Raw genomic sequence first — 72089 nt, forward strand, 5'->3', positions numbered from 1 at the left:
CAACACATGAATTTTGATATAAGATATCTTTTGAACTGTACTAGTCTTTCATTTCAAATTCTTTTCTATTATCTGTTCTAATTATCTTGATTTTCTTTTGAAACTGAGTTTCTACAAGTTATGCAAAAGACTGAATCAAATTACTAGTGTCATGTTTATGTTTCATGAGGTATATCCAAGAGTATTTAGTAGTGTTTTCAACAATGGTTAGAAAATATCTATGTCCAAAGATAAAAGGTTTAATTTGTTTATGTGTGAAACAATTTTAAGGAATTGCACACATGATCAGTAGCCCCTTTATCAATGATCCAAGAGTTGGAGTTTGTGAATTTTGCCAAAGAGCAGACCAAACCTGATAGCTAGGAGTTTATGTTTTTATCTTGATTATTTAAAACCATTTGATTGATAGTATGAGATTCAGGTTGTTACAGTAATGCTAGCAAAGCCTTATGTTGGTATGGAGTAAAACTTCAAATTAGGCACATTCTTCACTTCCTTTAAGGAAGTCACACTGACTCTTTCATCAACATCATCATCAACTTCTTTCAAAACACAATTATTAGTAGCATAATTCTACTTGAAGTGTGGGATAAAACCATGTTTCCTAAAACATGTATCAACAGTATGCCCAGTTCTTCTACAATATGAACACAACTTGTTGCTCTGTCCTTTGCCTCTCTGACCTCGGACTCTTGAGTAACTCATTTGACCATGACCTCCTCTATAATTGCCTCTTCCAATACCTCCACTAGAAGCCATTAAAGTTTGAGAATCAGAAACAAAAACACCAAATTGCCTCTCTTGTTGAACTAGCAAAGAAAAAACTTCACTCAATGTTGGTAGACCTCACAGCAGAATATTGATCATTAAGTCCTTTCAAACATCTAATAACATGATCACTTTCTCTATAACATTTTATGGTAGGAACTAATTGAAAATTACATTTCACCTCACAGGTACAAGCCGAAATAGGACTGGAGTTTTCTGACTTTTGCCACAGTCTTGTAATTGAATGGAATAAGTAGTAACAATAGAATGTCCTTGCTTAAGTGCATAGATTTCCTCCTAAATTTCAGAAATCCTGAAAATGTCTCCCTAATAGTACCTATCTTTAAGGTCTTTCCAGACCTCAACAACAATGTCCATCCATAGAGTACTTTGTGCAATGGAAGTGTCTAAAGAATGTTCAAGACAACACCATCATATTACATCGTTTCCAAACATTGAACATCACATCATCACTATCTGGTTTAGGTAGGGTTCCATCAACAAACTTCATTTTATTTTTTGACTTCAATCCCATATTCACAAATCTAGACCAGGAATGATAATTTCCTCCATTTAAGGGAACAAGAGCTATTGATGCTCCAGGATTTTTGTTCACATGCAAGAAATAAGGGCTAGAAGAATCTACCATATGATTCAGCATGAATGAAAATAAAAAGACAAAGATCAAAGAAATTGAATGTGATGAAAGAGAATTGAGGTAAAAATCAACTCTTTAATATGAAGAATTAAACCATCAATCACACAGATTTGACCTTCAGACATGCGCAACAAAGCCCCTAGAAAAGGAGCTCCGATACCATGTCAAAACTCTTCCAAGTCATGAATAAATCTTCAAGAATCTATCCCAAGTAACAATAAGCATGAAGAAACTTAGAGAGAACAAGAAATGTAAGAAAAAGGAATAGAATGATTCATCAATCTTATTGATGAGAAGAAATAAACATATATACAAAAGTTAAGAAAAAAGTTTAACTAACTTTGTTAGTTCTAACCTAATTAACTAATTACTAAAAATAATTAAGTAACAGTTAAAAAAGAAAAATAATACAAGCAGAAAGACAATTAAGAAGATTGATAACAAAGAAGTGACTATTGTTAATAACTACACCATAAAGTTAAAATAAGAACTATTGAAAAAATATTAAAAATACTACTTAATGTTGTTTACCACAACATAAAAAGTCAAAAAAGTGACATAAAAATACTATAACAATTTGGGTGTTAATTTTTATAAAAGAATACAAGAAGAATTTGAGTAGTAGAAATAAAAATATTAAAGTAGATGTACAAGAAAAAAATATAATAAGAAATAATAATATATAAAAAATTGAAGAATATGAGTGGTAGAAATGATAATATTAAGGTAAATGTACAAGAAAAAATATGATAGAAAATAATAATATAAAAAAAATAATTAAAGTAGCACTTATAATAAAAATGATTATTAAAAATCATTTAACATACATAAAACACCTATAAAGACACTAGTTAAAAAAATGAATTGTATAACTTTTAATTTAATAAAGAGGGATAAAAGAAAGTAAAAAAACATTACACAAAGTTATTAAAAAAACTTAACTAATTAATCTTTTAAAAATTTAATTTTTGAATGAATTGAATAGAATATATGATAGTTCATCTAATTTATTAGAATAAAAGGAAAACAAAATTATACATCAAATAGTATGACAAATCTCTACGTACGAAAATAAACCTATACAACACCATTTACAATATATGTAGAACATAACCTCTCGTTATGAAGATATATATACTTGACTCCCTAACTACATGTGCCAAAATTTCAGTACATGATAATACTGTTAGATTAGTTTAATAATCTTATTATAATGGCCTATGTAACTTATAGCATAACTCTAATTAATGATTTAATGTGATGGTGGTTAAATATAAAATATAGAGTCATTGAGGGTATAATTGTAAATATAATTATAAGGAAATCCTCCACTCTCCCTTCATATAAATTAAAGAGCGGTTACCAAATATGGCTCATGACATTCTTTATTTTTCACTATCACGGTCTCTAAGTAAGCTTACGGTAAACGCAAGAAAGGAACTTTCTCTCAACCATCCTAGAGGAGCTGAAAGAGGAAGGAAGAGTTGGAAAAAATACCAAGACATTAACGACATCAAAGAGAGAGGTAACATCAAAGAACAATAGATTTAAGTTAATGCTCTCTAAACCCTTAATTGTATGAGAACTATATATTGTGTTGTGAGAGTAATGTAATTCAATATCATAAAGGGAAAAGGTAATTTCATAATAATCATTGCATAATGGAAATTACATAAAGAATTAAAGAAAATTCTAACAGTTAGTATCAGAGCAAGGTTGTGAATTTCGTTGATTCTCCATAAAAGATTGGTTATTTGTTAAAGTTTTTCCCAAATTACATGAACCCTAGGTATTTTTTATATGATGGATTGACATTATTTTGATGTTGAATAATTGTTTTTGGATTCAATAATTGAAACTCTAAGGTTTTGGAAGTTAGAAACATTAGATTTTGAATCTGTAATAGTGAGCAAGGCCATGCATCAGGGACCAGGGCCATGCATCAGGAACAAGCACAACCCTGCTTCAACGAAGCACGACCTTGCATAATGGAAGCACGACCATGCATCAATTATAGGCACGACCTTGCATATTGTAAGCACGACCATACATAAAGTAAAAGCACGGCCGTGCATAGGAATTTCACTGCAGAATAAGGAATATAATTCATAAAATATATAGATAATTTTAGAATTATATCAAAGTAAATTTTACTCACTAAAGTGATTAAATTCTCAAGTTAATTAATTCTAAATTACATTATCATTATGAAAACTTCACAATTTAGTGCTTAATTTTAAGGGTAGCTTGTTAGTCACCAAAGTGGCCTGACTTTAAAAGTTCTTTAAGCATTTAATTGTGTGTTGTAAATTGTCCAAATTTTTTTGATGCTATATGGAAACATAAAGAGTGAACAATTTAGCTCATTAATTATAATGCTAGGAAAGGTCATTGCATATGATTAATGACATTAAGGAGACATGTAAACATTTCATAATATGTTTGTATATCCAAAGATTACTTGCATACTGGTTTGAGTGACTGGTTGTTAATTAAAGTTGTTTATTAGCATCATTATAGATAAATTGTGTATTTAGGCATTACCCAAATGTAAACTTAGATGCATAATTGATGACAGTTGACTGTCCGAATCTATTAAGTTTATTCAAAGCATAAATGTTTAAGCATGTGTTAAATATTTTAGTCTCTATGAATACGTATGGCATGAGTAATGGCGTAGTCAAGTTCAATGAGTTCAATTATGATGATTGGGCTGAACAAGTTCGATTCCAGCTAGTTGTTATGGACTTAAACCTAGCAATCATTATGGAACAAGAGCCTGCAGTAGTACTGAAGAGGAAAAGACTCTTCGTGAGGCTTGAAAAAGGTCGAACATGCTGAGCTTGAGCTTGCTGAAAATGATTATGGATGAAAATGTGAAGCCATCGATGTCAAAGACTGAAAATGCTAGGGAATTTAAGACAAAGGTAAAAGAGTATACAAAATCGGACATTACTGACAAGTCCATTACAGACACCCTGTTGATTGAGCTGACTACTAAGAAGTTTGATTGGTCACGGCCCATTCATGACCATGTGACTAACATGATCAATCAAGCAACAAAGTTGAAATAAATGGGCATGGAGGTAAAGGAATTCTTTCTAGCACAGTTCATTTTGAACTCACTCCCTTTTGAGTTTGGTCAGTTTCAGGTGAATTACAACACCATTAAGGAAAAATGGAACACACAGGAAATTAAGGCCATGCTGGTTCAGGAGGAAGAGAGGCTAAAGAAGGTGAAAGAACACTCTGTTCATCTCACATTTCATGAAGGGGCTAGTAGTAACAAGGCTAAGCCAGGTAAGAAGGACAACAAGGATAAGACCTTATTAAAGGTTCGTGAAGGCCGAATCTAGAAGGGCCAGAGGTGCTTCTTCTGCAAGAAGACTGATCATTTAAAAAAAGATTGTCCGAAGAGAAAGGTTTGGTTCGAAAGGAAAGGTATATATTATGTTTTAGTATGCTCTGAATCAAATCTTACTAAGGTACCTAAAAATACCTGGTGGTTAAATTCTAGTGCAACTACTCATATGTCACATGTAATGCAGAGATTTCTTTCAATCCAGCCCATAAGCAGAACTGAAAAGTTCTTGTACATGGAAAACAGAATGAAGGCACAGATAGAAGAAATAGAGGCTTACAGATTGATCTTGCATACTAGTTACTATAGATCTAGAAAAGTGTCTTTATGTTCCTGAATGTGCTAGAAATTTGGTTTCTGTTGCAAAGTTGGATGAATTTGGTTTTAATTTTAAGATTGGAAATGGTACATTTTCTTTGTATAAACACTCGTACTATTTTGGATCTGGTACATTAATTGATGGTTTATATCATTTCAATCTTAATGTTAAATTTGCTGAATCTCTATTTCATGTTGAGAATGCTATTAGTAGTAATTTTAATGTGCGTAATGAATGCTCTGCTTTCTTGAGGCATCAAAGGTTAGGTCACATATCCAAAGAAAGGATGATGAGGTTAATAAAAAGTAAAATTTTACCTTAATTAGAATTTGTTGACTGGGATTTATGTGTAGATTGTATTAAAGGAAAACAAACCAAACACACATCAAAGAATCCAACCACAAGAAGCAGTCAACTCTTAGAGTTGATACACACTGATATTTGTGGTCCGTTTGCCATCCTATCTTGGGGTGGTGAAAGATATTTTATTACCTTTATTGATGACTACTCACGTTATTATTATCTGTATGTGTTGCATGAAAAATCTCAATCAGTGGATGTCTTACAGGTGTTCATTGATGAGGTGGAAAGGCAACTAGATAGAAAGGTAAAGATTGTGAGGTCAGATAGAGGTAGTGAATATTATAAAAAATTTAATGAAAGTAGACAATGTCTAGGTCCATTTGCGAAACTTCTGGAAAGATGAAGCATATGTGCACATTATACTATACCTGGTACACTACAACAAAATAGTGTGACTGAAAGGTGGAATCGTACTATCATGGAAATGGTTAGGAGTATGTTGAGTTACAGTTCTATACCCATGTCTTTGTAGATGTACGCATTAAAGACCGCTACATATATGCTTAACAGAGTTCCTAGTAAGACAGTTTCAAAGACTCTTTATGAACTGTGACAGGAAAGAAACTCATTTTAAGACATCTTCATGTCTGGAGTTGTCCAGCAGAAGTAAGAGTGTATAATCCACATGAAAATAAGCTTAATGCTAGAACCATAAGTGGTTATTTAATTGACTATCCTAAAAAATCAAAGGCGTATAGATTCTACTATCCTAACCATAGTATGAGAATAGTTGAGTCTGAAAATGCAAGGTTCATTGAAAATTGTCAGTTTAGTGGGAGTGGTAAAATACGAAAGGTGAAAATTAAAGAGACACATGCGAAAACTCTTGTAGTCGGTGTCTCTTTTCCAGTTATTGTTCCTCTTGTTGTATCACGGTCACACAACATAAAGAGACAACAAGTTAATGTTCCAAACCCACAAGAACAACATATAGAGGATGAATCAGCTGAAAATGCGCAAGCCACAAGTGAACAAGAGGAAGGTGAACCACAAGAGATAACATTAAGGAGGTTTGTAAGGCAGAAAAGACCTGCTATTTCGAATGATTATGTGGTTTACTCACTTGAGCATAAATGTGACTTGAGTATTGATAAGGATCTAGTCTCATTTAAGCAAGTCATGGAATGTTACAATTCTGAAAAGTGGTTGAATGCCATGAAAGAAGAGTTAAAATCAATGAGTGACAACAAGGTATGGAATCTAGTCGAGTTGCCTGAAGGTTCAAAACAAGTCGGTTGCAAGTGGGACTTTAAGACCAAACATGACTCAAAAGGCAACATTGAGAGTTACAAGGCTAGACTTGTTGCTAAAGGATACACTCAAAAGGATGGCATAGACTATAAAAAGACCTTTTCTTCAGTTTAAAAGAAGGACTCTTTAAGAATTATTATGGCTTTGGTGACTTATTATGACTTAGAGTTTCACCAAATGGAGGTAAAGACCACCTTTCTGAATGGTGACTTGGAAGAGGAAGTTTATATGGATCAGTCAGATGGCTTCTTGACCGCAGATAAAGAAAATATGGTGTGTAAGTTAAAGAAATCAATATATGGGTTGAAACAAGCTTTCAGACAATGGTATCTTAAGTTCAATGATACTATCACGTCATATGGTTTTGTTGAGAACACTGTTGACTGATGTATCTATATAAAGGTCAGTGGGAGCAAGTTCATCATCTTAGTCCTGTATGTTGATGACATTCTTCTTGCTACTAATGATGTTGGGCTGTTGCATGATGCGAAGGAGTTTCTCTCTAAGAACTTTGAGATGAAAGATATGGGTGAGGCTTCCTATGTGATTGGAATAAAAATATTCTGTAATAGATCACAAGGATTACTGGGATTGTCTCAGAAAGGCTACATAAAAAAAGTATTAGAGAGATTCAAAATGGAAAAGTGCTCATCAGGGGTAGTTCTAATTCAAAAGGGAGACAAGTTTAGTGAAATGCAATGTCCCAAGAATGAGTTGGAGTAGAAAGAAATGGAATCTATTCTCTATGCATTAGTGGTCAGGAGTTTAATGTATGCTTAAACATGCACTCGGCCTTATATCAGTTTTTCTGTTGGAATGTTAGGCCGATATCAAAGTAATCTTGGAATAGACCACTGGAAGGCTGCAAAGAAAGTCCTTAGGTATTTACAAGGCACCAAGGACTACATGCTTACTCATAGGAGATATAGTCACCTGGAAGTTGTTAGCTACTCGGATTCAGACTATGCTGGATGTGTAGACTTAAGGAAATCGACCTTTGGCTACATCTTCTTGTTGGCTGAAGGTGCGATTTCATGGAAGAGTGGAAAGGAGTCCATTATTGCTACGTCTACCATGGAAGCGAAATTCGTGATGTGCTTTGAGGCCACTATTCATGCTTTATGGCTGCGGAACTTTGTCTTAGAGCTTGATATTATTGATAATATAGAAAAGCCGCTAAGAATGTACTGTGATAATTCCGTAGCCGTCTTCTTCTCTAAGAATGATAAGTATTCAAAGGGAGCAAAGCATATGGACTTAAAATACTTATCAGTGAAAGAAGAAGTGCGGAAACAGAAAGTGTCTATTGAGTATATTGGTACTGATTTAATGATAGCAGATCAGTTAACTAAGGGATTACCCTTTAAAACGTTTTCTGGCCATGTTGGTAGAATGGGCATTATAGACAAGTCCTTGTTAGCATGATTGTGTGATTCACATATATGTGTATAGATTATTTTGTAGACATTTTGGAAATTCAATAAAAATATTGTTTCTGCTTGTTTACTTGTTATCTGAATTATGTTAATGTATATATATGGTTTGAGTTTGATAATAGGTTGAATGTTAAAAACACATCAGAGTTACAGTCTGTAATATGACTGATTAAAGCTGTTTTGATTTGGGTTGTTTCTGTAATACTTGAAAGGAATCATGTTATCAAATGACTTATGACCGCCATGATCCGATCAACTTAAATCATTAAAAGATAGTGACTTGATATTATCAATGATATGCACACTTACAGTTTATTGAATCTTCAAGTCATTACATAGGCCAAGTGGGAGATTGTTAGATTATTTTAATAATCTTATTATAGTGGCCTATGTAACTTATAGCATGACTCTAATTAATGATTTAATGTGATGGTGGTTAAATATAAAATATAGAGTCATTGAGGGTATAATTATAAATACAGTTATAAGGAAACACTCTTCTCTCCCTTCATATAAATTAATGTGACAGTGCTCACAGTAAACACAAGAAAGAAACTTTCTCTCAACTATCCGAGAAGAGCTAAAAGAGGAAGGAAGAGTTGGAGAAAATACTAAGGAATCAACGACATCAAAGAGAGAGATAACATCAAGGAACAATAGATTCAGGTTAGTGTTCTCTAAACCCTTAATTGTATGAGAACCATATATTGTGTTATGAGAGCAATGTAATTCAAGATCACAAAGAGAAAAAAAAGTAATTTCATAATAGTCATTCCATAATGAAAATTACATAAAGAATTAAAGAAAATTCTAAGAAATACTACATTCATTTAACCTTATTTAACCTTATTCTCACTCAAGCATAAACATCAAAGATGGATCACCATAGTCAACAACAAGCGAATCCATCATAGATAAATAATGCCCATATTTGCTGCTCTACATAATCGTTCTGTGTGAAGCATGATTTTATGAGGAAATTAAAAACTTTGGATTGTTGGCCAAAGTGATTGGATTCTTCATTTTTCAGGATTTGATGTTTCTTCTACATTCTCATTTTTCATTTATACGTTGTTAATAATTCAAACAATTGGTTGTTGTTTCAATTTTCAGGTCGATGCCTTCGCAATTTCACTCATGGACCAGCTCTTGGATCAAGTCTTACGAAACTTCAAGTTATTATATTCTTATTTGTAAAAGCATAACATTAGCAAAGCAAGATCAGGGTATCCGAGTTGATGTCTTACTTATTACCTATCTTTACGCAGGCTCAGTTTGTATGTATATATATATATATATATATATATAATGAATAATTTTTTTATGACTTAAAAACAACTTATTTCAATGTTTATGGAAGGTTCTCTTCTTTTGGTCTGGGATTGCAATTGACATGTAAACTAAAATTGTCGGATAATGTGACAGCAGTGAACACATTTACAGGATAAAATTTGTAGGATGTTGCATCATTGATCCACCACTTGCAGAAAGATTGGGTGCACTTCATAGACTCTTGAAACAAGCAAAGCTGTGAAAAACGCGTCGCTTGAGTCGCTGTCAAGTGCCCATGTGGGATTGCTTATTACATTCAATTCTTCGCATTCAATTCCCACCAACACAGCTTCCAATTTGAGTTTATTACGTTGGCCTATGGACTCAGCGACTTGGTCCTCTCGAAGATGACTTATCTTTTTTGTAATGTTATTCGATCACATCCCCCCTACCTCCCCTTTCGTATTCATAGCATTAATTGTATATCTTTTTAGTTTCATTTTTATGTTCTTAGCTTGTTTATATATATATATTTTACAATAATTCCTTCAATCAATCAATCAACAGTAATAATAACTAATGAAATTACTTATTTATTAATATATATGTTAAGTTTTAACTCAACTCATTAAATGACATGTCACATCCCAAAAAAAATATTAGGTAACTCTTTAAAGTTAATTGTTAAAATATAAGTTTAAATTAATTAATCTCTTCTTAGAAAATCTTGTTATCTTCTTCCTTATTTGTCTTTGTTGGTATTTATTGTCTAACCTAACCTCTTAGGGTGACCAAATTGAGTAAGTTAATATTTAATGTGGCATGTGAATGTTTTTATTAACTATTGTTAATGTCTACTAGGACTAACGCAACACAATTTTTAACAACTTAGATATTAAAATAGTTTTTTTTTTTATTAAATTAGAGATAACTCTTAAAAAACTTACAAAGTTAAGACGAAATAGTGATTTATTCCTTGGAAAATAGTCACCAGCTCCAGCATATGTTTAAATTTAAGCTATCATATGCAATTCGTGAAACTGAGAATGGAACTTGGTTCTCCCGTGAATGTATAAGATAAAGTCTGGATTATAGAAAATTAATGATCCATACATGTAAAAAATGAGCCACGTCTCGTGATAAATCATAAAAGCAACTAATTTCATACAATGCTTCTGGTGATCACGTTATAGTTTATGCTTTACACGCACAGTGATCATCTGGTAAGCTGTATGTTCAATTGTTCATGCCCCCGAAAACGCCATTGTCAACTCGTAATTGAAAATTTCAACATCATAGCTAAGACTAATTATACCAATTTGGTGACTTTCATTACAGTTATAAAATTAGTTGCTACTTGCCAAGAAATGCTAACCGCAAACCTGTAATTAAATTCGATCAACTCATTTGAGATTTAGTCAACATAAAATTAAATTAAAAGACCTGGTCTTACATTAGAAATTTGTCCCGAATCAAAATTCTCAACAATTTTTTCACCATAAAATTAACTCAAAATAACTTATCGTTCTTATAATTTTGTCTACCTAAAGAATAACACGAATTATAACTGAAGTCTTGGACATCAAATTATTTATTTACATGAACGATGGGTTTAATCGTTTCTGCAAAATAATTTTTTTTAAAGCATGTTTAAAATTTATTAAAACGATTTTAATATTTTTAATAATAATAAAAACCTTTTCGAGTAGCGTGCTGGCATATTAACATTTTCACAGTGAATAACATGAATTAAAATATTTTGATGCGCAACTTAATCCTTTGACATTAACATATATGAAAAGAAAACAGTTTAAGAAATTGAATTGGACAAAGCGCCGCAAGTAAGGTGTGGATGATGATTTAATTATTGAAAAATTGAAAGAGTCTGCTTCTCATAATGGATATAGCATAGCATTGCATCGTATAAAAAGGAATTGAAATTGGTAACTAAAAGAATCATTACAGAGAAAGAAGATCGTGGATTGAAGATGGGTAGCAAAGAGAAAGAGTCATTAAAGAGGGTTCATACTCATGGAGGTAGATACGTGCAATACAATGTTTATGGAAACTTGTTCGAGGTCTCTTCCAAGTACGTTCCTCCCATTCGCCCTATCGGAAGAGGCGCATACGGCATCGTTTGGTATGTTTGTGCTTTATATCTTCTTCTTTCTTACTTCAATAACCTAACCTCACTGTGTTCTTTCTTTTCAGTTCTGCCGTTAATTCCGATACGCACGAGGAAGTTGCCATAAAGAAGATTGGTAACGCGTTTGACAACATCATTGACGCTAAACGGACTTTGAGGGAAATTAAACTCCTTCGCCACTTGGACCATGAAAATGTAATATCTAATATAGCTTGTCTTTTTCAAATTAAATTTCTTATGTCTGGTTGTAAATCCCTGTGTATGCTGTTCTTTTGTAGATCATTGCCATTAAGGATATCATACGACCTCCCAGAAAGGATACCTTCAATGATGTTTACATTGTTTATGAATTGATGGACACTGATCTTCATCAGATAATTCGTTCTGACCAACCACTTAACGGTGACCATTGTCAGGTATTTTTAACTCTCAAGTGATTAATCTATTTTCCTTATCGGTTTTTTTAAATGGCACAAAGACACACCATATGAATTAATAAATAGTTTTTTTTTATAAAATAACCAAATAGTAAATTTTTATAAGATGAATATATTAAACTTTGTAATATTGTGTGATTTTTAATAAAAAGTTATTATACATAGTTTATGGGCACACACTTTAGAAAAACTGGTTCTTTATTATGATGGGAGGGAGAAATGAATGAACTCAATTTCATTTAAGGGGTGTTAGTTTTGACTTGTGTTTTTCGTTTGAAACTACGCATGGTATTGAATGTTTTCGTGCAGTACTTTTTATATCAGCTGTTACGGGGGCTGAAATATGTGCATTCAGCCAATGTCTTGCACCGCGATCTTAAACCTAGTAATTTACTTTTGAATTCGAATTGTGACCTGAAAATTGGGGACTTTGGTTTGGCGAGGACGACGTCTGAGGCAGATTTCATGACAGAGTATGTTGTCACTCGATGGTACCGAGCCCCCGAGTTGCTCCTTAATTGTTCAGAGTACACCTCTGCCATTGATGTTTGGTCTGTTGGATGCATATTTGGGGAAATTATGACCAGAGAACCCTTGTTTCCTGGGAAAGATTATGTTCATCAACTAAGGCTTATAACGGAGGTATGGATTTGGTGCTTCAATTTGAAATTATGGGCTGCTGAAGCATTCTGGAAATGTATTGCATTACTCAACTCACTCTTGCATTAGTTTATTGCTTGTTGTTCTGTAAATTTCTCATCCTTCTTAAGAAAGTGATTTACACTTATGAACCCTGTTTCTAATGGAAAGATTTTGTCGTAAGAGAAACATAACTCCCTTTGACCTTCCCAACATGCTTAATACCCCCAGCTGAGGCTACTTGAAAGATGAAACAAAAAACCATCGGTTTTATTTTTGTTACTCCTCTTGTTTTTTAATCCCTACTCTTGTCACTGCTTATTATTAGCTAGATAATTACCTTGACTAATTGAATTCTATGTGAGGTTTTCATGCTCTGATTAATCGCCTTGAAATAGAATGTCCTACATTTGTCCAGAATTGACACCCTTCACTTTAATGAAGTGCAAATCCAGGATTCTTAAACTTTCAATTCTTCTTGTTTCATGTTTACCTTTTAATTCCAGCTATTGCTAATTTGCTGTTCTTGATAACTGGCAAATATCACTATTTATGATATGATAAGCCAATGCCTTCGGCATTATCGTGGTTTGACTTGTATACCAACGTATTATGTTGCATTGCACCAATTCCTATAATCCCTAACCAACCTTTCTTCCCCTTCTACACCGGGGAATAGCAAAAGGATATTATACTGTATTTTATTACGCATCCATCTTCAATGTTGTTATTGTTAAAAAACAGAAGGATTGCATATAAGCTGAATTTTTTAGTTACTTATAAATTGATTGCTATAAGTTGTAACACCAAACACGCGTACTGTGTGCCTTTTGCTTAAAAGTTAATAGGTTCACCTGACGATGCCAGCCTTGGATTTCTGCGAAGTGAAAATGCAAGAAGATATGTTAGACAGCTTCCACAATACAGGAAGCAAAATTTCTCTGCCAGATTCCCAAATATGTCTCCTGAGGCATTGGATCTACTAGAAAAGATGCTTATCTTTGATCCCAACAGGCGCATTACAGGTGTACAAGAAGCATTACATTTCCCGTTTGGATTTATAATTTGCTTATTATGCGTGATTTCTCTCATTTTTTAAAAAGTATTTATGTAGTGTTTTTATTTTTCTGCGCCAGTTGATGAAGCACTATGTCACCCATATCTTTCCTCACTTCATGATATCAATGATGAACCAGTTGGTTCTACGCCATTCAGTTTTGATTTTGAGCAGCCAACATGCACTGGAGAGCACATCAAGGAGCTCATCTGGAGGGAATCGGTGAAGTACAATCCAGATTTACCCGGACAGTAATTCCTTGTTATTGGTATAAATGAATCAAGATAAAAGTTCTTTGGCCTTAAATACATACAATGCGTGTCCATCATTATTTAGATAAGTTGCTAGGCACAGAAAGTTCCTTTATTGTAATTTTGTCCTAAAGCATCTAAGATACAAAGGAAAATGAGCAGTCATTAGAAATCTAGTTACAGCATTCATACTAGTTATAAAAGCTGTTGTATTAAGTGGAAGTTTCCTTATCGAGGAATAGGAGTCAGGGCCTGGTGGAGCAACTATGTAGCAAAAATGGGGAGTAAATTGACTATGTTGCACTGCCATGAAACTACTTTGGCCATCTTTGCTGCTTCTATGGTTATAATGGACATACGGATTCATGGCACCATATATACCATCTAATCTCAAAACCAAAGGCAACTGTATCTGTTTGGTGAGAGTATGCTATGGTGAGAACAGCTAAACTTGATTACACAACAGTCCTTTTTGGGATGAGGCAAATTTATTATAGCAATCCCTTTTCATGTGTTGTGGCATTCTTTTGCGTCAAAAGCGTAAATCATTGTTTGTTGGGACTTTTGGGTGTCTAGGAGAAAAAACATATTCGTACATGAAAAAGAGAATCCTTAAAATTTATGATTAGTAATTTAGTAGATACGGCATAAAATTTGTATCAATGTTTACTAACCCCATCCTAGCTTTGATAGGAAAAACTTAATTTTCTTTTTATGGGAGAATTACAAATCCTAATAACGTAAAAATCTTGATTAAACGGAGGCCATTTATTTTCCCTGTCGAGAGAAGAAATTTGGAAGGTTTAAACGCATAAATAATCAGGCCATTAATCAAGTTTGGGTCATGTTCAACATAACATTTAAATGGAGAGATTGGGGCGGGTTTAAAAATACAAATACTTTCTCCTGACCAAATAGTAAATACATTATAATTTTGAATGAATTATATTATTTGATTATTTTATGGATTTTAGTGTTTGATTAAAAGTTATTATATTATTATTTTTTATCTAAAATGTTTAAAAAAATAGTAAATGTATAGACAATACTTTCTCTTTTTTTACTCATACATATTCATGTAAACAAAATCAAGTAATATATGGTATTAAACTTAATAAAATGATATGTTTAACAAAGTTTTTATTAAAGTAAAGTTTATCAATTTAATAGTTAGTTTAGATAATATTATCAATATATTTAGACGATTATAAATGTATAATCTAATAGTACTTATTTATAAATTAAACAATATATTATATGTTAAAATAAAAACAATTACTAAAATATCAGTTAATTTTTAAACTAAGTAAAATTATAAATTTGATCTAATTTATTTTAATTTAAAAATGAATGATTAAATTAATAAAATTTAGTTTATTAAAAAATATTTTTTTATTAAGTTTAGTATCTAGCATTGTTTAACGCATCTTGTTGAACAGTACTCGAAGAACATTAGAATTAAAAAAATATATATTTATTTAATATAATAAAATACATTAAAAATAAAATAATTATTAATAGTTTTATTAATTTTTTTATTTATATCTTAAAGACAGGAGTTAGCATATCTTATTTTATCCTATTCATGTATTTATGTCGTCTCCTTCTCTTTAGTTTATGTCTGTTTCATTAATTATCCTCATCGTATATAATTGTTCGAAAGCAAATGTTGGAGCAAGAGCAAAAACTTAAACAAACTCACGAAATGTAATAATAGAGAGAGGAAAAGTGAAAGAGAATGTATTCTGTATATTTCATCTTTTATGAAAGGTTGGTATTTATAGCATACCAGAAACAACTAAAACAAACTGATAGTTAGGAATGATAAAATGTTGAATTGACTTATTCAACTAATCTTATCTATTGGTTAGAATTACTTCTAACACCTCCCCTTGATTCAAACCAATTACAAACTAACAACATTCAAAAATTCTCTTAACTCTTTGAACTTTTCACTCTTCAAAGACTTGGTCATAATGTCAGCAAGTTGTTTCTTAGTTCTGTAGTACTGTAGTCTAATATTTCCCTGACTTACTTGATCTCTGAGGAAATGGAATTTGGTGTCTATGTGTTTGCTCCTACCGTGTGACACAGGATTCTTAGCCGAATCAATTGTTGATTTGCTATCTACCAACAAATCCACTGCCTCACCAATAAACACCTTCAATTCTTTGAGTAAAGAGGATAACCATAAAGCTTGATAGGCAGTTGCACAAGCAGCAATGTATTCAGCCTCACAAGTAGACAACACTACTACTGTTTGCTTTTTAGAATTCTAGGATATAGGAGATCCTGACAATAGGAACACTTGCCCCATGGTACTCCTTCTATCAACCAGATCACCACACCAGTCAGAATCAGAATAGGCTACAAGGTGTAGACTATCATCTCCCTTGGTGTGATGAGGAAACAAAATGTCATATTCGAGTGTTCCTCTAAGATACCTCATGATTCTTTTAGCTGCAGTCAAGTGTGATTGTCTAGGATCATTCATCAACCTGCTGACCAAACCAACACTAAAGGCTATTTCTGGCCTGCTGTGACAAATAAATCTCGGGCTACCAACAATATGCCTGAACATAGTTTTATTAACAGAGCCCTCATCTTCACTCTTCACAAGTTTCACATTCAATTCAGCTGGAGTCTCTACTGGTTTACAACCCATCATTTTAAATTTCTTCAGGACTTCAGAAATATACTTTCTTTGATGCATGAGAATGCCTCTCTCAGTGTAGCGAACTCCATTCCCAGAAAATAAGATAGAATACCTAGACCAGTCATCTCAAATTCACTCTTCAATCCTTGCTTGAGTGATTCAATGACATTTAAACTATTACCAGTGATAAGTAAATTGTCAACATACAAGCACAACATCAAAATCTCAGTTTCACCTACTGTTTTGATATACACACCATGCTCAACTGAGCATTTCTGAAAACCAAAAGCAGTGAGAAAAGAATCAATTCTTTTGTTACATGCCCTAGGTGCTTGTTTTAAGCCATACAGGGCTTTCTTCAGTCTCAAAACCTTCTGTTCTTTACCGTTACATATGATGCCAAGAGGTTGTACGACAAATACTTCTTTATCAAGTGGCCCATTTAGAAAGGCTGACTTGACATCTAGTTGCCATAGTTTCCAATTTCTCCAACTAGCCAGTGAAACAATCAATCTTGCAGTCTCTAATCTTGCTACTGGAGCAAATACTTCAGTATAGTCTAAGCCTTCCTTCTGCACGAATCCTTTAGCCACCAACCTGGCTTTATGTTTGGCAATCGTTCCATCAGGCTTGAGTTTAGTTTTAAAAACCCATTTAATAGCAATAGGCTTTTTGTTCTAAGGTAAATTTACCATTTCACATGTATCATTTTTTTCAATGCTCTTCAATTCTTCCTTCATTGTTGATCTCCATACTTCCTTAGAGACAGCTTCCTCAAAAGTAATAGTTTCCATGTCTGCCATAAGTGTCATATGCTGAATCAAATCACCATCATCAATAATTACACTATCAGAGTAAATCTGATAATCTCTGAGTCTCAAGGGAAAACTTTTGACTCTTGTAAATCTATCAACTTCCACCTGAGGTTTATTATTAATCACTTCTGGATGTATTTCTCTTACTAGATCATCATTCCATTCAAGCTGAATCTTCTCTATTGTCTCAGAAGTAGATTGAAATTCTCCCCATGAGCTTAATTCATCAAAGTAGACATCTCTACTGAACAGAACTTGCTGAATCTTTGGATTATATAGCTTGTATGAACCAGTAGAACTGCATCCAACAAAAATCATTGGCTCACTCTTGTCATCCAACTTCTTTCTCCTTTGATAAGGAACATGCCTATAACATAAAGATCCAAAAATTCTGAAATGTTTGACTGAAGGTTTGCTTCCTGACCAAGCTTCTTCTGGAACCATAGAGTCAAGCCTCTTGGTTGAACACCTATTCAGAATATATACAGCTGTCATAGCTGTTTCACCCCAGAAACTGTGAGGAAGATTCTACTCTTTAAGCATGCTTCTAACCATGTTCAAGATTGTCCTATTCCTTCTTTCTACAATGCCATTGTGTTGAGGAGTGTATGTAGCAGTTACCTCATGAACTATACCATGTTCTTTACACAGATTTTCAAGTTCTCCATATGTGAATTCACCTTCGCCATCTGTTATCAGAATTTTAATGTACTTTCCAGATTTCTTTTCAACAAGAACTTTGAAATCTTTAAAAATATTGAACACTTCACTCTTGACTTTAATTAGGTAAAGCCACACTTTCCTGCTTCTATCATCAACAAAAGAGACAAAATATCTATTTTCTCCTAATGATGAAGTGTCAAAAGGTCCATAGACATCTGAGTAAACAACATGCAGTATTTCATTGGCCTTAAAAGTAGTAAAATTGCTGAAGGAATTCCTGGGTTGTTTGCTCATTAAGCAAGTGTCACATATCTTCTTAGAAATTTTAATTGAAGGAAGACCAGTTAACATTTCTTTAGATTTTAGGAGATTCATATCTCTAAAATTTAAATAGCCAAGTCTAAGATGCCAAAACCATGAATCATCTGACAAAGTAGCAGCGAAAAGACACTGAGATTCAATAGTGTTTAAGCTTACCTTGAAGGTTCTGTTCTTGGCCAATGGAGCTTTCATCACCAGTCTCTTTGCTTTGTCATGAATCTCTAGAAAATCTTTAACTGAATTCACTGAACATCCTTTCTCCAAGAGCTTACCCAAACTAATCAAGTTAGTGGTCATTCCAGGAATATATAAAACATCTGTAATCACTGCTTGGCTTCCATCTTCTCTTTTGACTAGAACATTTCTAGAACCTTCAGCCTGAGTGGCTCTATTGTCTGCAAATTTCACAGTACTTTTCTTCTTTGGGTAAAATTGACAATCCAATCTTAATGCCCAGTCATATAATTGGAACATCCAGAATCTATGTACCATACTTCATTGTTATAAGATTCTAAATTGGTGATTATCATTAGCATCAAAGGTTGTTCCTTGGAGTTCGCTTCATTCTCTTCTTTAACCATGTGTGCATGATAATCTTCGTGTGACTGACTTCCTTGATGATCTGCGTGACTTGCTGGGTTGTACATTCTGTAGAAAAGTGTCCAATTCGATTACAATTGAAGCATTTGATCCTTTTCCTATCAATTTTTTTTCTTCCTCCTCGCCAATTATTAAAGTTTCCTCTTTTATTAGAACTTTCTTGTTGATCTTGATCAATCTTTCCTCTTTCTTGGCTTTCAACATTTTTTTCAAAGCCATCTCTGGCATCTCTCCCACGACCTTGACCTCGACCTCTGAATTTTCCTTTGTAACGTCCTCTTCTTGAGGTTTGAGCCTGCAGTGCTTGATGTTCACCAGGCTTCTCTGAACCTCTTTCAATGAGTCTCTGCTCATGTGCCTCGAGAGAACCTTGAAGTTCTTCTACCTTCAATTCTTCGATCTTCTTGGATTCTTCAATCGCTACAACAATGTGGTCGAATTTGGGACTGAGCGTTCTCAAAATCTTTTCTACAATTGTTTGATTTGAGATTTTCTCACCATAATTCTTCATGGCATTCGTGTGAGTGATGATTCTATTGAAGAATTCAGCTATCTTTTCATTATTCTCCATTTACATTAATTTGTATTGACGTCTCATCGTCTGTAATCTCACCTTCTTTAATTGCTCTGCACCTTCACTGCATTTCTCTAGGATCTTCCATGCTTCTCGCAAAGTTGCAGCGCCTGTAATCTTCTCAAAGTGCGCCTCATCAACACATTAATGAACCAAAAACATTGCTTTACAATATTTCTTCTTATTTTCTTTGTGAAGCGCCTTCTGTCCTTCTATGGAATCTTCAGTGAGCGTTGGATAACCTTCTTCAACAATTTCTGCTACTTATTGATAGCTCAGAATCGCCTTCATCTGCATACGCCACTGATCCCAGTTCTTTCCATTGAGAACGGGAAAATTTGCTGAGAAATTCGCGCCAGTTAATCCCATTGTATGTGTCGCAAAGATCCCTCAATCGAAACCTTGGCTCTGGATACCAATTTTGTTGAAGCAAGAGCAAAAACTTAAACACACTCACAAAATGCAATAATAGAGAAAGGAAAAGTGAGAGAGAATATATTTTGTATATTTCATCTTTTACAAAAGGTTGGTATTTATAGCATACCAGAAACAATTAAAACAAACTAATAGATAAGAATGATAAAATGTTGAATTGACTTATTTAACTAATCTATCTATTATTTAGAATTACTTCTAACATCAAAGCCGATAAACTAAACGAACACAGAAGCAACATTAATTGCAATGGATTATGACAAGACAGTAATTGTTAAGTGATGTAAGTTACAACCGCAAAAAGGCTGAAGAGCCATAAACTGACTATGATTCACGCTTGATGGAGGATAGGATCCTATGAAAACTGCAATAAATCCTAACCCTTCTTCAACTTTTCGGAAGTTACAGAAAATCAATGGAGAAAAGAAAAAGAAAAGAAAAAATTATCATAGTTTATGAATCTATAATGGAAACACGGCCTATAAACAACAAAACCACATCTTCAAACGTTGTGATTTTTGTAATATCTTATAACTGCAAGAGATCCCTATTCGTTGATTAATGAATGATAATATGCATCAGAACGCATACCATGTTACCACGTATGTATTATTATGGACAGAAGAGAAAGGATAGATGCACAGGAAAAGAAAACAATAAAACTGTAATTTAAAATTAAAGGAAATTTCTGAATCTTTCAATTAATTTCTTTGAGAAATGTCAATGATTTTTTACGTACATGTGACCCAACCCGACATATGCCTGAAGAGACACTGCAAATAAATGACTTCCCAACCCGACATATGACTGAAGTGACATTGCCCACTAGGCTATTGTCTACTATCTATCTATCACTATGACATGATGCACTGATGCAGACTAGGAAACGTGCAATCTCATCACCTTCTCTGATATTTTTTCCTGAAGCTTGGTCCATTCATGGTAATTGGTAGGTCACTACTTATTTTGTTTTATTTGAAGTTGGAGGAGTCTAATCCACACAGCATAAAACTTCCTAGTGCTAGTGCCCTAGCTATTATTATGAGTTCAAATAATTTTCTGTTAATCAATCACAGATTAAACCAGCTTTCCCTTTACCAAATTGTTTATTGGCTAGTAAAGTTGCAGATTCTAGCCCATGCATGTATGCACTCACCTGCATTTGCATCTTCCTAATTTTATTTTCATGTCAAGCACAATAGAACAAAAGTTTGGATCGAAAATATGGGTGAGCGCGGCCGTGTATTATCAAAAGCATATGCATGTAAAATAGCACTGGCCATTAATGATGAGTGATTACCTTTCTCCTTCATGAACTGTATAACTATCCCGTGTCACGAGCATTACCAAAAAAAATATCTTATACTAATAGTAAAAAGACATTAAATTATTTCTTAATTTAACAAGTTAGTAATATAAATATTAATAAATTCATGTATTTATATTAAAAATTGATCTTATTAAAAAAATTAAAATTTATATTAATAAAGACAAACATAGCATCTAAATTATGTAATCTTTAATTACACGTAACTCCTTCTTATGGTGAAGTAGGAGCTGTACTTTTCTCCTACAAAACTCATTTTAACTTTAGAAGTAATTACAACATAATTGTCCAAGAGTATACCAAGTTGTACATAGTTACGTAATATCCTCAATTTTATGAATATTAATCAAGAGATATTTTGGTAAACAAGAAAATTAATCAATATAAATATGTTTATCTAAAAGTACAAAACTGTTATATATGAAAATCCATATTTATATGAAACCACCAACATGCAAAAATTGCTTTGATAAGTATTTATAACCTTCAGTTGGACACAAAGCGTTCAATCAATAACCACTATCCACAAGGAAGGGTTAAGCAAAAACGGAATAAATACTTTATATGCAAATAGAATACGTATGATCTCGAGGGAAAGAGAAAGTGTGCGTGTGTGTGTGTGTGTCCAGCATACCCTTTTGCCTTTCTGAATTATGGAATAGGGGAGAAAAGCTGAAGAAGAAAAAGGAAATTGTATCAAGAAGAAGAATAAACCAATCAATTTATTAATTAGATCACCTATAATTGTCTTTCTTTGAATACTATCTTGACCAACATATAAGTAATTAGAACAAACCTGATCATCATCAAAACATAAAACTAAAAGTATGGAATTAAAATCAGGCTGTTATTAAAATCAGAAAGCTATGATTAGGAATGATTCTCCAGCTTGCTCTTACAATTTAATTAATGTATCGGGTGCTTAAAAAAAATTCCGGGCCAACTGAATTTAAAATATAAGGAATGTTAGAAGTAAGCCAATCAACACAAAACTTAAAGGAAATTACACAACTTCTATTATAGTTGTTGGAGGTACAAATAAAATAACAAGAAAATACTTAACATTCAATTCAACCTGATTAAACTACCAGAGAAAGCGCACACAAATTTTTTTTCCCATGGAAGTAATATACGACTGACACTCGGATTTAATTTGGCGTTTAGACTTTATATGATACTTGCTAATCCAACACGTAAGTAAAATTCAATCCCTTTTTATGTGTCGTTTTTTTTTTTTTTCATTCTGAAATGAAATTATAAGTGATTTACACAAACCCCACAGATATATAGCTGCAATAAGTATCAATGCTCCTTTTCAGAAGCACCAAATGAATGTCGGAGAAAGATATTTCACTTATCTCCAAACAAGTATCCAAGCGATGAGTGTCCTCCAGGAACCGATTTGACTTTTGTTGACGGACGATCCTGAAGCATATTTTAAAAAACTAAATATTGAGAATAATGAATTAACTAATTAATTAAGATGGTTGGCAAGGTTGGAAAAGATTGATGATGTGAATATCAATCATAATTAAATTAATATCAAATATAGTCATGGAAGCTTACAGTTACAACGTTTCCCAAGTGCTGGCCTTGAGATCGGTTGTTTGAGACAACAACTTGGGTAGTAGGAGGAGCAACACCGTGTTGGGACATACCGTTGTCGATGTCAATGCCATAGGGTGGTAACGAAACTGTCTTTGTGGGTAGAGGCTGACTTGGCTGCTCTTCTGACCCAAATAGGTACCCCAAAGAGCTGTGTCCACCGCCAGAGCTTTCACCTCTACTCATGATGCACACGGTTCTCTCCAAGATCTATGCTATTAACTGCAAGTCTAACCAATATTTCACTGATAACATTAACCCTAGATGAGTATATATATCTATATAAACAGGATGGTTTTGTTGTTTGATTCAATAAGCAAAGTATGCAAATAGTTTATTTAATATAGTAAAATGGTGGTGATAATGCACTACACCTAATCGGTCATTATTGTCTTCATAAATTTTAAAGGGTGGTTAACTGGTGCTAATTATGTAGTTATACGTTCCCTCGCTAAAAAGATTAAGTGGGATGAGACGTGAGTTACGAAATAATGTAGAACTTCAAGCAAGCCTAACACACGAGTGAATTGGTTTTTTCCATGGCAATATATTTCCTTGTTGAATATAATTATCGGATGAAAGTAGGACTTTTATTACTGCTTTAATCATTTATACAAGATATTAAAGATGCTTTTCTTACAAGGGGGAAAGAGAGAGAGAGAAAATGAAAGCTTTTTTTTTATTTTTCTTTTCCCCTTTAGCCGAAAGGATCAAATGTTTGGAAAGGAGATATTATTCATTAATTAATTTATTTATTTATTAAAGTAATGCATCAGAACTAGCTATGCACTAATAGTGCACTAAATATATGAAAATTGCTCATTAATTATAATGTTATAGGACTTTTTCCTTCAATTATTTAATCAGTTCAATATATTTATAATTTTGCACTATATATAAGCAACTTATATCTAAGTTTTTTTCCAATTAGATGTTGTCGAAATCGATACATAATACAGTTGTACAAGTTGTGAATAAAATGATTTTACTAATATTACTTAATTTATTTCACTTCATAAATTATATTAAGTAGAGTTCAGCTAAAGTTATCATCACTCCATCTAATTGTACGCCAATAACCATACTAGCTCATACCAATGAATGTGCATACTATATATTTGGTTCATTTCTGTAGAGTGAAATGCATAAATCAAGTGTATATATATATATATATATATATATATATATATATATATATATTTGGTTAATTTATTGTCTCCCAGTGAATGCTATTAAAAAAAAAATCTCATAAATATTTTTTTCATATAAACAATGATATTGCTGTTTTACTGTATACTCAGAAGTTCAAACTTCTCAAATGTGACACTGTCGACTCTACCGTAAAAATGGTTTTGGTTTTGGCGGCTTTGCATCCTTAATGGAGTTAAATATATATATTGCTGCGCGCTTAATTATTCTTTAATTATATATACACATATGATTTAGAGATCAAACAAAATAATTATCATTAATCATCGTTAAAGGGTAAGAGGAACAGCATTAAAGTTGAAGCTTCGTGAATCGTGATTGAAGCGGAGTCGTGGTAGGTTAAGTGGCAAATATCAAGTAGGGTTTCATCTATAATTTAGACCCACATTTATCTATTGTCCTCAATGCCGAGGTGGATAATTCCATGGTTATGTTCAAACAAAAATTGACGTCAAATATGCCATCATTCGAGAAGAGAGAAGGATTTACAATTTTTTTGAAAATATAAAAATTTACTCTTTACTTAGGAAAATAACAATTTAATGTTTAGAGAGAATGAAAAAAACTATACAAATAATATCACATGATTTCCAGATTTTTGTATATAAAAAAAATGGTGAATCTCTTGTACGAAATTTCTTTTTTTTTTTTTTGTTCTGTCTAATATATCTTCATGAAGACGAATTTAAACTCAAGTTGAATATTAAATATTTAAACTTAATTTTGTATGTTTTTTTAACAATAATTAATTTTTATATGTGTCGCAACCAGGCGGTCGCAACGGTACGGTGAAAAACTTTTTTAAATATATCAGAGGAGTCGCCACCAAAGTTTATTTTAAGAAAAACTTTTAAAAAACTTAAATATAATACGATATTTGAAACCAAAAATGAGTTCGAGAGTCATTTACGTGTAGGGAAGGTATTAACACCCTACAACATCCGTTTAAAAACGGTTACCTAAAATTAATTGTGCAAATTCATTCTAATTTTGAAAAATATTTATTTAACCCTTAAACATTAATTGTTTTATTTTAAAAGAAGAAATATTATTTATTGAAATATTATTTTGAATTATTTTAAAAATTATTTTGACTTGACGAGTTCGGTTCCCGCTCCTACGTATCCCCGGGTGCAATGGGGAACTCAAAGTCACGTAGTTTTATCTAAAAAAATTATGAAGTTGGTTAATTAAAATAAGTTTAGTAAAAGAGATTTATTTTGAGATTAAAATTATTTTGGTAAAGTTATAAAATTTAGGATACAAGATAACGCGGTTATACATGTACCCCACGAGAAACAACATAGAAAGTGAAAAAAGATCACACAACTATATTGTAAATCGTTAAAATATTTTATTAATGAACAAAGTATTTGAATTTTACTTTTGATGTGAAAGAAAATTTAAGATAGCGTAAGCTATACATAAATCTTCTTATAATTTGTTGCACAATCGAAGACAATGTACATCACACATCGATATTTGTATAAATAAGCAAAGAAATATTTAGTTATTTAATTCATCAAATCTTGAAATATTAAGAAGAAAAATTATAATACGAAATTAATTCCATTCGATGAAAAGAATAAATATATTTAAATTGATTAAAGAAAATAGCTATTTAATAAAAAAATTAAAATTTTATTTGATAAATTTAAATTGCATAAGACCTAAGGTAACATTGGTACACATAGATTTTATCAATTTATAATACATGATGATAGAGAAGCTATACGTTAGTATTATAAATTGATATTATTATATTATTTATTCATTGCATTAAAAGAAATAAATCACAAATATAAATTTAAATTACATCAATACTCAATATTAGGAGGTAAATAATCAAAATAATAATTAAAACATAAATAATGAAATAGCATAAAAAATATTAAAAAGAATGTATTGCTAATGTTAAAATAAAATAAATTTTACAAATAAAAATACAATTTACATATAATATAAAAAATATATGTTTAATCAATTTGAATAATTTTATCACAATTGTTCTAATTATTATTGCTTAAAAAAATATAAATAAAATCTAAAGATTTAAATTGAAAGGTATTTTATTAAACATAAAACAGAATAAATAAAATTAGATAACAAATAAGTAAAATTAAAGGTTGGAAGAAGAAAAAAAAAGAAAAAAAAAGGAAAAGAAAGAAAAAAAATAAAAATAAAAATGAAAAGATACAAATAGGTCTAGACAAACTAAAAAAAAGAAAAATCAAAAATCAAACCTACCCAATAACAATGCCCTATAACTAAACGGCATAAAAAATAATAAAATAACTAAAGTAAGATCGGCGGCTTTTAATATCCTCTCTTCTTTTACAAAAAGTAAAAATAATGTTTTTCAATAAGTAAAGTGAAATTAACATTAAGCTGTTGATATTTGTAGATAAAAAATGAATGGTTAAGATTGATAGGTGAAAAAGTTAATAATCGAAAGTAGCATGTGACTATTTTGGATAATAACATATTAATAAAGGGTAAATAGGTAAATGTTATTTTTCCTTTATCTCTTTCTTTTTTGTCTATCCAGAGCTCCTCAATTCTTATCCCTCTCCTTTCCTTTTAACCTCCAACAGCAGATACAGCAGGTCTTATTTAAAATTATTATATTACTTGACCCATGAGATGGAAACGAAAGTGACAAGGATTAAAATTTTATTTGGAATCGGAGCCAACGAGGAGATCTTGAGCCTTGATCTCAAAGAAGAAAGGGTCATCAGCAGCTGCAGAGTCATTAGCGTCCCAAACAAAAATGCCACGAAGTGAACCGGTATTGATGAGGTCGGTGGCAGCCTCAATGAAGATCTCTCGGGAAAGCTTACCTGAGTCATTTGGATCAGTGCTGAATCCTGTCAAGAGTATATTTTCTTGGTACTCATCTGATAGTTGACCAAAGAAAGCTACAAAGTCAGCTGTTGAGGATAGAGACTCATCGTAGAACTAGTAGTCAACATTTTACATAAGTTTTCTAGTAGGACTGATGTAAAAGTAATTATGTTAACTTTCTACATCAGTTCCTTTATATAACCGATGTAAAAAGTGTTGAGATATTAACTTTCTACATAGGTTTTCTCTTAGGACTGATGTAAAAGTAGTTACGTTAACTTTTTACATCAGTTCCTTCATATAACCGATGTAAAACATTGATATTAGCTTTTTACATGAGTTCCTCTACAGAACCGATCTAGAAATACAGGTAGTATAACAATGTTTGGCCCCATCGGTGTCTTCTCCACCTTCATTCCATTCTCCACCCTCATTGCTCCACCAATCCTCCTCATCTTCCCCCTCTGAGTCTTCATCACCCCACCTCTGACTTTGAAGTCTGTTCAGGAGCCTTCGATTTGGGATTATCCTTCATCCAGTCCTCTTCACGAGCAACCACCTCGAAGCCTGCACTTCTCCTGTACGCACTTTTTTCCGGCTATGTTCTAAAGCAGCTGATTCCTGTGACTATGTGAAAGACTATAAGTTTGTTGCAATTTTTGACACAGATTTTTGACCAAGTCTTGATTTTCTTAAGCAATTGTGCCGTATTTCAAGGATAAAAAGAGAATATAAACATATTCAATAAAGATTCTTGATAAATTCATATTTACCATATTTTGACATATGTGTCCTTTTATTATAGAACATAAATAAGGATTAGAACTTGCTGAAGCACCTCCAGAATATTAATTTATGCTTTTAATTTTTTTAGTGTTTTTTAATATTTTTTCTGAGTCTGAGCTATGTTATTAATGCCGAAGAAAAAAAAGAAGAAGACAACAAGGGAGAAGACAAAGAAGAAGATCTGAATGAGAAAGAAAGGAAATTACTAATATATCCTTCTTAAATGTAACTTGTAAAATCGGTTTCCTATCTTTTATTTTTAACCATCTGATTTTGATCAACAGTTCAAAATATTTGAAAACTTTTGAAAAAGACAATTTTATCTTACTTTTTACAAAAGATGGGAGGATATTAGAATCCACCAGTAAGATCAAGTCAATCAAATAATGCACAGTTACTTAATCGTAGGGGCAGACTTCTCGAATTGCTATTTTGCAACGTTTAATCATATCAATATAATAAAATAATAGTAAATATTAATAAATATAAAATAAATAAATAAAAGTGATAAAAGAGACTTGCATTAAACATGGATGCCCACATTTTACAGATCTGTCAAATCAGATTCAACGTTTTTAATAAAATAATATTAAATTAAAGAAAAAGAAAAAAAGTTGATTTAAACGTATCTTTTATTCCAAGAACATACATTTACGCATAATGTAAGAAAACAAACAAAAAGAAATAAGCTTAAAAAGAGCAAGTTTTTAAACAAGGGAAGAAAAGAGCTTACGCAGACTCAAGAAGAAGCAATAAGCTTTCCGATGCAGTGATTTAAACCGTGAAGTAATAGTTAATGGTATACTATCTTCCTTTCCTTTTTATTTTTTATTTTTGCATCTTCTTTCCCTATTTCTTAAGACTCAGACTCCTTCTTAAAAAACGTTTTGTTGTTCTCTCTCTGAAAATTAGTTCCTTTCTCCCCCGAAAAGAAAAACCCTTATTCCAGATCCCTTACTTGAGTTTTTATACTCCCTTCAATCTCATATTTAGGGTTTTTCTTTTACAAAATGCTAAAGTTCTGAGTTTTCCTTTTTCATGCTCAAGACTGTTTTTTGATATTGGAGTGTAGGCTTGCTTGATGCAGGATTTCTATTTCCGGAGGCCAAATCCCTTTTCTCAAAAAATTTTCTATTTTTTGTAAAACAATTTTATTATTTTATTTTTATTTTTTTTTTAAAAAAATTGGAAGTAATCTGAGAGAGGCAAAAATCAGTATTCACAATATGAATATTATTAGCACATAGGACGAGTACAAACTCTATCAAGTCTCAACAAAAATTTATTAAAATTTTAATGTTATGTACATTTTACTACTAAAATATTTATATTTTATTTATGCCTAAACATTTTGATAAAAGAAACATCAAATTAATTACAACATATGTTATATGTAGATAGAAATTTTGCTTACTATAATATGAGATCAAATTTAATATATTATTGTATAAAATGAAATAATAAAACCATAATAAAACTACTGACAAATAATAAAGTTTGAATGTTTAAAGTTATTTAAGTTAATGATTGTATTGAAATATATTTAAATTTTTTAACCAGTTTTAAAATGTTTTTTATATGATATTGTCTAAATAATTTTCATAAATTTAAATTTTTATATTCATAAATTACTTAAAATAGTCTTTAAACACTTGTTTTAAGTTTTTATATGTGGAATATAACTATGGAAAAATTATTAAACTTAATATATATATATATATATATATATATATATATATATATACATTACCATCATATAATTATCTTTTCAAAATCTCATTGTTACTATTAAATAAAATACCATATCGTTACTTTATTTTAAGTACGATATTTTAAAAAATAAAGAGAGTAAGAAAAGGACGATACTTATATATAAAACAAATTTGTGATTATTTAATATAAATATATATATATATATATATATATATAATTTAAAAGTTATATATACTAAAATACGGTGCGTTTAGAAAAATTATAGAAATACCGAGTTCAAATTTTTGGTGAGTGTAAAAAGAATAACATAAAGTTATAAAATTTTTAAATTGTCAATGATAATTTATTTAAAAATATTTTAAAAATTTAAAAATTTGTAAATAGTGATTTTTCAGAAAATAAAAATAATTTTAAAAAAAAATATTAATGACAATTAAAAATAACAAAGTACTAAGAAACGCTATCAGTAATTTTTAAAATTTTCCATATTTTCATTAATTTTTACCGAAACTTTGATAATTTTTTTTCTTTTCATATTAAAAAAGCCCAAATTTATTGCATTCTCATTATTATATTTTAAAACTAAATAGAAACAAGTAGATATTTTTAATAAACATTATTTTAATGTTTAAAATCTACATGTCACTTGATTTAAAAACTTATTAAAAAATTACTATTTTAGGGGTTTCATAATAAATCCTAATTTATTTAATATGCTTATTTTTATACTAATTTTATGAGATATTTTTGGGAAAAGAAAATAAACATTTTATGATTATTTTAATTATTAATATTTCAATTGCAATCTTTGTACGCACAATTTTTATATATATTAAATAATAATTTATTATTTGTATGAAATCAATAAATAATGGATTATATATCTCAAATTTTCTGCCCTGCGATGTGTCTAAGAAAAGTTGATGATCATTGATCAACGTCATAGAGCCAATTTGGGAAATTTTCGTACAAAGTGAGTATTCGGCACTTGCAAAGTACAAGTAAACCATGCAATTTGAGACGCACTGACCATAGTTTTTTCTTTATTTTTTGAAAGAGACTATGGTTTATAGTTTATAACATCATGTTTTTACGTTCTCGTTTACAGCATCACTTGTTGAGACAGAATGATGAGCTTTTGAGCCTAAATAATAATATCCAAGTTCCTCTGGCAATGGATAAATGAGTTTTAAGCACTCATTTGTTTCCTTTATTTTTTTTTTTTTAAGTTTAAAACAATTAATTTTTAAAAAAATTTAATATAGTAATTTTTTTTACACTAATATAAATTTAAAATTTTTTATATGTGTAAAAATTTTTAAACTTATACCGATATAAAAATATTTTTTTAATATAATTTTTTAAATTTAAAAAAATATATCTAAAAATTATTTTGAGTGTTATTTTAATATAAAATATAAATAAATTTTTTATTATTATAGTAATAAAATAAAAACATCTGTTTTTTATAATAAAATCTTTAAAACAAGATTATGGATTCCTAAAACCATTTTTAAGAACTATAACAAATGGACCCTTTGATGACTTGTAGTGCTCTGAAAAAGATAAGCAGAACAAAGCTATGTAGACAGAGTCCGGTTGGCAGGGATCTCGTGGGCCCCTCGAATCCTTAGTAAGTTAAACCCCTCAAAATACAAAATTACAAATACAGGAAAACAAAAAGAAAAAAAAAAAAAAAAAAACCTTGACTACCATATATAATTTTATATCCACATCTTTGTTATTAAAATAACACTAGATTATCATCATATGATTCTTTAAAATACTTTTTGTTAAATTAAGTTTTATAAAATTTTAAATGTCAAACTATAACTATTTACAAAGAATTCTAATAATAACAACAAAATCAGTAAAAATTATTTTCGTATATCACTAAAATTTGTAAATATTAGTTTAATAAGGATTTTTTTTCAAATATAGCTTTTGCCGTATTATATTAAAGCTTAGGAGACATGATTTTATTTTATTTTTTTCTTAAAAAAAATAGAATTCTCAATATATAACATAAATTTTTAAATAAAAATACGAGGAAAACAACTATTATGTAAAAGTACAATAATAAATTTTTTCCGTCTCTTTCGATAAATTTTATGCTTTTAAAGTATGAAACTAATATATTGTAAGGGTTTGATGACGTGAGACTGATTTTAAGGTTAGGAAATAATAGTAATAATAATAATATCATTGTTGTTATTATATAAAAAACTATAATACGTACGAATTAATTTTATAAATTAAACTTTAATATCGGCCAAATAATTTGCCTTTAATTTTTTATTTTAAATTAAATAAGTACTTTATTTGTTTATTAATTTATCTAATATCAATTTAATTTCCTAAAATTATATAAAAATTAAAATAATAAAAATATATTATTTTAATTTGTAATAATAAAAAAATAACCAGTTTACTATCATTTAAGGAACTTAACTGGTATTATATATATTTTTTAATAATCGAATTGATATAAAGTGAATTTTGAAATATTAAATAAATAACATAACAATTATTTTATCTAAGTAAGTTATAATATATTTGGTAAAAATATATATTAATATTAAAAAGTGTTTTTTATATCATTATTAATAAATTTTGAATGATTAATAATATAAAAATAAAAAATTATATAATAAAAAATTTTAAAAAGTTTGTAAGATATTAGTTAGCAAGATAAAAATACTAATTTAGGTTTATCAAAAAGTAATCAATTATGAAAAATAGAAAACATTTTTTATAAGAGAATTTATAAAAAAAAGTCTTAAGATATATTTTTTAATTTTTCTAAGTACAAGACCAACACAAAATTAAAACTACAAGAAAGACATCATAAATCTAATATTATTACGTAATAACCTCCAAAACTAAGGGAACGATAGCGAGGGACTACTAATCCTTTTCTTATTTTGGGTTTGGTAATGGGTCATTTTCTTTGTAGGTCTTTTTTTTCTCTTAAATTAAGGGGTCCAAAAAGAGTTAAAGAATCTTAAATTATAGGCCGCTAAAACGCCCATATTGACACCCATGTTGTGAAGGACTCAGCATATCACTGATAATTTTTCAGCCCAAACTCAAAACAAAAAGAAAAGCCCACATATAACCTATAGTTACTTGGACCAAAAAGAGAAACCTGTTGTTACTATGTTTAAGTTCTACACCAATCAATTTTACAACAACGAATACTAATTAGTGGGCACTTGGTAGAGAATTAAAAAAATATTAAAAAATTATTATCATTTACATTTATAATAAAAAAAACTATCATAATTAATGTGTTAAATGAAACAAAATATATATGGATTTATATCCTGCCACCTGTCATACACGTTACTAGAGAGTTGGGAAACCTCCGGAAGCATATATTACTGTATTCGTTTGGAACTTACTCTAATCTTCTTCACATCCCATTCCATCTATTTCCATTAACCCATCTCTGCTTCTCTCTCCTTAAATTCCCTTTTCGTATCCATCCAAATTTAACTTTACTGTAAGTTTTCCGTTCACTCTTTTCGTCACCTTAACACACTCATATTAGTCCATTCGCGTATTCATAAACGCCATGTAAGGGAATACGATCGTTAAAGTGTTGGGTTTTTAATAATTATAGCCATTATTCATATGATGCAATACTAGTGTTGGCATAGCTTAGACCTTCTTATTTATTGCCAATCTCGTTTTAATTTTTCATCGTCTTTTCTTAAAATAAATTAAAATGGCCACCAAGAATCGTATTATTGTATAGGCCATCATATTCCATGTTTTGCTTGTGGCATGTAAGAATTGTATGTGTGCCATTTCATTTAATAATTAATATTCGTCCAATTATTTTCGTTTCTCTTCTCTCTGCAGACTAAGTGCTGTTATCAGTTGCTAATTCGCTCTTTCGAAATTAAACTCTAGATGATGCTTTATCAAAAGGAGTTACTCCAGTATTATCGTGATATTTGTTGCAAAAAAATGACATTAGTTTTAAATTGAAAGGCAAAATTAGTGATTATATCATTTTACGTCTCGAATGCCATTTCTAGAAGGTACTATGTTTCGTGAGGGAATCTTCCATAAATTCAAAGTTTGTTTCCTTCAATCATTGCAGGGGCAGAACGGTAGCTAAAGAGTACATGCGTGAACCTGTTGCTCTTTTATTTTTGCCTGCAATCCGCAGATTCAGGCAATTGTACTCGATGAATGGATCAAGGGGTAGTGTGTAATGTCTATGATGCCTATATTTGAAAGATTGTATAGAACACGTTGACTAAGTTTTAGATTCTCGGAGTTCATGTATTTATTTTTCTCGTATGATTGAGGAGTAGGCATTTTTTACTAAGAAAATGTATTGATTAGATAAAATTTTATCCTTGAGACAGGTATATTGGCGACTTCAACACCTAGGAAACAAGAGAACAATGAAGCTGGCGAAACGGGGCTTGCTACTAAGGAGATGGTTGACCCAATAGTCGACTTTAGCAGGCCTCCACCACTTCCTCCTTTTATGGGAACTTTAGTAGTTCTTTCGTTGTTAGAGACATGGTGGAACCGTGGCACCGATGATGATGGCAAATGATGTGAGATCATACCCTCTATCACAAACAGTTCTTATTTAGAGAGTAAGATGAGATACATTATTCAGTGTGTGTGTGTGTTCTCTCTATTTGAAGAAAATCTTGGAAATAAAGATCACAATATTGATTGCATAGGTAAGCAATCGAACAAAGACGCTCCATAGCTTTATGTAGCCATCTAGTAGTGGATTAATCAAAGGTGCTACAAATATATTATGAATTTTCAATATCCATGTTAATATTACATGTGGACTTCTCAAAAACCCTGCAGGAACACACACACACACACACGCAGACACGTATATTAATGGAAATTTTAGGATGATTAAAAGGAAATGAAAAATCGAGGAACAATGACTTACACTCAGTTGCTTTAGGAAAGTCATCAAATAATGAAGTCAAGTTTTTCAACAGGGTCTGAATTTCTCAAGAGAATGCCAATTGAACAGGTCCAGAAATAGACAAAACAAAAATACCATAGGATTATCATATACAATCATAAGAATCAGAGTACTTATATGAGCCAATTTGCAATTTAGGAGTTACCAAAACTATGCTTCCAGGTTTGATTGGTGATTCAATTATTACTTCAGCTCTCCTGATCATAGTTTTACAGTGAGTATATGTTTTACACAATAGAATACTGTTTTTGAGAATTTGAACGTTTTGCTACTTACAAAATGATTATGTTTTCGCCTTCTTTTGATAACTTGAAGAAGCTGCAACCTCTGGTGAATGGGATCTGTTTCTCTTTCCATTCTACCATACCACATATTGTAATCAAGCCTAGGATCATTTGTTCTTAATAAAACACTAAATAATAACAAGAACATTAGTGAAACAAGGAAAAGAATATGACCCAAATGCCAGTTAGCTGCAGCATGTAAATCATCTCCCTCGTATACACGTCTCACTCTGAATTTCACATTCCGACCCATTCCATCAGTGAGCTGTTCTAAGAAACGCATTACTTCCTGCAATGTTGTATTTGGACAAGCATAACTATTTTCTCGATGAAATCATGGTTTATTGTGGGTAAGACGTATGGTTCAGATACATACCGTCTTCCCCTGGAATGGTGCGGTGAAGGTATAGTCATCAAAGCAAGCATCTTCGGATATGTACTCACGCAAATGTCGCAGCTCTTTCTCGTTGATGCAAGTGTAGAACTCATCTACGATCTCTGTTGGAGAGAGAGAATTGTGGTCTCCTTTTGATGTTATGGCTGAAATTCTATGTCTATCCCAATATTTTTTTAGGACATTCTTCTTCATGCTGAGTCGTTGTGTCTCCATTTTGTGCGTGTGTGTGTGCAAGTTGCACTTTCTTTTGCTGGGGGAGAACCTGATGGTGAGTTTCTTTGTGATGTTGGGGTTCATTCCCTGCCAATTGCATGAAGCTATGGTTGGGAATTTGACTAGAGCGTCCATTTGTAAATTTTCTTATCGAAAGATCATCATGGACTAGCAATGGCATCTTACTGAGACTAATATATTGCTGCCTATGTGACTTTCTTAAGGAAAAAGAACAAAGACCTTTCTCCAGCTTTAACCAAAGAATCAGTGCCTAGTTTGTTTAGCTTCACCATTTGCTTCGTTGTTTCTTCCTTGGCATGAAATCCAAGAATATTGAATTATTTCAAATAACACTTTACGTTGTATTTTGATTTGCCAACTTCTCATCCCTTTTTGTCATGGACTTCATTTTACTCATTTTAAACCACTGCTACCAGTATTATATTGTTACTCAACCATTGCTACCAAGTACCATGGTGGTGTTGTTATTGAACATTTATTCATTCCTTTTTTGGTATGGCACGTTAAATATAAGGTAAAAGATACCTTTGATGTGCTCCCTCCCCCCAAAAAAATCATTTTACTGCTGACCATGATAGATAATACTAATAGTGGCAGCATGTTATTTCCGCAACATCTCTTCAATAAAGAGATATATGAAGCAAAGAGAAAAATGTGAGATAAAATGAGTAAAGATAGAAATAAAAAGAGAATAGCATTACTCATACTAATTTCGTTTGTATTTTCATTTGCAAATCTAAAACGATTTCTTCCATTAAATGCAACCTTCATCGAGTGAGGACTAGTCATTCCTAAAGGACGCTTGGCTAATAATCGAACATAACTGGTGAACAATAAGATTGATTATTGAGCTTATAAATCATATTGTTGCACAATGATACGACGTTTATATTACACAATTTTGGGCTTTGGGGAAGGACGAAAATTGTAATGGCACAAGGGATAGAACATTGGGCCATCGTAAGAGATAAAGTAAAACATAGAAATCCCTTTGTAGGTTGCTTAATTGGTAAGACCTGGGGATATTTTGTAAGACTGCTATGGTTCGACCCAGTTAATGCTCTGCATCCCAATTTCGCACTCTGTTCCCCATCCTTTCCTAAGGCAAACCTCCTAGGGGTAGGGGTCTCACTAAAACGTTGAATCAACAGATTGAATAAATCATTATTATAAACAAAAAATGAAAAATTATATATTTCTTATTTGATTCAAAATGTATGTTCCAAATTGAATTGAATCAAATCACAAACATTATTGAAAAATATATTTATTGTATAAAAAATATAATTCTTTTTATAGAAGTGTAACACTTAAACAAAAGAAAGGATGGAACATGAAAAAGATAGACATGTAGGAGTAGTCCGATAAAAAGGAATAAAAAAAAGGTCCTACCATACCAATTTATTGCACGAATTGAAGTGACGAAAATCCTTTCATCAACTCACATCTTATTTTCATTAAACCCATTTTTATTTTTGTTAGTTAAACACTTGTTTGATAAAATATATACAAGTCACTTTGTGATAAATCTCAATTATGATACGTAAACACCAAAATTTAGATGTTAGATTGAAGATTGATGATGAAATAAGTTCGATTAACAATAGTTTGTGGCAAATTAAGCCCTAGTTAAAGCAGAATAGCTAATTTAGCTACTGTTAAATGAATGAAAGAAGAGAACTTATACTCAATGACTAAATCACGTGGGATTTTAGAATTTTAGATATTAGTTTTAGCTACTGTTAAGTGAAAGAAGAGAACTTACACTCAATGACTAAATCACGTAGCATTTTAGAATTTTAAATATTAGTTCAAATATAATAGTCGACTGTTTGGGAATTAAAAACATGGTTGTTAATTATCTTCTTATAATAAATGCAAATTTTAAATTCACATAAGATTGGATGATAATAGTCTCTACTTTTTAGGGATAAGAGGTTTTCGAGTTCTTTTTAGATTTATTTTAAGTTTATCTACTCTAGAGGCTTGAGCACACTAAAAATATGGAGAATTAATATGGATTTATTTTAGAATTTTAGTCGTTGAATCTTCAGACCACTCAATGATTAGATGAATAGTGGGTTTCTAACTATGTTTGCTAGAATAACATACTAGATAATGTAATACTCTAAATTTTTTTTATTTGAATTATATCAACTTCATTGAATAAAATATAAGTAGAACATAGAGATTTTAGAACTAAAATTTTCTTTAACAAATTTTACTAAAATGAGTCTGATCAGTAAAGAATTGAGTAATATAAAAAGAAAATAAATATGTATATTTTTTTAACAATTTTAGATTATCTAAAATAGTTTTATATAATTTATAAGAGGTTTAGAAAGATCCAAAAATAAAAAATAAATAAAATTATAAAATTTGACCAAAATAATCAAACTACTCCTAAAAACACTTAGAATGGAGGTCTATTTTGGACAAACAAATGAATGAGATAAATTCTAAAATTTTCATGGTAAGTTATTAAACCAAATAGGGTTTGAACAAAATTCAAACCAACTTTCTCAAAAATAGTCCACATATGATGTGAAAAATGGCCTATTTTGTGTCAAAAACTTGCAAAATTTGTAACCTACCCAACCCAATTCAATTTTCACATTTTCTTGGCTTGAAAGATAAGCCAATTAACCAGTAGATGAAGCATGAAAGAAGCTAGAGAGAAAGAGCCAATAAGAAAAGAGCTTGAGTCATCTAAACTTTCAAGAAATGATGAAGGAATATTGACTCAAGTCAATACATTATTATCCCTTGCCAAATTTTCTCATTAAATTATGATCAAACCCTTTCTAAAGAAACTAATAATTGGAGGAATTAAGTGGAAAGAAACTAGACTTATCAAACTAAAGAATTAGAATCAAATTGGACAAGTATAAAGTCATAAAACATGACATCATGACTTGGAAAATTGCTAACTATGCTTTGAAACTTTTGGAGCAATTTGAACGTAGGTGGGAAACTATAAGGAGGCCACCTTGTGAAGCAAAAATACTTGCCTAAGACTCCTCTATTTAGTCACAAGCCACCCACAACAATTCAGCCAAGACAAAATTTTAGAAACCCATTCAAAGTAAAGTGCCATTTCACATAAGAATGGAGCAACCATGCAATGGAGGTAGAGTTTCCACGCTTAACAACTTTTAGTAACCCCCAAACACTTCTACAATCAGTCTCACACTCATCTCTTGAACTCCACCAAGTTGAATCATCCATCAACTTACCATAAAAGTACTAAAGTAGACAATAAACCCCACAAAATCCACAAGCAACCAACTTTCTTGATGGAATCCTTGATTACGTGGAAAAGGAGACCAAAGGAGGTAAAAGATCACTTTCAAGATGAGGAAAATAGTAAGAGAAGGAGAGAAAGAGGACTTTCCAAAGATCAAGCTAAGATCAACCAAAAATTAAGTAAAGGGGGAGTATTATTTCATAAATTAAGGGAATACTTTGCTAAATAAATTTTGAGTCAAAAGGAAGCCTTTAACCTTTTTTATATGATGAAAATTTCGTGGCCTTAGTATACATATGAAAGAAAAATTGATTGGAAAAAGAATTCACAAGAAAATCATTAAAATAGCAAAAACAGGAAATTTTGCAGAAAAATTGAAATTAACTGTAAAACAATACTTTAATGGAATTCATTAATAAATTTGTTTGCTATGTGTTATTTTCATGAATCCATGATATATTCATATAGATTTATGCTTTGAAATTGATTAAATGGACTTTAGGAATTTTTTACGAAATTGTATATTTTCTATCATGGAAATATGGATTTTCTGTAAAATTTATTTCTAAGTGTATATTTTGAAATTTTTCTTTGATCTATGTTGTGTGATTTGATTTGAGGATAATTAAGATATATGATTTTTTTTCTTTTGTTTAGATTATATTGGAGTTAAAAAGCATTTTTGGGACATTATTGAAGATTTTCATATGAAACTTTAATAAGAAATGGACTAGAATTGGAAATTGACTATGAGGAGGACCTATGAAACCTTGAACATATTTGGAACCCCTGGACTATATGAGAAATATGATGAAAACAAAGATCTAAGAATAAATTTGAAAGATTGAACCTTTACATGATGATGGACTATAATTTTAGGCCAAAATATACCTTAAAAGTGCAAGACACTTGACCACATGTGTGGTAGAACCAAGAGAATATTTTAGAACTTGTAGAGACATGATTCAAGACCCATAAACTCATTAGAAATGTTCTAAACTATCTAAGAATTAGTAAAAAATTGAGAAAAGGACCTTTTTACAATTAACATAAAGTAAAATGACTAAACTACAAATAATGTAACATATGAGAAAATCTTCGCAAAAATTTTTGTTAGTATTTTATTCATGTGGATAATTAGATTTTGAAACTTTTCCCTCTAGTTTTACTTTATTTGGATTTAAATTGAATTAGTCATGATTTTTCTAAGTTTCTGTTACATGAAAATAGTATTCTTAGAGCAGTGTGCCTTGATTCAATTTTGTTTTAATATCTTTGTGTAGCGTTATTTTATCTCTATTTTTGTATAGAAATAGAGTTATTAATGGAACTTTTCTCACTAGTTTCATTTTATTTGAATTTGAAACAAAATAGATATGAAATTTTGAATATTATAATGTGTGTGAATGATTTTCGGAGAATAGCTCACTATAAATTCTCTTCTTCTTAAATTCCATGCATAATATTATTTTATTTATATTTTTTTAAAAAATTACACTTCATAAGAAAAATATTCTCGCTGAGTTTGTAGAAATTGAAATTCAAATAAAATACTTGTGATTTTCTCAATATGTTATTTGTATGAGTAACGTTTTGTGCATGCTACTGAGAAATTTATTTTCGTTTTAAAATATATAAGTTGTGTTATTCTTCTTATTTTTTTTATGAAAATAGAGACTATAAGGGAAATATCCTCACTGGTTTGATGAATTTTAGACTTAAAATAAAGTAGTTATGACTTTTCTATTTAACTAATTCTGAGAAATATGTTATTTAGAGTGACAGAGAATGTTTATGACTTATTCTGGAATCTAGAAGTTATAAATTTTTAATTATATTTTTCTATGAAACTAGATAACCAAAGTGAAATAATGCCTCTGATTTCATGAGTTTTGGTGATGAATTGAATGGTTTATGATTTTTCCAATATGTTGTTGTTGAATTGTGCCATTTTGTGACATGTACTGAGAAATTAAAGCATGAATTGATGTCTAGAAATTAAAGTATTTTTATATAGAAATAGACATGTTAAAGAGAATAATCTCAATGGTCTCATGTGTTTTGGATGATAATTGAATTTATTACAAAATTTACAATATGCTGGTTGTTTAGTGAAATAATCTGAGAATAGCAGAGGTAAACTGAGACTTGATTAATTCTTTTGAAGCTTTTGTATTTTGACTATAATTTTATATTACAGTAGACATTTAAAGGAAGAAAACCTTGGTAATTTCATGATGTTTAGACTTGCATCAAATTAGTTATGAATTTTACAAGTTAGTTCATGAAATCTAAAAAATTTTGATTGTTAGCCATGTCCATATAATTGATTGTTTCTTGATATAGAGATGTTATAATGTACCTGTTAGACAACTAATGGCTAAGGTATTATTTGTGTTTATGATTATGAAAGAGGTTGAATATGTCATGGTACAGACGAGGAGCAAATAGTGTTGGTTTTACCATAGGGGATAGGAGAGCGTCCAAGACTTATAGGGGACCAAGTCTAGCTAACTTGTGTTGTAGGCAGTAGAAACTTTGTTAGCCTATCTTGACAGACACTAGAGCATACTAAGATTGGTTTGAGTGTGGGTGCTAGTAGTGATCATAAAATGAGAATTGTACACTTATGTTCTGTTTCTGGTAAAAGGAGAAGATGTACCTATGACATTAGCCGAATTGCAGACACGGAACTCTCAATCTCAACCTGAAAATAAAATATTGGATAATTAATTAACTACTCTATGGAGAATTCACAAATAAAAGACATTGAATGATTGTGACTTGATGCTTGAATATTGTTTTGTTCATTTAAGCACAAGTATGAGGACACTTGATATTGTTGATGCTTAAATGATGTTTTGTTCATTTAAGTATATGTATTGTCTTGTATTATTGTTTATGAATATTTATACTCACTCATCTTCTTTGTTTTTTTATCTTTTGACAATGTTATGGATACAGGATGACCTTCCTCTAAATGGACCAAAGGAGTAGGAGATGAGCTAACTAAAGGGTAGCTTAAGATTGTTGCAACTAGTTACATGTTTAGTGATTTGTTTTTAAGGGTCATTATGTAGACCTTCGGTTCTTTTATAATTTAATTAATTGAATGACAAGAAGAAACTTACAAGGTTTGTAACATATTGAGCACTATAATATTATGCCATTATATGATATTAGTGCTTTGTGTAAAAGAGTTAGTTGATGCTTTAGACATAATTGACTCTTATATATGTTATAAAAAAAATTTGATATTTTCCTAAGAAGTATCAATGGAGATTGAACTATTGGGAATAGGATGTCTCAGATAACACAATGGGCATTCGTATCTCACACTCATCTAACATACTTGGATCAATTTCAGTTGTTGACAAGAAAAGTTAGTAATCGATGATTACTTGGTCGCTTTCAAAGGAGAGTAATACTAACAAGTATACTAAGTCATTAAGTAATAAAATAAAATAAGAGATTATCATACATACATGGATAATTCAAGTACTGATTATAATTAATTAGATAACAAGTTGGGCATTTGAAATGAAATGATATTAAAAGGAATAAAGGCTAAAATATTGAACAATGTAAAAGCAATATAAGATTCGATGGAATTAGATGATAGGGTGATTTGCTTCAATTATGTGTTAACAAAATACAACATAAACATCAATATGCCTTATCCAAATTCAATTAAGCAATGGTAGAGTCATCATGTCATTATAGTATTTTTCAAGATCATTTAATGTCATTCAAGGAAAATCAAGTACCTAATCTTCTAACATACTCAAGTCTATAAGAAACTCTCAAACCCTTCAAAACTACTTGAATCACGTTTGCCTATTCCTATGAGTCATTCAACTCATAACATTACATTCATAGGTGATGAGCAGTTTCTTGTTGTGTTTAAAAGATTTGTCGCAAATTCTCATCAAAATTTAAACAAATTAATGTAGTACTAGGGTTACCCTAGATTGTCTCCCGTGAACATTGGCTATTAATCTTCATTAAACATGTTGAAGGCATTAATTGAACAAGCAATTAAAATGAGGAGTTTTGTGGTTTCAAATCAATATAAGGAGTAGCAAGAAAACAAGTTTAATTAATTCAAACAATAGCAAGCAGCAATCCTTAGTTCATCCACATAGATTCTATCCTCATTCCACTCAATATTTAACACTCATCCTCTCTCCCATGAATTAGGTTAATTTAACAAGCGAAAATCAACCTTATGGTCCCAACGAGATTACGCAATTTGTTAGGCTCTAATCCCTCATCTCAAGATTACGCAACCTTAGAATTAAACCTAGGATTAAGCAATCCCTAGTTTAGAATCTCCTTAAAATGAATTAGGGTTAATTAAGTAATGTCCCCTTTATTCACCATTAATTCAATTCAAGAGGCAAGGAAGAAGTAATTCATGAAAAGAAAGGAGTTATATTATCATTAAAATCAAGAAATTCAAGAATCCATGTGAACTCACTAAGGATTACACAAAAATTTAGCCCTCCATGGAAATGGGAGTCAAAAACACAGTTTAGAAATGCAGAAAACTCATTGCCATTAATGTAAAAGTAAGAGAAATGAGAAACCAAACCCTAGATTGAACCCTTGGCTGTCACCCAAGGTTGCCCTAAGCTCTAGAAAATGTCCTAATTTAGTAAAGAAGAGAAAAAGTACGAAAAGTGTAAAAGCCTCTTACCCTAATTTGGCAAAAATCTATTTATACTAAGACTGACGCCCTTCAAAGTGATTACTTTCATTCTTTCAAAGTAGACACGCGTAGCACTGGTACATTTTGGACTCTCTGGAGTTGTCACTATGAACTTTAATAGTAGCTACACGCAGCACTTTCAATTATGCACACTCTGGAGTGACTACTGTGAACTTTCATAGTAGCCACGTGTAGGCTTAGTGGATTCTGGGCTGCTGTAATTGTCACTTTTAGCTTTGAAAGTAGTTACTTTCACCTCAAATTCCTCAAAATCTAATAATTCTTCAAAATAAGCTTGGAGATTCCTGCCACATTATTCAAATGATCAAAACATGTAAAATAAACTATCTAAATTAATGTAAATTAACCAAAAACTAAGAAATCTATATTATTTAGCCTAATTGAAATATTCATCTTATTTACACTGTCTAAGTCTATTCTTTTCTATAAAAAAGTAATAAATGATGTATACAAATTTAGTAAAATATGGATTCATCACAATCCCAAACTTAAACTTTTGCTTGTCCTCAAGCAAACCAAAATTCAAGGACTTAAGTAACAAAGGTTGGCCTTATCCAAAAAAAAAAATTTCAAAATTTTTCTGTTCCAATCTTTCAACTCTAATATACACTTCCTCCATTTCAAAATCATGGAGTCATTCAACCAAGAAAGCACACTCATATCAATTAATTTTATGCAAAGTCCCATACAAGCGAAACAAAAATTCAATAAGGTTTATTATACTTCACACTTCACTAGTCAGTGTGTTTCAGGTTAGGTATTTCACTCTTCACTAGTCAGTGTGTTTCAGGTTAGGTATTTTCCCTCAATACATGCAAATTGCTCTACTCTACCATATGCTTGCCTATATTCTTAATCTCCTTTGCCTTAATACAATGATTTACCTATCAAAAGGACTTGGTTGGTCACAAATAGGGATAGGTAAGGTGCAATTTGATCAAGGAGGGTCAAAAGCTCAAGTGGGTTTTCAAGATAAAGGAATCTTTTTGAGTGAGTGAATACAATCAATTAGAATGAAATGCATCCAATGAGGTAGCCTAAGAGGTTCAAGCATTCTTTCACCTTGTTTTCCATCATTTTTCATTGTGTGAAGATCTCTTCAATCTCTTGGACCTTGCTTCATTTTATTTTCTTTCCTTTTTCATTCTTTCTTTTATGATTTCTTGGACTTTGACAACCACTCTTTTTCTTCAAATTTAAGCAAAATTTTTTTATGATGTCCACCACCCCAAACTTGAGAGGTTGCTTGTCTTCAAGCAACTACAGTCAAAATTAACACCCCAAACTTAGTATTTGCATTCACTCTTGATGTTACTCAAAAGAAATACGTTCTTGATGGGAGAAAAAAAATATTTTGGCAGACTAAGTTTGGTAAAAGAAGGGAATGTAATACAATAAGGTGCAAGGGTGGGCAATGGTGAGTGAGTGTGTGTAAAGGAGGCCTTAATCATCTAGATAAAAATTGCATAATGCATATTTAACTAAGAAACAGGGCAAGTTCTAGAGGATAGATGCAAAATTACATAAAAGAGTTAACTTGCTGTTCAGAGTAGAAGCAATAAAGGAAAATTAAAAGCAGAGAAAATAAATGAAAAAGTATACTAATTACAAGGAAATTAGTAGAAAAAATATGTACAATGAAATGGAATGGTAAATAAATAACATAAATAGAAATGGACGAGAGGTTATCATCGGCTGAGTCAGTGTTTGTGTTTTCATCATCCTTCTCCTCTACTGCTGCAACTGGGTTTGGTACTTGCTCCCCCTTTAAGCTGCTATCTTCTTATTCCTCCCTTTCTTCTATTGTAGGTGTGAAAGGTGGAAGATCATTCTGAACAGCTGCTCTAAGATAAGGGGCTGAGAAGGTGGGAGCATAGTAAATCTGTTGTGCCGTTCTTTGAGGGAAAGGAATAGGAATGAACCTCTCTTCTTTGTCTACCACTCCTGGTTGACATGGTGTGGGCGTAGGTACAAGCTGCTCTTGGCTCTTAATCTCTCCTCCTTCATTTTTTGCAGCTAGAGTGCAACTAGGATTCTTCTCCTTAGGCATCTCCGACTCTTGCATCACCTTACCAGATCTCAAGGTAATGGCACTCACATTCTTTGGGTTTGTTACAGTTTGTGCAGGGAGATTGCCTGAACCTTGAGATTGAAGTTGATTCAGGGATGAAGCAAGTTGACCCATTTGATTCTCCAAGGTCTTGATACTTGCTTGAGTCTGTTACTGGAAGGCCTAACTCTGTTGCTGGAAATTGATATTACTCATAGTGAGTTACTTCATAAGGTCTTCCAAGGATGACTCACTCTTTTGAGGTGCAGGAGCTAGTGAAGAGGATGTTTGATGGTGCTGCTGAGATGAAAATGATGGATGGTGATGTTGCTGGGCTGGATATGGCTTGTTTTATCCAGCTTGATGCGGTTGGAAATAGTTGTTGGTTGGTTGGCTAGAGCTTTGATGCTGTGCATTTCCTCCCCACCTTAAGTTAGGATGGTTCCTCCAACCGGGATTATATCTATTAGAAGATAAATTTCAGCTTTGTTGTTGTTGCGGCTGCTGAAAAAGAAATTATTAGCAAAAATATTAGCAGCATAAGCTTGAGGATTGCCTTCCGAAGATTCAGTTTTTTGCAATGTGGGGCAACTACCACTGTAGTGATTCATAGATCAACAGATCCCACAAAGCATGGCTCGAATAGATGGAGGCAGAGGTGTATATGCAGCAGAATTCTTTTGAATGGATGCCAACTGTTTTATCATAGAAGCCAACTCATCTAGCTTATGCTCGAGCTTGTGTGAATCTGAAGTTTGAATTTCATTAACACTCTTGGACATGATGGAATTTTGCCTTATAGCAAATTGTTGAGAGTTAGCTGTCATATTCTTAATGAGGTTTCTAGCAGCTGCGGGAGTCTTATCAACTAGGGCTCCCCCGCTAGCTGCGTCGATCATGCTCCTATCCATTGGGTGTAACCCCTCATAAAAGTATTGAATTAGCAGCTGGTCACTTATCTGATGATGGGGGCAGCTAGCACATAGTCTCTTGAAACGCTCTCAATATTCATACAAACTTTCCCTCTCCAGCTGCCTAATACCACATTTTTCCTTTCTTATTAAGGCAGCCCTTGAGGCGGGGAAAATTTTTTTCAAGAACAATCTCTTAAGGGTGTCCCAACTTGTAATAGAGCCAGGTGGAAGATAATACAACCAATCTTTAGCCAAATTCATAAGAGAGAACGAAAAAGCCTTCAATTTCATATGCTTTTTAGGCACACCTTGTGGTCTCATTGTAGAGCAAACAATATGGAATTCCTCAAGGTGTTTATGTGGATTTTCACCTGCAAGACCATGAAATTTAGGCAAAAGATAGATTAGGCCAGTTTTAAGAACAAAAGAGGCATCCACATCTGGGTATTAGATACACAAAGTCTGGTAAGTCACATCCGATGCGGCAAGCTCCTTAAGTGTCAGGTCATTTTCTGCCATTTCTAAATATTCAGAATTTAAAGAATGCAGAGAAGAATATATAGAAGATGGAGAAGATGGTTCCTCAGTATGTGCAGAGTTTTGTCTATTTGTCCTAAGGTTCCTAAGATTCCTAAGGAATGTCCTATCAATTTCAATATTCAGAGGATATAAATCTCTCGGATTTGATATGGTCATTCATTAGGAATTAGCTATGGAAATTGAAAAAAAATTGAATGAATGAGGTAACTAAAGTGCAGATTATGTAGGAAACTATTATGCAGGAAAAATTAAACACAATGTGCAGTGAAGACGCAATAACAAGTGTGCAGTCCTATTGATTAAGTCCTACAAAATTATGCAGCAGAAACAGGGCAATTGTGCAGCGAACAAGAATGCAGTGCAGCAAACTAAAGTGCAGAAATCAGAATTCATAAAATGCAGAAAACAATTGTATCTAAATACAAGATATCTCTACTTACCTATGAAACTACAACTATACTAAAGTATTCACAATGCAAAAGTTCAAAGAGAATTCACTAAACATGCAGAAAATGAAAATGAAAACAGAGCAAATAACATGTTTATGAAAAATCAACACCAATGTTCCCTAGCAACGGCGCCAATTTGATGAGCGGTTTCTTGTTCTGTTTAAAAGATTTGTCATAAATCCTCATCAAAATTTAAACAAATTAATGTAGTACTAGGGTTACCCTAGATTATCTCCCGTGAACATTGACTATTAATCTTCATTAAATATGTTGAAGGAACATTGACTCTTAATCTTCATTAAATATGTTGAAGGCATTAATTGAACAAGCAATTAAAATGGGAGGTTTTGTGGTTTCAAATCAATATAAGGAGCAGCAAGAAAACAAGTTTAATTAATTCAAACAATAGAAAGCAACAATCCTTAGTTTATTCACGTAGATTCTATCCTCATTCCACTCAAGATTTAACACTCATCCTCTCTCCCATGAATGAACTTAATTTAACAAGCGAAAATCAACCTTATGGTCCTAACGAAATTACGCAATTTGTTAGGCTCTAATCCCTCATCCCAAGATTACGCAACCTTAGAATTAAACCTAGGATTAAGCAATCCCTAGTTTAGAATCTCCTTAAAACGAATTAGGATTAATTAAGCAATGTCCCCCTTATTCACCATTAATTCAATTCAAGAGGCAAGAAAGAAGTAATTCATGAAAAAAAGGAGTTATATTATCATTAAAATCAAGGAACTCAAGAATCTATGTGAACTCACTAAGGATTAAACAAAAATTTAGCCCTCCATAAAAATGGGGGTCAAAAACATAGTTTGAAAATGCAGAAAACTCATTGGCATTAATGCAAAAGTAAGAGAAATGAGAAACCAAACCCTAGGTTGGACTCTTGGTTGTCATCCAAGGTTGCCCTAAACTCTGGAAAATGTCCTAATTTAGTAAAGAAGAGAAAAGGTACGAAAAGTGTAAGAGCCTCCTACCCTAATTTGGCAAAAATCTATTTATATTAAGGTTGGCGCCCTCCAAAGTGATTACTTTCATTCTTTCATAGTAAACACGCGCAGCATCAGTTGGTTTTTGCCTTTCTATAGTGTCCACTGTCAACTTTGATAGTGACACGCGTAGCACTGGTACATTTTGGGCTCTCTGGAGTTGTCACTATGAACTTTAATAGTAGTTACGTGCAGCAACTTCAATTATGCAAGCTCATAGTAGCCACGCGTAGGCTTAGTGGATTCTAGGCTGCTGTAGTCGTCACTTTTAGCTTTGAAAGTGAACACTGTGGTCCATTTACTGGAAGTAGCTTGCTATAATGGTCACTATCAATCTTGAAAGCAGTTACTTTCACCTCAAATTCCTCAAAATCCAATAATTTTTCAAAATAAGCTTGGGGAATCCTGCCACATTATTCAAATGATCAAAACATGTAAAATAAACTATCTAAATTAATGTAAATTAACCAAAAACTAAAAAACCTATATTATTTAGCCTAATTGAAATATTCATCTTATTTACACTATTTAAGTCTATTCTTTTCTATAAAAAAGTAATAAATGATGCATAAAAATTTAGTAAAATGTAGATTCATCAATAGGCATGACTATTATTCCTTTTCTCAAATATATAAAAATTCTTATAATCCTAAATTAGTGATTAAACAGTTCAAGAAAAATAAGTTCAAATACAATGCTTACTATTAAATGAGAACAATATATAAATTCATTCACATTAACATAATATCAAACACATAGTCGTCGTAAATCATCCTTAACAAATAATTAGTTATAAACCATAAAAAATAACTTACATTGGACAGAACTGAAATAAGACGAACCCATAATAAAAAAAAATATACAAAGAGTTGAAGAACAATTCCAAAAGAGGTCTCTCTCAAGTTCTAAGTTTTCTATCTATTTCTTGCTCTAAATTTTGTATTCCTCTCTATTCTAGCTGTTAACATGTTTTTCTAAGTTTGTGACAATTATGGACTATTAGAATTAGTATAGAGACTCAATCTACATATATTAGATTTGAGTACCCACGTTGTAGCATAACTTAAGTGTTGGAGTCCATATTCAATTTCTTTAATTCTTCTAAGAAATTACAAAATCAAAAGAAAACATAACTAAAATGCAATGTTAAATGTAAATATAATCATGCAAGAATTTAAACCTAATAATGTAAAAGGAGAAATCAAATAAATTAAAACAAACTATTCATAAACTAAAAGTTCTAAAACATCTTTTAAAAAAACATAATTCTTAGAAGAAGTTATCAATAGTTACTTGTGCTAAAAAGTGCTAACTAAATAACTTAGCATTCTATGTGCGTAAGGTGGGGGATTAAAAGCGTAGGTAACAACTTCTTAGACTAAATAATTGTTGTATACATATTATATAATATGCATTTCTACATATTTTGGAGAGCTCTATGAACAAACAATCAATAAAATATGTTATAACTTATCTTTATCTTTACTTTTTTATTTTTTATTTTTATTTACAAGTTATTTCCTTTTCAATTTTAATTTTTTACATTTATTTATAATATTTTTTATATTTATTTATAACAGTTTACCTTTTCATTCTTTAGCCAATTACAATCTTTGTTTTCAATTTCGCTTAATCAAAATATTTTTTTAGTATTTGAAACCCATATTCCAAAGAGAGACCGTAGAAGCGAACAATTTTCTGCCACTAACGGGATGATTTGTACAGTCTAGCCCCTTCTATTTTAGGAATAATTATAGTTGTTCACCAAAGGCAAAAATGACCCAGCAATGCATAGACAAGTAGCAGTTAATTGTGCCATAGATATCGTGATATTAAATGAAGAACTGCAAGAACGGTGGTAGAATATACCCATTGGGGTGAGGTGGTTCTTGGTGCGGAGAAAGGAGGGACATACAGAAAGTTATTGAGCTATGAATTTGTAGCTTCTTATTCTCACACACAATTTTAATTTATAAATGGAAGCAGGTTGTTGGATATTTCCTCGGATGCGACCTGCACACAGTCATAGAATAATTTATCTACCTCATTCATTGCGTAAATAGTGGCAATTACGTTCTGAAATATGTTCCCACACAACAAAACAGAGAACATAGGCAAGTTCCATCTGTCCATGTCCTTGTGTCTAGCCCAACAGAAGGCAGTCCTGAATCTTCCACATAATATACAATTGGGTCAGGCAAACACCACCTAGACAACCACGACATAAAAGGGTAATTCAACACATATCAAACTGAAACAGAAACTGGGACGAATTAAGATAACCTTTTCTAAGAAGATTGTGCACGGTGGTCTTGTTCAATATCAGCGAAACAATTGTCATGACCATGTGACGCCGCATCGTTCATATGTATATAAATAATACAAGAGTATCGGCCTATTAATATTTTCTTTCTAGTAAGTAGTAATATATACGTAGCCAGCTAGCTACCCTTCTAATTTACACTGAAAATGAGGACAACCACTAAACAATGCTCCTTGCTCCCTCAATCCCATTTCAAATACTAACAAACGTATCCGATCAAGATAAAACAAGTGACTAAAGACAACCTCAAGATACCGTACCATACATATACGCCCGCACGTGTTCACATTACTGGCGGAGGCTGAAAACAATCTATATCTGAAGCTAGCTATATACGCCTATGATGGACTTGTCCTGCGCTGAGCAGAAAGGAATCTTATAGAGTGACACAAATTAGCTGGCATGCTTCCTAACCCCCACCACTGAGACACAACTGTTTCACCCTCCTCTTCCAATATTAAATCTTCAATCACAAGCCTTACCAAGAAGATATTATAAGTTTCCAATAGCCCTATTCAAGGTTCTATATAAACACCTAGGTACTCTACATGTTCACCAAAAACCTTGATACATTATCTACATTCAATTCAAAACATATCAGTTTGTTTCAAGTGGCATATAAGAGAATGAACAGCAGAGTTGGTCATGTCTCAGCTGCAGAATTTGCCAAAAGGAACAGGTTTAGAAGCCAAAAGCCGCTTCCAAAAAGAGGGCAGATAAAATCCAAGATAGCTGCCAATGCTTTTCATTCCATTGTCTCTGTAATTTCCAGAGCCTCTTCATCGGGCTTGAATTCTCCAAGGAAAAACTAGTTGCATGAAGCAGGATTCTATACTGTACTGCTTCATCTAGTTGTTCATGTTCCTTTTTTAATTTGTATTTCCTTTTACGTAGCCATCGTTCTCTGTTTTAATTGCTTTCTCCCCTCATCATCTGTTAGCTATTAGCTATGTTCAGTTTTGAATGTAAACTTAGTCTTAGGGTGTTAAGAGGAAGTTTTGTCAATTTCGACCTATGCCATGTAATTATGCTTTATTAGTTGTTGCATCAAGGGTAATTGTCTACGATTATCAATGCATAAGAAAGAAAAATCATGATAATTTTCCAACAATTTATAAAATTTTGGTGTGGCCATCCAGGAAAAACGAATGCTATAAATTATGATATTGTAAAGCTTTTCATATTTAGCTTCGTTACTCCGATTTCAAATCAGGCCCACATTAGAAAAAAAAAATGTAGGCCTGTGTTTCTTTTATGAGGAAAGCAAGAAAGCCTAAACCTATAGACCAAAAGATAAAGAGTGCCTAAACCTACGACGGCCCACAACTAGCCCTCGCAAAGTTGGAATTTAATTTATTAATATGTAATGAATGCAGGTGATTTTGGTACAACCTCAGCAAAGAGCTGTTTATGGAATATTTGAATTTAATTTATTAATATTTAATGAATGCGAAATGTTAACTTTTAACTTTTTAAGGATTAAACTCATCTGTATCTTCCTTCTCATGCATGTTCCTTAAATAATTACAAAAAGAATTAGTACTCTCTCAGTTCTTAAGTAATTGTTGCTTTATAGTGTCGTACAAAGATTAAAGAAAAAGATATATTTTTCTCTAAAATATAATGCATAAAAGTAATTTTCTATTATGAAAACAACAATTCATAGTTGCATGTATATAAGAGAAAATTTTACAGCATGAGGAGTAAAAATAAAAATTCGAACATAAGCACGATGTTATTCATGTAAACAACAAAATATTGTAAAAAATTGTGTAAAAATAAAATCCGTTGACAGCTACACCTGTTGACCAAATAAATAATTGTGTTAATTATTTAGCGATAGCTACATGGTTAGCATCTTGTGTTGAACGAAATCAGCTTAAATTCTCTCCCACTGGCAAGACCGTTTTGTATGTGCACTAATAGTTGCTCGACAAGTCACAGAAATTGACTCGATTGTTTTATATTTTTCCTCAAAAGGCATTGACTTCTTTTGTGGGATAAGAAGGAAAAAGAAAATTGCCAAAGAAAAAGGAAGTGTCGTCTGAAATAAAAGTTTTAGAGGGACAAGGGCTAAGCTCGATCACTATTGTGAATGTTACGTTTTAATTACTAAAAGACATAAAGAATCATATGAAATGGTGAATTTCTATATAAGAAAAAATATTAAGATATTCTTGTACATATTAATAAAAGCTAACAATAAGAAATCGTATTACAATTTTGCTATGTATTACATTGGATCATTATCGACAAGATAAACGAAAGAAAAACCCAAACGGGACTTACTATTGCCAGGTATAGATGACAGAGAGTGAATGTGGAAAGTAGTTGTGAACCCAGAAAGAGTAAAAAATAAAGGGAAGAATTGTTAATTGTCATATATAGCCTGTAACGAAACCCCACGAAAGTGTGAGACCACTAGATTAGAAATTCATACGTTTCTCTAACTCCGATAACGAGTATCCATCAAATTGCATACATACCACACACCCTAGTGGTCATACCCAAATGCCTCTCTATATTATTATATTGCTATAGTCGAGAGAGTGTGCAACCTGGCACCTATGCATGCTCTCTCACACTCCGCTCTTTCTCGTCTCAGACCTCATTCAATTAATTGATTAATTCCATAACTGAATTTCCTTCGCTTCACTTCGTTCCTTGCATCCCCATACCTCGTACTGTGTGTCCCGTAAGCATCCTAGGAGATCCGGTTCTCTGTTAAAAAAAATAAATAATTGAAAGAGTGTTTCTCTCTCTGTTACAAGCACAACGCAAGTGGAAAAAATGAAGGAAACAGAGAAGCTAATTTGGGATCAGGGTCGAGGGCCTGGTTCTGGAACTCCAGCACAGCAACGACCCTCGCCCTCACAGAAGCTTATGGTGTGGCTCATCCTCTTCGTTTCTATCACCTACATGGTTTACACTCTCAAGCTTGTCTCCACGTCAAGCACCTGCAACCATGGTCCATTCTCCTCCGTCCACCTCTCTTCTTCCTCTTTCCCCGTCAATGCCACCGTCACTGTCACTGCCACCGCCTCCCCCAACAGAAAGGAGAAGAAGGAAATCCGTGAGCAAAAGACGGAGCTCCGTCACGTGGTGTTCGGAATCGCGGCGTCGTCGAAGCTGTGGGAACAGAGGAAGAACTACATAAAGATTTGGTACAAGAAGAAGGAGATGAGGGGAGTGGTGTGGCTTGACGATCGCGTGAAGACGAACTCGAAGGAAGGGTTGCCAGCTGTGAAGGTTTCCACCGACACATCCAACTTCGTTTATACAAACAAGATAGGTCACCGCTCCGCCATTAGAATATCCCGCATCGTGTCTGAAACGCTGCGTTTGGGGATGAAGAACGTGCGGTGGTTCGTGATGGGGGACGACGACACGATCTTCGTGACGGACAATCTGCTGAGGATTTTGAACAAGTACGATCACAAGCAGATGTATTACATTGGGAGCTTGTCGGAGAGTCACTTGCAGAATATTTTCTTCTCCTATGGAATGGCCTACGGCGGAGGAGGGTTCGCCATCAGCTACCCTTTAGCTAAGGCTTTGCAGAAAATGCAGGATCGTTGTATTCAGAGGTATCCGAGTCTCTATGGTTCCGATGATCGAATGCAAGCTTGTATGGCTGAACTCGGTGTTCCTCTCACTAAGGAAATCGGTTTTCACCAGGTTGCTTCCTTTTCACTCTCTCGTATTAATTATTTGTTCATCTTCACTCCCACTCTGCTTCTGTGTCTCTGTCGCTCTATGCATACTAATCAAACGTGTTTTTCCTGTTATGGTATGTCCAATTTTAGTTTACTAGTGTGAGTTGAAGAGAGGACCAGCTTTGCCTTTTCTATTTTGTCATTTGTTGTTACAAATAACTCAAATTTAATTAGATTAATTATATAAAAAATGTTGCTTTTGCGGGGGGGAAAGATAGAACTTTTCATTTTACTCTGATTGGAACTCGCCAGCTTTCCCGTATTTTGTCCCCCGCCAGACATGTGTCGGTGGCTTAAGCGTTCAACCCTTTCTTTCTGTTTTTTCAGCTTACATTCATTGTTGTCGCAATCAATTTCTTGATACACAAATCACTCCTACCTCAGAACTTTGCATTTAGATTTCAGATTTATTTTAACAAAATAGTATATTGATACCAATTTTATAAATGTTCTTTATTCGTAATTAATTATATTCAAGAGCTAGATAATACATTAAAACTAATTCTAGAAATTATATATATAAAGAGAACAGGACAATAATGTTTATTTACAGACAAAAAGTAAAATAAAATAAGGATTTTCAAGTCTTATAATTTTCAATACATTTTCCTTTTTATTTTCTCAGAAAAATTTAGAGTTGTGAACTTTGTCTCCTCAAAGAAAATTTGGTATTTCCATCTTGCATTTTAAAGTTAATTATTTATTTTTTATTAGGTACATATGTTAAAAGTTAAGAATAAAATAGAAAAAGTTAAGAATAAAAAGCTTTTGTGGAAAAATAATTTCATTGATAACAGAAAATTCATTTATTATATTTAATTTCATTGAGTTGGTTGAACTGACAATTATAATTACAATAAAGACCTCTGAGAGTGTAAATTTTTTTAAAAAAAATTTAAAAAAACTTATATATAAACAAAGTTTAGGTAAATTTTTAGAGAAATATTTATAAGAGAAAAATCAGTAAAAAAAGTATAATTTTTTATAAATTAAAAATAATTTATATTTTTCTATTTTTGAGAAGTTCTATTATTTATTTATTTTTAAACTTTAAAAAATAAATTATTTTTAACGCGTGAAATTTTTTATTTTATTTTTTATACTATTTAGTTTAACTGAGTAATAAAGTGCTAGCATATATGCTACTAATTACAGCATGTTTGGATGTACTATCTATTAATTATGGTTTAATTATTAACCTGTTAAACTGTCCAATAAATCAGTCTCGTTACCGATCTTGATTGGTTTGATAGCGATATTGTGTCTCAAACTGCAAATCTCTTGCAGACAAAACACGCTCCTTTTTGGGACGGTGGGTGGTAAACAACTCTGTGCCTCTTCTTTTTTTTCTTTTCCTATTGACATAGGTTGCTATAATTTGACTCTTATATTACCATTCCGTTTCAAGAGCTCCACGTATAGTTCAACTTTAGGTACATTATATTTTGACTTTACACAATTTAGGTTTTGAGTAGTTACCAGGTCCAAAGTTAAGCAGTTAAAGACAATAAATGATGTGGACTTCTTGTTTTCCCCCCCCCCCCTAATTAGACATTAATTGGATCTTCAGGAGCTAACGGAGACATTGGAAAACTGCACTTGGCCGTCTGGTTTCTCATTATAAAGGAGAAAATACTATATTATATCCTAAAAATAAAAAATATTTAACACTTATTTTTAAAATTTAATTTTAATGCTCCATCAGTAGTGAAAAGATTGAATCCTATTTTTTGTTTAATGATTATAAACATTTTATTTTATTTAGAGAACAAAACAGTACAGTGATGCCATCTCTTTCTGAGTTGCAAGAATTCACACTGACAGCGAGCCCTTGGTTTATTGAAACAGTACGATGTGTATGGGAACCTGTTTGGGCTTCTTGCAGCTCATCCAGTGACTCCATTGGTGTCACTGCACCATCTTGATGTGGTTGAGCCAATCTTTCCCAATGTGACGAGAGTAGAAGCGCTTCAACGGCTTACTATTCCAATGAAGCTTGACTCAGCATCGCTCATTCAGCAATCCATCTGCTACGACAAAAAAAAGAGGTGGACCATTTCAGTGTCGTGGGGTTTCGCTGTTCAGATATTTCGTGGGATATTTACACCTCGGGAAATGGAAATGCCTTCCAGAACTTTCCTGAATTGGTATAGAAGAGCAGATTACACTGCATATGCATTCAACACACGCCCAGTTAGCCGAAACCCGTGTCAGAAGCCTTTCGTGTTTTACTTTTCAAAGGCCAAATACAATTCTACAATGCCACACACAGTGACGGAATATGAAAGACATTATGTTCCTCATCCTGAATGCCGCTGGAAGATGGCTGACCCTTCTACTCTTGACAAAGTACAGATATTTAAGAAGCCAGACCCCCATCTATGGGATAGAGTAAGTTCTTCTCACGTCAACGTGAATAATATTGTTATTATGAAGATAGTTTTTCGTAACACTTAGTGAGGAAAAAATAGAATAAGTAAGTGAAATGATATTATAAAAAAAGTATTAAACAAGTATATATGGACACTATTTTAGTGTTTATGAAATATGGGATGTACATGGAGACACAACTTATTTAAACGTTTATTTACTATATTTTAGTTAAATAATATTTTATGTCATAAATTATATAATAAAATTTATTGGAATAAGCTGAAAATGTAGTATATAGAGTTATAAGCTGATTTACTTATGTTACTCAAACTTTTTCAGGCAGCACGTAGTTGTATTTATATTTTATATTTTATTTTTTATATATATTTTGTTATAATTTATTCATAAATTATTGCTAATATGTTTGGCAGGCTCCAAGGAGAAACTGTTGCAGAGTGATGAAGTCAAACCAGAAAGGAACCATGATGATAGACGTGGGTGTATGTAAAGATGGTGAGATCGGCGAAGCTTAATTGTGACAAGTTCTGATTAATATTGTTAGGTTCTTGTTCTGATTAATGTCTATATCTTGGAGCATATTTCTTCATTTATTGGGTGTTAACTTGAAATTTTGTCATTCTGCCCGGGCGCCCTCAATTTGGGTGAGTTGTGGAAAGAAAGTACATGTTGTAAGTTCTTAATAACTGTTATCATTATTGGTTTCAAATTTGTATTTCAATTCAAACAAGTTGCAGAAGAAATAATGAAGAAGTTCAATTTATATTTTTTTTAATTCAGATACGTACTCAACATAAAAAGAAAAAAAAAATCAGATGCGTGCTTAACTACGAGTATACCACTTATATAACTTGTATACTCCGAACATAAATCACAAACGATTGTTCTGATCGACTTGCTATTTCTAATCTTAACTATTTTGCTATTACAAGCACGGAAGAAATACTTAGTCATCCCATTTTCTTTTGTTAAGGTTTAGCAGCATAATCTTTTATATGTTTAAGAGTTTGTTTTCTACAAGTCAGTAGATCCGAATGAATAATATCGTGGAAAATGTTTTGTGAACACAAAATGGAAAGATATAGAATAAAGATAACTGATACAGCTAGCGTGGAAGGAAAAAAAATAAAAGAGATTAAAAATGTTAAATGAATATTGATACTAATTAAGTATTTATAAACCATAATTAATAATATTGTTCAAACAACACTTTTTCATAGTTTTTCTTTTTTATTCCACTGTCACATTGTATAAATTACGTCACACTTTTTTCACGTCTTTTTTTTTTTTTTTATCTCCTTCCTTATCATAGAAAGAATAAAATCCATTGACACTTGTTGAAGTAGAGATAATAAGAAAAAAGCATATGATGTAACATAGAAAAAGAGAAGGATAAAAAAAACAAAAGAGAAAGTCAATATGATAATACAATAATCGTTGTAGATATTACTATAAAAAAAGATATATTGTTAAAATAATACTGGAGCAGAAAATATAAACTACTGAATACTGGGCAAATTGGCACTGAGAAATCAGAATGAGACGTGTTTTATTGTTTACTCACCGTTGGGCAATTACACCAAAACATCAAAATCAGTCATCATACCAAACACCTTTTCGGCCTCAGAAGATTCTTGAAAAGCATCATCGGCATCCAGCTTCTTCATTTCTTCCGACGACATGTGACATTCAGAGGGAGTCCTGACAATAGAAAGTATAAAATTAAAAATCATCAGATAACTTTTTGGCCTCTTTCTTGTTAATTTTATTGTCTCTTCACTATCGCGCAAGGGTTTTGGTGTTTGGACACCATTCATCAAAATGATATCAGTCCCCATATTACCATTGTCATTGTGCAATGCATGCACATGAAGCCAATGGAAGTTCTTAGAAGCCATCGTCGGAATCCGTACTCCTTCATTCCTTCCGATCACACGTGATGTTTAGAGGGTGTCCGGACAATACAAAGTTTAAAACTAAAACTCACGAGTTCGCTTTTACACGGTCTCGTTCTTGGCTTCTTCCATGTTGGAAACAAAATCCCAGTCACCGACATTCAGTAGCAGAATAAAAATGTCAAAATTTTCTCCACACTATAAATGATGAATAGGGGACCAACAAGATGCTACCAATAGACTTCTCTAAACGTCGCAATAGTTTGCTTGTCTTTTTATATATTAAATATGATATTATATTTTATATATTTTCCGTGGCTACGGTTGGCTATAGTTTTATTTTATTTAAATGTTTTATATATATATACACAAAAAATAAGATTAAGAAATTTTTTGTTAAAAATATTATGAAGGATTAATATTTTTTTCTTATTAAAAATGATTTAATTAAAAACTTCTTAATTATTAGTTAATAAATGATAATTAGAGATGTTTATTTTTAATATATTCCTTAACTTATGCAATTTTCTCTATCATTTAGGTTCTACATCTTAAGAAAAATAACTTTTTACTCTTTTAAAAAAATATTTATTAATTTTAAAAAACCTCGTAATCAAATGAAAGAAATTTTTTAGATTTAAAGTTAATCAAAACCTACCTAAAATCATCAATGTTACAAAAACTGTTGAATGGTCTCACAATTTTATCAATTGATAAAGAATTTTTAGAAAACATTAATGTTAATGCCATCATTAATAATTTTGCATATCAGAATACTCAAAGAACTCATTTTTTATATTTTTTATGTTTTTGTAGTTAATTATGATATAAGAGTTGTTTGAATGAAAAAATATTTTTTTTATAATTTTATTAGAAAAAATTATAGCCACTTAAAAAAATCTATTATTTTAATAAAATTATTAATATATGTTTTTATTTTGTTTATTATATTTTATATATTTTTTTAAAGGGCCTTAATTTACTATTTCGCCTAGAGTCTTAAAAAGTCAAGAACGGCCTGATTTAAGATGTATAAAATAAGAAATATGTTTATTTAAAATAAGAAATCATGAAAGTCCTTAATCAATAGGAAATATGTGAGGATAATCACTTATCAAATAAGTTTGATGAGAAATGAAAAATTGTATTTTTCACTGGTTCATAAAGGCCAAAACTCAAGACGTACGAACCACCCTCTTCAGTCCCTAGTGGTTCAATGAACTAATTGAATTGAATGTTCTATTCAAAATTCATTTAAGAATTAACGTATGTAAATTAATTGTCAGTACTCTTATTATATATTGAGAGTCTAAGTTAGAAGATCACACATTTCGCTTTAAAGGTGTAAAATTAATGTTCTATAATTATATTAGGTTAAACTATATATTAAGAAATCATTGTAGTTCGTTGTCTGTACGTCACCTACATTCAAACTATATATAGTTAGTTAATATTATTACATACAAATACACATTTTATTTTAATACTATTATTTTGTTGATGCAAATTCTGATATTCTAATTGATTAGAGTATTAATGGAATGTTTTTGCAAGTATATCCTCCATATTATCACTGCCTAGCATTAGAGCAATTCTCGCATTTCGTCCTTTTTGAACATAATCAACTTTGGACCTACAAATTCTATTATATCAACTTGTCTTAAGATATGATGATAAGGAATCTTAGGAGTGTGTGTGTGTGTGTATATATTGTATTTCTTTTTTATACCCTCGTCTTAAAAGTACTTCAATTAAAAGAAATACCAAAAGATATTCTATTTTAATGGTACAAAAGTTATTTTCAAAGTGAATTTTACACTTCCTATCCTTGCCTCCCTAAAATGGGTCTTGAGCTCACCATCTATATACTCAGGATTGAGAATGGACACTTGACCCTGCCTCCATTGAACATGGAAGACACCTATCCTGCCCATAATTTTATGTTTCAAATTAAATAATATAACAGGCATATTCCTAACATATAAAAATATACAATAAAAATCTTAATAAAGCAAAAGACTTTAAAATAACATCGAACTGCTCATATAAACATGTAGATAATTTTGGGTTGTTACTGTTAACACTCCAATTTAAGTGAATTTTTTAAAAATATTAATTTTTCACTTATAATTATATTTATAAAAAAAACGTTTTAAATAGAAAAATACTTAAAAAAATGACAATAAATATATAGAAATAACAATAAATGCTCTCTTAATTCTGTGATAACAATATTATTGTGTTATAAATTATTTTTTCAGTACACTTGCGCCGGCCGGTTCTTTATTATGTCGGGGTAACTATTACATCCATTTATCAACTGTTCATCAACACACAAACCTAATTATTATGTCCAATTATAAGAATAAAATTTAGCGGATAGGACAAATTGGATTAACAATTATTACCTAATAATTAATCGACTGTCTATCATATTTTTTAGACGAATAGGTCAAGATATATAGTTAAATAATGATCAAGGGAGTAGAGGCCCATTAAAAGAATCATCATAAGGAGAAAAATTTTTAGAAAGTTTTTTCATTGACAGATAAAAAAGTAATAAATAAGTAAAAATTTAATGCATTTTTAATGAATGAAATGGATATTTATGCATGAAAAAATATTAACGAATGGATTGGATAATTTTCTTTTAGTTAAATGAGTCAAGAGGTCAATAACCATTGGTGGCGCCGTTCAAGATAAAATGCAAAGTTGGGTTCATTGTGATTGCGGGATGAAGATACTGTGATTGTAGCCCAATACCAAATTTACAGGCTTACAGACCCATAAGAAGCCCAAAGTCCCTCCTCTGTAAAATCATCGGCCTCTCTTTCCCCTAGTCTTCACTCCTTCTCCCAAGAGGGGTAATATATAAAATCTATCTACATTAATGTTGTTTTTGACTAGTATAAAATAAATATAATGATCATTTAATTTTAAATATATTAAAACAAAAAGAGAAAATAGATAAATAAAGAACAAATTTTCAGATAAATTGAAAGACAAATTGATATAAAACTTTTGCTCAAATTTTCTGAATTTTAATTTTCTCAAAACAGTTAAATAATTAATATCTCTAATTTAACTGATTATTAACCACAGAAGACTTTTAACTTAGTTATCGTACTTAGTTTCATAACTTTACCCTAAAATTCATCTGATACCAAATTTAAGTACTAGACTTTAAATCCCTCTTAGAATTATTCTATTCTCGCTCCACTTAATAAGTTTGACTCGTATTAATTTTTTTTTTATAGTGAAATGACTTTTATATCTATTATTTTTATCACATATTTATCATTTTATTACACAAGTCTATTTAACTTTTACATAAAGTTAATTTAGTATTTTATAATTAATTATTCAATCAATAAATTTTACTTTCCTTAAATCATGTCTTTTGTAAAATATTAAAAAAATGGATCACGTCAAGCATAATAAGGTATTTAAGCATCACTATTAAAAACAATAATTTATTATTAATTATTAATTTTATTCTAACTATACTGATTATTTAATCAGTAAAATAAATATTTAATTTATATTTTAATTGTATTTATGAGTACCTTTTCCATGATATTCTTGGTGATAAGTATAAAATTCTACACGTAGAGAATTTTTTATTTTTTTCTTTTTCGGGAACCAGTTAAGTACTAAATAGGGATGTCACATGGATGAATTAGATAAAATTTGAATCGAATCATAATAGATGAGTACAACGTAAATTATGAATTTATTTTGATTCATTAAAATAATGTATCCAATCCATTCATTTAGAATATTATATATATATATATATATATATATATATAATTTCAAAAATATATTTTATAAAATAAAACTTAATATTTATATCCATTCAACAATCAACACTATATAGTTTAGGAACTACCCTTCAAAGATTTATACCCAACTAATATACTTTGAACTATTTAATCTAATGAATAACAAAATGTTTGGATAATTTATTATTCATCGAATAACAAATAATAATCTAATCTAACTCATCCACTATTTTTTACTTTTATAATTAGATGCTTTTGTTGAATTTATACCTTGATAAATTATATAGCTAATGGATAAATAAGTTCAATTAGCGCTCCTAGAATTAAAGAGCCATATGCGTTATAAAAGCCCACAAGTGAAAGCATCACCAAGAAGCCAACAGTGAAGTGGTCGGGCACAAAAATTTGAAAGGATTTGCAACGCAGATGGCCAAATGTACATGTACGCTTGCACCAGACTCAGAATAATCTGAACGGAGTAGTCGCGATTCATGCGAAAATACTTGCCATGAGAAATATGTTTCTCTTTTTGTAAGTATAAGAAACATGTCCTGTTGATAATTATCTTGACGTTTAATTTGTAGGGAATTAATACCCAACTGGCAAAACGTTGTTTATACCTACGTACAGACACACAAACACATATGAAAAGGAAAGCTCACACGAAACATGCGGAAACTGTTTTACGGAAGAATTAATGGTAGGGGTTATTTGGATAGACAAAATTGGCAACTTGGTTGGGAAGGTGGAAGAAGGCCAAGACCCTATATGTCTGTCATATCATATTGTTGTAAAGCTTTAATAATAACACCAACGTATGAAAGACGGTCCTTAGCCTCTACACTTTGTTCCTCACTCTTAATAACATTCCATGCGGTCGTACTCGTTTATTAGTCACCCCAATTAACTGCACCACTCATAGCAATATTAACACCAATCATCACAACGGAACAATTCTTCTTCCCATTCTCCTGCAATCTCTGAGTGGAGGTCAACATTGGCGCCACGCCCTAGTCCTCTCGCTATGAAAATTGAAAACTCTTATCTTGTTTTATTGCATTAATCACCAATCAATTCTAGCCTCTCAACTTCCTTTCCCCTATGCATGGACTAGTTTGTTTCACACGAGCATATTGTGTATGTATTACATTAAGTCTTTCGAGTCAACCCTGTGAGTACTCCTTCCGTACTATATATTTAAATAGTATATATACACCAGAAAGAAAAAAAAAAGCAGTATATAATACAACGTTTGATTAAGAAAAAGTTGAGAAATGAGAAAGAAAAAATGTAAAAAGAATATAAAAAAAAAGTATTAAAAAAAATATCCATATAAATATAAATGACAGGGAGAATAACTATATATATATGGCAACAAAACGAGCAAGGGAGAGTGATTTTGATTTTTATGAATTGTTCTCTAATTCGTGGACTTGTCTTCCTCATGTCATTTGATCTCAGGTGTTAATGAAAAGTTGAGTCCCTCGTATTCTTAATAAATTCTATTTTTTGTTTGCTGAGAATAAAAAAGTTCATGCATGCATCTCATAACAATTATCGTTTCTTGTACTCTTTATCATATTTAATTTGATCTCAAACATTTGTGAAGGGTTAGGATATTCCAAATTGTTACTAATAAAATAATGTTTTAGTCGTATGAGAACACAATAGTATATATAAAAATGATCCTCGTACATAATTTATAAATAGTTATTTTCTTGAGATAAATGGCTTTTAAAATGCCATTTTTTTTAAAAATAAAATATTATAAAAATAATAATCTATTTTACTTCATTCATTATTCAAATAATAAAATAAAAATTAAGTTCAATTTATTATAACATGTCTAAACAATAAAATAAAATAAAATAAAATATTTATTTTATTACGTTTCACCACCCTCTTTCATTTAAATCCTTTTCATTTCCCTCCATTCTATAACATTCAATACCCTTAATTATCTAACTATTATGCGTAAATAAAATTTAAATACGGTAATACTTCTAAATCAATTAACTTACGAAGATGTTCGGATGAAAATACGTGTCCATCACTGGTAGGTGCGATTAAGTTCATCATCATTTTAACACACAAGTTGCATTCCTTAGAGAGCAAATAGGAGGAGGTGAGATAGGATTGTTTGAATAAACCAAGCACCTCTAACTCTAAACTTACTGAAACGACATCTCTTATATTGGCCAAAAAGAAGAGGGCACAGATAAACCAATAACAAAAGTTGACATCATAAAGCAACCAATTCTTATCGGCACGAGATGTTGTCTTCATGAGGTTGAACCAGGGACCACTACCACCAAATTATCTTTGATTTTTATTTTATTTTTGGTAATTCTTGTTGTTCTTAGCATCCAACCAAACTTGTACAGCCAAATGGTATTGTCCTTTAGCAATATTCTTTTCTTTTCATAACAAACTACAAATATCTCCAACCCTCGGAAAAAGAATATTATTTGCCACTAGTTCAGTAGTTAATGGAAGCCCCAAAGAAAATAGCCCTCCGAAAGAATCGAACCCAGGATTAAGGAACATTCCAATAATTCAAAAGTATATGAACTATATGGTTTATTAGTTGAAGAAAAAAAATAATTAACTAAACAAATTTTGTATAAATCTTGACTTACGAATTCCAATTCCAAAATATAGGCATGAATACACATGTCGAAATCAAACTATACGTTATCTAATCAAGTATAGCTTTATGTATGGAATTAAGCATTAATTGTGTAGTATATAATTTGTTGTGCGTAGCTAGCTAAAGGATAAAAAGAAAAAACTAATCTTAATTATACCCACTTAATTACTCACCATGCATTTTAATCTCAATTCCGTGCGTCCTCCACGATCAACTCAATTCAAATCAATAATATCCATTTCATCCTGCCAAATCATGAAGCAGTTGTGCACCCATCAAATTTCTATAAGGCAGGTTTTGTCCTTCGCCGTCCAAAAGAGAGTACTGAACTGGTTGACAATCTTCAATTTGGTCCCTTGGATAGTACAGCGAACTCTGAGTTGTTGGCGGGAACGCTAGGCTCACCCCATGCTGCTGTAGCCCTAGCGTCAAAGACACCCCATTCCCACCATTCAAACTCTGGTTGTTCCCATCATGATCGTTACTACTGTAAGAAACCATGCCCGATGTGTGGTGCGTGTAAGATGAAAAATCAAGCTCCACCGACCCAAAGCATTGTTCTTGTGGGTTCATGTTGGTGCTGTTCTTTGGGTCGTTTTTGTTATCTGGGGTGTGGTTGTTGATGACGGAGGACGCACACTCAGAGTCAATTCGGACAAGTGTCGGCTTCTGATCCTCGGAACGTGAAGAAGCAGGTGGTGGGTTTTGAACATTTGGGTTAATATTATCATCTGGATCGGTGCCCGCCTCTGAGGAAGCTATATTGTTTTCCTGATCCTTCAGCTCCTCCAAGTACATTTCCTCCACCATTGGCTTCCAAAGTCTCACCCTTGCATTGATAAACCAATTTGAAACCTGCTTTGAACATAGATAAGGGTCATTGAACGGGGTTTCCAACTTTCACTAGAATACATATAATATAATATTATTATATAATTAAGACTTGATACCTAACGCCTATTTTATTATGTAAAATAATGTACGGAAAATCAAGTGTGAATATTTGTGTGTTTGAGAAAGATGTGGACGTGCCTGACTTCTCGAGAGACCAGTTTGGCGGGCTAAAATATGTTTGTCAACATCGCTTGGATACCTGCAAAAGTTTACTCTCAAAAATTATTTAAGAATCTGACCTTCAATATTAGCTAGCAATTAGATATCAACAGAAAAGTAGGAGTAATAGAGAGGACCAAATTAAAGGATTATATATATGTCCACATTGCAAGCAAAATGATTGAAAGTAATATGACGAAATACCAACTGATGGAATCCGAATAGTGATGCACAGAAACTACCAAAATGTACCACAGTTTTTGTAAGCATAAATGATTGAGATTCTACGCATGAGAAACTTGCGGTACTATCAACTTGCAGTTGTTCTCTTTTTCAATTTTGGAGAGAACATTGATTCTTCAGCAAAATTCATTTTGTAGGTTTCTTATATTAGGACATCAACATATTCTAGCTAACTAGCAATTACAAAAGATAGAAGAGGATGCGTAAGTGAGTAAGAGAGAGAGAGAGAGAGAGAGAGAGAGAGAGAGATTTTTACGGATGGAGAAAATGCTCAAAAAGCCAAGCTCGAAGAACGGAGACAGATCGCTCGGGAAGGCCACGTTGGGGTCTCCAAGGATGCGTTTCCATCATGCTCATTTGTTGGAAGGCTCTTTGTTGTCTGAGGGCTTGGTCAATGATTTTAAGCCTTGGTGTTTCACCCCTTGTTGTGCCTGGTGCAACTGGGTCTTTCTCTCCCATGGCTTTCCTTGTGGCCTGAATCTGCCCCAATATCCCATCCTTCAAACATCTGAAATGTCTCGACATGGCTTTCAAAGCCAACGCCGAGTACACCGTGGCTGCACCATTCCCAGCCACAGCTTCAAACGATGACACCACGCTTTTCATCTGATTGCGGTAGTGCTTGTATCTTCTGTCAACCTTCATTGAAGCCAAACCAAAGTTAAATAACACATGGATCCTCACTTTAATTTGAAAGTTACAGCCACCATAAAATGAAAATGATTCAGCATGCTATATATATAGTAGAAAGTGTAGAAACATGTATGTTGGCAAGAAAAGGAAAAGGGGATCGATAGAGGTTTGTGCTGTGAAGGTAAATAAAAAAGGCTCAATTGTCACGAGGTGAGCATTAATGAAAGGGCCCTTAGTGGCTGCTCAATTAGTTCAGGAATCAAAATCCAAAGACCCCAATCCCATCAACCACACACACCACCCAAAAGTTAAAGGACACTGGATGTAATGGATAGATAGATAGAGAGATAGATAGATACCAATTCACTTGGAGTAAAGGCGCGGTTTTACTCTCACACACCTTTTTTCCATATTTTGAGGAGCGATGGATAAAGGTATTATTTCCTTGCAAATAAAAGTAGATGGGAGAGGAAAAACAGTCTTAAATGAAGTGAAACAAGATTTGGAAACATCAAACATATATACCTCTTCCAGCATCGAAAGCAGCTTTGTCTTTCTCTTTTGCAATTCCACGAATTCTAGGGAGGTAAGAGAATGCTTCTTCGAGGAACCGACACCGTTATTATTATCCTCTTCCCACTGCTTGTTCTTGTTTGACGACTTTGGCTTTGGCACTTCGCTTTGCTTTGTGCCTAGACTACAAAACTCGTTCAGAAGGTCCTGTGCAGGTACCAGGTACTTTGAGTTCTTGAGCAAGAAATGTCCTTGTTGATAAAGATTCGCAGGCTTAGCACTCAAATACCCATCTTGTAACACCTGTTGCTGTTGAACAGTCACTGATTTTCCAAAGAACCCCTCTCTGGAAGTTGAAACAAAATCAGGATGGTGGCTTGTTTGTCTTAGCTCAAAAGATTGCAACCCAATAGTGGAAGGGTTGGTTGAACTAAGAGAGAGTGAAAGACCTTGACTAGGCCTTTCGTTCCCTTCACAAGGGAACACACACCTTAAGGAAGAATCATCAACGAGTAACCTGTTGTTGTTCTCTTGCCACGGAGCTGAATCGTGAGCTCCCACGATTAGATTCTCGCCACTTGTTTCAGATATCGCTTGTGTGAAATCTGAAGGCTTGTTGTTATAGTCATGGTGGTAGAAAGTGGTGGAAGAGTGATTCATGGTTTTGGAAGAGGAAGGACCAGGTTTGGCGCTGAAAGTTTTCCACATGACAGCGTTGGCGTCGCCCTTTGGAAACCCTATCATTTCCATGCCTGTGGTGAGGTTGAACATCTCTGGGTCTGACACAAAGCCTTGGATCTGGTTCACTAGATGAGTCTGCATCGTTGGGTTACCCGATGATGCATCAGAATAGCAGAATCCACCTGATGATTTGTCTTCACACAGTTGTCGAGCCATGAAATCTCATCAATTGCTTCTTCTAATGTTCTTCTCAATTGATTAATTGGTTTCTCACCAATTATTTATACTCCTTCTTCCTCTTGCTTTGATTTCTTATGTTGGAATATATATTATAAACCCAAAAACCACTGAAACAGAGTTGAAAAGCATCAAGAGAGGTTGATAGCGAATTATTTATAAGCCCAAAAGAAAAAAGGAAACAAGGAAAAAATTAAATTGAATAGTTGTTTGGTTGTTTCTGTGGAAAGTAATTAAATAATTCCAAGATCTTACCGTAATGGAAGAGTGGAATAATTAGTTAGGTGCGTTGGAAACGGATCAAAGTAGTTGTAGCAGTGGTGGTGGTGGTGGTGGTGGTCGGTGGAGGGTACTTGAGGAAGACTACGGTGGGAAATTGGAGAGTAATTAGTAAGAGCGAGCTTCTTTTATCTCAGACTTGTTCTCTTAATAAGCCAACATAGAGGTACCATGAAAACCAACCTAGGAACAAGGATGAGAAATACTTCCTCAGAAATAGAAGATCAGATAGGGGTGATGATGACCTTCATGCCATGATCATCATTTCATATATGCCCACCTTCTCTCTCTTTCTCTCTCTAGTAGAAGTGGGTCAATGCAAGATATAAATACAACCAAAATAGAATTCCGGTACAGGAGAAAAAAAATATCAAGGAAATTTCCTCAATTATTTCTTACCCCTAAGTACCTACAACCGGTAAAATAAATTATATTATTAAAAAATTATTTTAAATTGAATGCAAATAATTGAATTTATAAATAAGCATTGTCAGATACGAGAATTATTAAAAAAAAAAAAACAGACCTTCTCTACTTAGTACTTATGAAGGACCAGGAGCAACAGAAAGTAATGATCGTCCTTTGCCTGGTACATATACTACAAGCCGCCACATAAGTTGCTCTCTGATTTACGAAAATGTTGATTTTTTTAACAAATTCTGCTTTTAACCCCCACAGCCAGAGCCAAACCCAAACCCGTAATAATGCTGCCATGATAGAAAAATTATAGATTTGTAGGGACTCTATTCGCCCATGAATTTGATTATTTATTCACAATAACAAGGCCTCGGAGTTATTTTTTTAAAGAAATAACGGTGATGGGATTAAGAGGATCTTTGTAGGGAAACGAATCCCAAGATCGAAGTCATCCTATGTAGGAGTCTTTTCCAGGCTTTTTCAGATGGGTTTCAGCAATTGAACTCTGTTTGGGATGAGTTGGTGGGCCATGGTGCTTCCCTCTCTGCTCTTCCAAAAAAAATAATAATATAAAATAAAATAGTATAATAAAGGGTAGCAGAGTTTTCTGTTGCGTTGTTTAATCTGTATTCTGCTGTGTTCTTACAGAGCGAAGGGATAGGTAGAGAGAAGAAGTGAAAAGAGAAAGAATAGATGCGCCTGGGTTTGTGTAAAATGTTCCTAAAATAAGGGACTGAGCGCGAGATGAGATATTGAGATGAGGTGGTCCAATCTTTGCCCATCTAATTCTTATTAATTGGTGTATTAAAGCACTCCACCCATCCTCGTCTCTCCATTTTGCATGGGACCGCATCTTTTCTTTTAATTTATTCATCATCCAAAATATGTCCCTTCCACGCGCTATTCCATTTCATTGCAACTCAACACTTTCTACATTCAATCTAACTCTAATTATCCATTTATTAAACGCCCTTATTAGGTTTTACTTAATTCTTCTCGCACCAAATTTAACTGCAGGCCATTTAAGGAACAATAAACATTAAAGTTTAAGGCTAACCCCCATCCGAATATATGTATGCTGATTGAACTGCATGCTGGCTACGTACATTTATTATTTTGATGTTTGTTGTATTTGTCAATGATTAATTATTGGCTATTTGCCATTTTCTGATTGAAAATGATAATGTTGATCGTCGGTGATTTTCAATCCAATGATGTTTTGCATCGTGTCTATATTTTACTTTCACGTTTTAGAAGACACCTTTCTTCTTTTCATTTCCATTTCACGAACGTGACAAAAAGTCATGCATCATACATGCGTAATCTCTGTTAATATTTGGCCGAGTAATATAGATAAAACCTTTGAATCTACATAATTATCGATCTCAGTTTTGAATGATTGGTTCGATTTGTGAATTAACCATGTAATCGTTTCAAATAACATGTCAAATCAAGTATGTTTAAAAATCGTTCCGATCCGGTTTGACTCGGCAATTTTCATCAAATTTAAATGAAAAATAACTCAGTTAGATCGACTCAGTCAAGTATAGTCATTTCATTCTTAAAATGAAATAACATAAAACGGCATTGTATTACTTATAATGAAAGAAAAAAAAAAGGCTCAAATTTTGAGAAGTGGTTAAAATGATAACTAAATATCACAAAAAAAAAAAGTTTCAAATTTGTTTGATGAACAAAGAAAGTTTAAATTTGACACCAATTTACCTTCTTGAGTGTCGGTGTCCATTAGACAACTAGAATTAAATACAAAATTAGAGTTTGAAATTAATATTGAGCTCATTAACGCTAATTTTTATGTTTAGTTGTATTTTTAAAATTAGAATAACATTTTTGATCATTATTTCATCGAATTATAATATATTTAACCTGAATATTTTAATTAATTTTAAGTCTAGAGGTGTATGCACATGTGATTTGAATAAATTTATAAACCCACTAATCAAACCTAAAGCTTAAAATCAGGTTGGGTTTAATTGAACTACAATTTCAATTTCGTTTTTTCAATGCACCCTTATTGCATTATATATTGTGAACTTGTAACTAAAATTACAATAAAGAATTGACTTCATCATTTTTTTTATTCTTTCAGTACAGACTGTTTAATTTTCATTCTTAATTTTTTTCAACTATTTAATTTTTTACTTTTAAAATTAAATAAATTTTCTATCATCAATTTTATTCTATTAAAAACCTTCAAATTCTTAATTTGCATCTAAAACACTTACGAATCAAATTAATTTTAATATTTTTTACTTAAACTCACCAATTAAAAACTCCAAGTAAAAAATCACAAGAAACTAAAATAAATTGTTCCTAATAAAATATTTATAATTGGTTCAATTTTATTTTAAATTTGTAAAATCATAACAAAAAATCACTTATGAGAGAATCAAGTGGGTACATCATTTCATTGGTTCCAAAACTTCAACTAATTTAATCATGACGTTTACTACAATAAATTAAAAAAAAATATTAACATTGTGGTAAGCTTAATCATATCATTTATTAGAATAAATTATATGAAGCAAGAGAAATTACTTTGACGAGAACAAAATGTAGAAGAATTTAATCATTCATGGTGATGGAAAGCAAGTGAGGGAGGACGCGCGAGGGATGAGAGTGGAGGAGTGAAGGTGGCGAACACAGCTTTAAATGTTTGTCCATTAAAAAGCAAGTGGTCCAGTACTGGTAGCTTTCTCCGCCGCTTACCAAATTTCTCTCCTCCCCTTTGCCCTACACCCCGATGACGTCACTCTCTCTTTTCTCACTTCTTACTTCTCACCCAGCTTTGTACTTTTTCTTTGATGCTGTTTGGACCTTTTCGGGTGTGCACTACGCACTCCGCGCATGCTTCTCAGTCCCTGTTAAGCAACACCAACCCCATCCAGTTTCTGGATCATCGTTCATTTTTTTCTTT

The 72089-nt window shown here is 31.9% G+C and overlaps 6 protein-coding genes and 1 non-coding gene across 11 annotated transcripts; 4 read left to right on the forward strand and 3 right to left on the reverse strand.

The window, feature by feature from the left end:
• Positions 1 to 11253: 11253 nt before the first annotated feature.
• Positions 11254 to 14466, forward strand: LOC113869958 (mitogen-activated protein kinase 4-like). The gene is made up of 6 exons (XM_027506528.1): positions 11254 to 11568; positions 11640 to 11769; positions 11853 to 11990; positions 12321 to 12653; positions 13492 to 13675; positions 13787 to 14466. The coding sequence occupies exons 1-6, from the start codon at positions 11417 to 11419 to the stop codon at positions 13960 to 13962; spliced, it is 1113 nt and encodes a 370-aa protein (XP_027362329.1). The 5' UTR covers positions 11254 to 11416; the 3' UTR covers positions 13963 to 14466.
• Positions 14467 to 22699: 8233 nt separating this feature from the next.
• LOC113869959 (protein SPIRAL1-like 5) lies at positions 22700 to 23140 on the reverse strand. The gene is made up of 2 exons (XM_027506529.1): positions 22916 to 23140; positions 22700 to 22774 (listed from the first exon to the last, which is right to left on the reverse strand). The coding sequence occupies exons 1-2, from the start codon at positions 23138 to 23140 to the stop codon at positions 22700 to 22702; spliced, it is 300 nt and encodes a 99-aa protein (XP_027362330.1).
• A 9801-nt stretch (positions 23141 to 32941) lies between these two features.
• Positions 32942 to 34085, forward strand: LOC113870182. The gene is made up of 3 exons (XM_027506779.1): positions 32942 to 33011; positions 33618 to 33721; positions 33889 to 34085. The coding sequence occupies exons 2-3, from the start codon at positions 33643 to 33645 to the stop codon at positions 34083 to 34085; spliced, it is 276 nt and encodes a 91-aa protein (XP_027362580.1). The 5' UTR covers positions 32942 to 33011; positions 33618 to 33642.
• An 84-nt stretch (positions 34086 to 34169) lies between these two features.
• Positions 34170 to 35520, reverse strand: LOC113870183. The gene is made up of 6 exons (XM_027506781.1): positions 35145 to 35520; positions 34943 to 35057; positions 34761 to 34842; positions 34630 to 34681; positions 34446 to 34500; positions 34170 to 34348 (listed from the first exon to the last, which is right to left on the reverse strand). The coding sequence occupies exons 1-6, from the start codon at positions 35511 to 35513 to the stop codon at positions 34170 to 34172; spliced, it is 852 nt and encodes a 283-aa protein (XP_027362582.1). The 5' UTR covers positions 35514 to 35520.
• A 10865-nt stretch (positions 35521 to 46385) lies between these two features.
• Positions 46386 to 46490, forward strand: LOC113870551. Its single transcript, XR_003505573.1, has one exon. It is a non-coding gene; the product is annotated as a small nucleolar RNA R71 (small nucleolar RNA).
• A 6719-nt stretch (positions 46491 to 53209) lies between these two features.
• Positions 53210 to 57537, forward strand: LOC113869776. Its single transcript, XM_027506246.1, has 3 exons — positions 53210 to 54336; positions 56223 to 56765; positions 57179 to 57537. Exons 1-3 carry the CDS (start codon positions 53449 to 53451, stop codon positions 57278 to 57280), a joined length of 1533 nt encoding a protein of 510 aa, XP_027362047.1. The 5' UTR covers positions 53210 to 53448; the 3' UTR covers positions 57281 to 57537.
• A 6995-nt stretch (positions 57538 to 64532) lies between these two features.
• On the reverse strand, positions 64533 to 69848 carry LOC113868381 (homeobox protein BEL1 homolog). 5 transcript variants are annotated; one of them, XM_027503888.1, is made up of 7 exons: positions 69261 to 69793; positions 68918 to 69143; positions 68711 to 68818; positions 67550 to 68565; positions 66648 to 67030; positions 66128 to 66188; positions 64986 to 65950 (listed from the first exon to the last, which is right to left on the reverse strand). In XM_027503888.1, the coding sequence occupies exons 4-7, from the start codon at positions 68432 to 68434 to the stop codon at positions 65336 to 65338; spliced, it is 1944 nt and encodes a 647-aa protein (XP_027359689.1). In that variant the 5' UTR covers positions 68435 to 68565; positions 68711 to 68818; positions 68918 to 69143; positions 69261 to 69793; the 3' UTR covers positions 64986 to 65335. The 5 variants fall into 5 exon arrangements, with proteins under 5 accessions (XP_027359685.1, XP_027359686.1, XP_027359688.1 ...); XM_027503884.1 differs by having other exon boundaries at positions 64533 to 65950; positions 68711 to 69143; positions 69261 to 69848; XM_027503885.1 differs by having other exon boundaries at positions 64533 to 65950; positions 68711 to 69033; positions 69261 to 69846.
• Between the last annotated feature and the right edge of the window lie 2241 nt (positions 69849 to 72089).

This window comes from Abrus precatorius, unplaced genomic scaffold (genome assembly GCF_003935025.1).
Source record: "Abrus precatorius isolate BTA unplaced genomic scaffold, Abrus_2018 Scaffold6, whole genome shotgun sequence".
Classification (NCBI taxonomy): Eukaryota; Viridiplantae; Streptophyta; class Magnoliopsida; order Fabales; family Fabaceae; genus Abrus; species Abrus precatorius.

Coding starts and splice junctions, on each gene's coding strand:
- LOC113869776 (XM_027506246.1), top strand. CDS start 53,449: ATGAAGGAAACAGAGAAGCTAATTTGGGATCAGGGTCGAGGGCCTGGT. Junction 54,337..56,222: donor AGGAAATCGGTTTTCACCAG/GTTGCTTCCTTT, acceptor TTATTGAAACAG/TACGATGTGTATGGGAACCT. Junction 56,766..57,178: donor ACCCCCATCTATGGGATAGA/GTAAGTTCTTCT, acceptor TATGTTTGGCAG/GCTCCAAGGAGAAACTGTTG.
- LOC113869959 (XM_027506529.1), bottom strand. CDS start 23,140: ATGAGTAGAGGTGAAAGCTCTGGCGGTGGACACAGCTCTTTGGGGTAC. Junction 22,775..22,915: donor ACTTGGGAAACGTTGTAACT/GTAAGCTTCCAT, acceptor AATATGCTTCAG/GATCGTCCGTCAACAAAAGT.
- LOC113868381 (XM_027503884.1), bottom strand. CDS start 68,434: ATGGCTCGACAACTGTGTGAAGACAAATCATCAGGTGGATTCTGCTAT. Junction 67,031..67,549: donor TGCTTTCGATGCTGGAAGAG/GTATATATGTTT, acceptor GCTTCAATGAAG/GTTGACAGAAGATACAAGCA. Junction 65,951..66,127: donor CTGGTCTCTCGAGAAGTCAG/GCACGTCCACAT, acceptor TGTTCAAAGCAG/GTTTCAAATTGGTTTATCAA.
- LOC113869958 (XM_027506528.1), top strand. CDS start 11,417: ATGGGTAGCAAAGAGAAAGAGTCATTAAAGAGGGTTCATACTCATGGA. Junction 11,770..11,852: donor GCCACTTGGACCATGAAAAT/GTAATATCTAAT, acceptor GTTCTTTTGTAG/ATCATTGCCATTAAGGATAT. Junction 12,654..13,491: donor AACTAAGGCTTATAACGGAG/GTATGGATTTGG, acceptor TTTGCTTAAAAG/TTAATAGGTTCACCTGACGA.
- LOC113870183 (XM_027506781.1), bottom strand. CDS start 35,513: ATGGACGCTCTAGTCAAATTCCCAACCATAGCTTCATGCAATTGGCAG. Junction 34,501..34,629: donor AACCTGGAAGCATAGTTTTG/GTAACTCCTAAA, acceptor TGAGAAATTCAG/ACCCTGTTGAAAAACTTGAC. Junction 34,349..34,445: donor CTTTCCTAAAGCAACTGAGT/GTAAGTCATTGT, acceptor GTGTTCCTGCAG/GGTTTTTGAGAAGTCCACAT.
- LOC113870182 (XM_027506779.1), top strand. CDS start 33,643: ATGCGTGAACCTGTTGCTCTTTTATTTTTGCCTGCAATCCGCAGATTC. Junction 33,722..33,888: donor CTCGATGAATGGATCAAGGG/GTAGTGTGTAAT, acceptor TCCTTGAGACAG/GTATATTGGCGACTTCAACA.